The sequence below is a fragment of the Cervus elaphus genome, chromosome 3 (genome assembly GCF_910594005.1).
Source record: "Cervus elaphus chromosome 3, mCerEla1.1, whole genome shotgun sequence".
Taxonomy (NCBI): domain Eukaryota; kingdom Metazoa; phylum Chordata; class Mammalia; order Artiodactyla; family Cervidae; genus Cervus; species Cervus elaphus.
The window spans coordinates 5,722,707-5,794,795 of record NC_057817.1 but is presented as its reverse complement, the minus strand read 5'-3'; the positions used below and the strand labels follow the sequence as shown (position 1 = coordinate 5,794,795).

Sequence of the window (72,089 nt, the reverse complement as noted above, 5' to 3'; positions counted from 1 at the left end):
AATGAAATATTAATACATCAACTCAGCAACTATTAAAAAATAATATATCATGATCAAGTAAGTTTATCCAAGAAATTCTTGGTTGAACATTTTTTTTAAAAACAATGTAATTCACCATATCAACAATATAAGGAAAAAAAAAACACACAATCTCCTTGTAGACATAGAAAAAGCATTAGATATTTTTTGTATCTCTTTGTGACAAGAACTTTCAGCAGAAAAAAGAAATATAAAACAACTTCCTTAATCTAATGAAATGCATCTTTGAAAATCCTCCAGTTAGCATCATTCATAACAATAAAACACAATGATTTTTTCCTCAGATCAAGAACAAGTAAAGGGTATCCATCATTGTCACTTCAATTCAACAGGACCCAGTCCATCCAATAAGACTGGAAAAATACATAAAATGCATGAGTATTGGGAAGAAGGAAATAAAATTTTCTCTATTTGTTCATGACATGATTATCTACATAGAAAATGCTTAAGAATCTAAAAAAGAGTTACTAAAACTAATATGTATATTCATAACATCACAATATAGAAAGTTAATTTTTAAAAATCATTTGTATCTTTAAACACTAGAACAGAACAACAGAAAATTAAAATTTTAAAAGGTATGATTTATTATAACAACAAGTAACATGGAATATTTAAGTATAGCTAAAATTTTCTCTAAGATTTACACGCTGAACACTGCAAACATAAATGACCAAAAAAAAAAAGTCTAAATAAGTGAAAAGAAAAGCTATGTTCACAAATTGAAAGACTGAATATTGTTAAGATGTATGCTTCTCTTGTAGCTCAGCTGGTCAGGAGTCCCCGTGCAATGTGGGAGACCTGGGTTCAATTCCTGGTTCAGGAGGATCCCCTGGAGAAGGAAATAGCAACCCACTCAGTCTTGTCAAAGCTATGGTTTTCCAGCAGTCATGTATGGACATGAGAGTTGGACCATAAAGAAGTCTGAGTGCCGAAGAATTGATGCTTTTCAACTGTAGTGTTGGAAAAGACCCTTGAGAGTGCCTTGGACTGCAAAGAGATCAAACTAGTCAATCCTAAAGGAAATCAATCCTAAATACTCATTGGAAGGACTGATGCTGAAGCTGAAGTGAAGAGCCAACTCATCAGAAAAGACCCTGATTCTGGGAAAGATTGAGAGCAGGAAGAGAAGGGGATGACAGAGGGCAAGATGGTTGGATGCCATAATTGACTCAATGGACATTGACTCCCAGAGCAAACTCCGGGAGATGGTGAAGGACAGGGAAGGACCTGCGTGCTGCAGTCCATGGGGTCGCAAAGACCCAGACAGGACTGAGTGACTGAAAAACAACAGCCAGTTTTCTTGCCTGGGAAATCATATGCATAGAGGAACCTGGAGGGCTGCAGTCCGTGGGGTCACAAAGGTTGGACAGGACTTAGCTCTAAGCCATCACCATCCTCCCCTAACAGATAAGTTGATTCAATGCAATCCCCATCAAAATCCCTGCAGGCTCTTTTTGTGTGTGTGTATAAACATTAATTCTAAAATTAATGCAGAAAAAAATAATTAAAAATACTTTTTCCCTTCTTAAAAGAAATAAAACTTTTAAAAACAAGAACACATTTCAAAACTTACCTATCTGCTTTCAAGACTTGTGCCTGAGACAATCTAGTATTAACAATGCATGTGTTGTGTGTTCAGTCGCTCAGTCATGTCTGACTCTTCGTGACCTCATGGACTTTAGCCTGCCAGACTCCTCTGTCCATAGGATTCTCCAGGCAATAATACGGGAGTTGGTTGAAATTTCCTACTCCAGAGGATCTTTCTGACCCAGGGATCAAACCTGAATCTCCTATGTCTCCTACATTGGCAGGCAGACTCTTTACCACTAATGCCACCTGGGAAGACAAACCAATAAAATAAAATACAGGGTGCAGGGACAGACACAATATATACTATCAAATGATGTTTCTTGCTAAGTTGGAAGACTCAAAAAGCTGCATATTATGATTTCATTTATGTGTCACTCTGGGAAAAGTAAAACTAGGAACTTAAAGTGATCAGTGGTTGCCAGATGTTGAAGTTATAGAGAAAGGGATTGATTTTAGAGTCACACATGTGAAAGTTTCGGTATGACTGAAGTATTCCTTGTTTTAAATTCTTCATCAAATTGTGATAATTTAAGAATGGTAAACAATAATTGAATATTTAATGGTATTAATGAACTACCTTTGATTTGCGGCTAATGATGTGATGTGAAACTGTGGTTATATATATAAAGATATGTACTTACCTTTTAGTACATCCATGGACAGAGGAGCCTGGCGAGCTACAGTCCATGAGGTTCTCAGGTGGCACTAGTGGCAAAGAACCTGCCTACCAATGCGGGAGACCTAGGAGACTGCTGTTTCCATACCTGGGTCAGGAAGATCCCCTAGAGGAGGGCATGACTATCTACTCTAGTATTCTTACCTGGAGAATCCTATGGACAGAGGAGCCTGGTGGGATACAGTCCAAAGGGTCACAAAGAGTTGGACATAACTGACCAAACTGGACAGCATATTTTAAAGCAGAGACATTACTTTGCCAACAAAGGTCTGTCTAGTCAAGGCTATGGTTTTTCCAGTAGTCATGTATGGATGTGAGAGTTGGATGGTGAAGAAAGCTGAGCGCCAAAGAATTGATGCTTTTGAACTGTGGTGTTGGAGAAGACTCTTTAGAGTCCCTTGGACTGCAAGGAGATTCAACCAGTCCATCCGAAAGGAGATTAGTCCTGAATATTCATTGGAAAGACTGATGTTGAAGCTGAAACTTCAATTCTTTGGCCATCTGATGTGAAGAGTTGACTCCTTGGAAAAGACCCTAATGCTGGGAAGGATTGGGGGCAGGAGAAGAAGGGGACGACAGAGGATGAGATGGCTGGATGGCATCAATGACTCGATGGACATGGGTTTGAGTGGACTCCGGGAGTTGGTGATGGACAAGGAGGCCTGGTGTGCTGCGATTCATGGGGTCGCAAAGAGTCGGACACGACTGAGCGACTGAACTGAACTGAACTGAAGCAACTTAGCGTACACGACATGCATTTGTTGAAAACTGTTAGCCATTCTTCCTAAATTTGAAAAAAGAATTTATAGAAGTTTTTCATGTCCCAGTAATATTTGTTAACATACCACCTAAGAATTAAGTTTGGTATAGAAAGAAGGTACCCACAGTTACTTCATGAAGACATTAGAATGTTTTCATTATTAAGGATATGAGTATGTGTAATCCTTCACTGAAAGGATCATAGTGACTTTCAGTCACAGTGTATTGTGATTTATTACCTGAATAAAAACAATAATGCAAGAAGACAAAATAAGGTAATAGAACAAAGCAACAAATGGGTCATTTTGTCAATGGAATAAATTGGTATTTCGTACAAGGTACCATAAAGAAGGTGTTAAAGGTCCCTACTGAGCTATGTAATAGCAATTCAGTGTACCCTATAGATGATTCCAACTCAAAGATTATCATTAAAAAGATAAAAGAAGGGGAAAAAAAATACAGCAAGCTTTAAAAAAAAGAAATATAAAAAACAGAAAAGTCAATGACTTTCTGCAATGTTCAACATTAATATTTTCTACTTTAATATAAACAAATGCATCAATGTGACAATCATATCAATGATACTCTCAGCTGGTGGTTATGGTTATGTCCCTTAAATCTATGCCTTGTACCTGTGGTCTGCCAAAAAAAAAAAAAAAAGAGCTGAGAAGATTTACCATTAGTTTTATAAATAAGAGCCTCAGAAAACATTACGGATAAATGTTGTCATCCATTAAAAGAGATGGAGTTTTGTTTTTGCTTTTGAGAAAAAGATTTTAAATATTTAATGAAATCAATAGGAAAATCATTCCTTATTTTTTGTAATTCATTACTCTAAATAACATTAGATCAGATTTACTAGTCAAAAGGGAGAACTGTTTACATGAAGCAATATAATAGATTAATGTTATCCTACATTTCATTACTAGCTATTTGGCATGGGCCCTGAGGATATCTAAATCTCTAGAATATTAACAGTTTTAATTTTGAAATCATTTCTTGCAAAAGTCTTTAAAGTCAATTGACTTTCACTACTTTTTAAAAGGATTAATGTTTAAATGATGGAGCTGTTACAGAAAAGTCTATTAGCTGTGGCCATACATGGAGCTCCTTCTTGATGAGTAATATTTTGGAAATGGTTGCCTGGTAGTGATTTTTTTGAGACCTAATTTTCCATTAATCTCACTATTTATTTTTATAAATATCTAAATTAGACTGACATAGATTTAACTGCATGCTTCTAGTTTGCACAAAGATAATCATAGTTGTAAGGCGAGTGTAGAGAAAAAGAGAGTGCGCCTGGCAGTTAGGCAAGAAAAGAGAAATCTATTAGAGGGAAGCGAGAGGGTGACTGGCTCTTAAGGAGAACCAGCATTCTCCCTTTCTGACGGAGTCCTTCTTATACCCCACCAATGAACAACTCTCTGAAGGGATGGTCATGTAGCTGGAGGTCTGGAATCTGGTGGTCTCACAGCTTTGAGAAGATAGGCACCAGTGAAATAACAGGATGCCATCTGGGCAATTTGGTCAGTCTCACAGATCACTGTGATTTATTCCTTGTTTGTGTGGTCAACATAACGAGCCATCTTATCAGTGAGACCCCATGTAGGCCCTGTCAATAACAGAACTGAAATCATTTGCTGGCTTCAGACTATCTCTGGTTTCAGCAAAGCAAGAAACCAACCAACAAGCAAACAGCCAATATCACAGCAGAGTCATAAAAACATTAGCTAACACATACTGAGTACTTGTGTATCAGACACGGTTCTAAGCATCTAACAAATACCTCAAATAATCCTCACAACTGCCCTGTGAGAAAGGTTTTATTATTGTCTCTATTCTTCTGATGAGAAGTATAGATTCAGGCAACTTAAGTAACTTGTCCTGCAAACACAGCTGCCAAATGAGATTTTAGCCTAAGGAGTTTGACTCTAGACCCTATGCTTTTAACCAGTTCATTCATTTTTACCAAGGTTCCTGAGCTAATACAGAGTGTTTTGACAGTGTTTGCCATGCAATAATAACCCAAAAGTGTTAAACAAAATATATTTTCAAAAGAACTAAAGTACATGACATTTAAGTGAAAATTGCAGTGTAGAAGAGGAGAGTTTCCCAGAGCAAATAACTATATGAAGTCCCTTACTCCTGTGACTTGTTGCTGCCTCAGAGGAAACCTGAAATTTGAATATGAAAAGCAAAGCTGAAGTTGATGGAGGCTGCTCTCAACAAATCTTAATGAATCTTAGCCCTGGGGTCTCAAATCACTCATATTAAGAAAGTAGGTCAGCTGAAAAATCAGATTCTTCCCTGAGTTTACAGACATTCAAAATTTTAAGCCAGTTGTAAAAACAACAGCAGCAGCCACAAAAGATCAAAAGCCTTTTCCTTAGGCAAACTGGAGTAATCTCAACTGATTTCAGAACTTTAAGTTTTAAGATTCCACTCAAGGGTGAAGTATGACTTAAATACTCAAGACGTAGGTAATAAATGGCTGCAGATTTCTAAACTTCGTTCTGAAAGAAATGGCTCCACCATTTTCTTTTTTTCCTCTTCTTATCAAGAAGCAGAATTCACCCTCTGACCTTGTGTTTTCCTTTTGAACTTGAAGCTCACGTACAGAAACAGAAGTAGTGATAGCACAATTCTGAGCAATGAATATCTACTACTAACAGGTACTACAATCTAGGAAGATAAATGACACGGATTAAGCAGATCTGCCTTAGAATTTGCTAGGCCTGCTGCAGGATACAAACAGAGCTCACATATCTTGTGTCTAAATATATTACCCTACGTATCAAAATTATTTGTTTTAGGTGAAATTCTAAAAATCTATATTTATTTTTGAAAATTTAATTATACATAGTTAAGAAAATAAGTAAATTTACAATTTCAGTATTCAATACCCATCTAGTTGGCCATGTAAATAGCCAACATTATGCTTTGTGCTTTTATATCTATACTTGAGAGTGAAGGCGTCAGTCGCTACGTCATGTCTGACTCGTTGCAACCCCACAGACTAGCTCATCAGGCTCCTCTGTCTATGGAATTCTCCAGGCAAAAATACTGTGGGTAGCCATTCCCTTCTCCAGGGTATCTTCCCAACTCAGGGATCGAACTCAGGTCTCCTGCATCACAGGCAGATTCTCTTCCACTGAGCCACCAGGGAAACCCTCTGAGTCACCAGCGACTTCTCTTTGAAATTCTCCTCCTTAGAGTTCTGAGTCACCGTTCTTCTCTGGTACTCTTCTTACCCCTTAACGACTCCTACTCCTTCATGATGTCTATACCTACACATACACAAAGGTAGGGACTTTTTAAAGTGAAAAATATTCCTCAGCCGTCAGGCAACTATTGGGAATACCTTACTAACACATGAGTGGTCTCAGAATCATGAATTGCAATACAAAGAAAAGGCAGAAATTGGATATTGGACAATGTTAGGAAATGGTACTTTGGTATGCAGGGATATATTCCATTCATGCCATCTGAAAGACTGACAGGTCTATTTATTTGTCTTTTACTTACATAAGGACTTCCACTGCTTAAATTCTGACTGCAGCTGAAAACACTGCTGTCTCTGACCTATAAAACTTCATGGCATTTGGACGCAGTGTCTTTTGTTTTTATAACATAGGCAAAGGAAGGATGTGTATAAGCAATTTGCTGGGTTTGAACTATGTTAATCATGAAAGCCTGTTAGGATTACATTTTTATATTTGAACTTCAGAAAATGGTATTCCAAAGCAAAATATAAATGACCAACTGCAAAAAGCAAATATATTACAACATATAAGACAGAAGGGCTCATGTTCTTATTATTTAAAAATATTTTTTTTTAAATCAATGAAGAAATAATCTTTTCTCAACTAAATACCTATTTGTTCTAGTAACAAAATACACAAGTAAAAACATAAAAACAAATCTGAATCCAAAATGACATTAAGATAAACAGTTAGGAAAAGAATAAAAATATTACAATTCTGTATAAAACCACAAAGAAAATGGATGATTTATTACTATGTCTCTTATTCTGACTCCAGCTTCTGTCTTTATTTCTTTCTTCTCTTCCCCTCCTCCCATGTTTTTCAAAAATTCTCATATAGGTGTTAATATATGTTCACACATACTGGCATACTACATATATATAGATATACAGCTATATATTATTATACATATATCTACATATATGCATATACATGAAAAGATATGTATTCATAAAAATTTCTTATAATTATACATAGAATTAAATGCCATCTGAAGAAGTTAGTTTTGAGTGAGCTATCTGTTTGGTTCTGTCATAGTTATGTATACTTAGTGGGCCTCCCAGAATATGGTGTGATGAGTATATTAGTCAAGGTTCTCCAGAGAAACAGAACTAAAATGGTGAATACATATATGACACAGGGTATTTACTCACTCAGTTATGGAGGCTGAGAGTTCACAAGATCTGGAGACACAAAAGAGGCAGCGGTGTATAGTAGTCCCCCATTATTTCAAGACTCCCCATGGATGCCCACCGAGAGAATCGTACCCTGTATATACTACGTTTTTGCCTATACATACAAACCTATGATAAAGTAAAATTTATAAATCAGCCACTGTAACAGATATCTGAATTGCCAACATCACTACTCTTGCCCTCTGGGGTCATTATCAAGTAAACTTGAGGCTAGCTGAACACTGGCACTGTTCCTTGTTATCGCCGAGGAGACTGCTAAGAGACTAATGGACATATACTCAGTGGATACGCTGGACAAAGGATTGACTCACAAATAGAGTGGCATGGACTGGAAACACTTGAGATTTCATTATGCTGCTCGGAACAGTGTGCAAAAAACTTATGAATTGTTTATTTCTGGCATATCCTGTTTGATGTTTTTATACTGTGGCTGACCATAGGTAACTAAAACCTTGATAAGGGAAACTGTGAATAAGGGAGGCACTATTTTGTACGCCGTCCATTTGAAGAGGGCTGCTATGCAGGTCCTGCTATATGGTTTGGTGGGTCAGATAACACCAACTTATTATGTGAAGCTCAGGTCACATAGTAACTTGGCAGCCCATGATTAAGCATTCAGTCTCCACTAAGGTCCAGCCTCAGGCCAAGAATTATTTCTGAAAAACAAGTTATCTGCATAATATGGTAAGGCCTTGCTGCAAAATGCTAAAGGCAGGCACTGCAAAACTGCCCCCCCTACAGAAACCTGTCAAAGGTTCCAAAAATCATTTCCATTTGCCACTGACCCTTCGAGCACCATTGGATATGCTAGATTGTGTGGCCCCAGTGGTGAAGCAGCTTGCAGAGCAGCTTGGACCTGTTTCAGGGTCTTCTTCCATTCTGGGTTACACCTGAAACTAGGATTCAGGTCACTTGGCAACTGCGCTGGAGTAACATACTCAAAAGGGCTTCACCTGTGGCTCAGTGGGAAAGAATCCACCTGCAATGCAGGAGACAGGGGTTCAGTCCCTGGTTCGGGAAGATCCCCTGGAGAAAATGGCAACCCACTCCAGTATTCTTGCCTGAGAAATCCCACTGACAGAGGAGCCTGGCAGGCTACAGTCTATGGGGTTGCAAAGAATCAGACATGATGTAGAAACTAAACAACAACAAACACTCTCAAATGAGGAATATTATACCTCTGAAATCCAAAGAGGAGCAATAGGTATGTGCCTCTTATTAGGGGCCAGATGTAATAACTTATTCTTCAATTTAGAAATTTCTTGGCATGATCCACACCACTGGACCCCTGAAAATGTTGCTGAGGTAAAAGACCTCAAATTTTTTGTCAGATTTATTTCACCCTCTGACTTACAAATGTTTTACCAATTAAGTCTAGAGTAGTTGTAATTTCTTGCTAACTATATCCAGGGCAGTGATATTAATGTAATATCATCAACGTAATGGGCTAGAGTGATATTTTCTCCAAACGAAAGATTTCAAAGATATTTCAGAGCTAAATTATGATATAGGGCTGGAGAGTTGATATACCCTTGAGGGTATCGTGAAGATGTATTGCTGGCCTGTCTAGCTGAAAGCAAACTGCTCTGGTGGATCTTACTAATAGAGAAAGAGGGGAAAAAAGGAAAAGCAAATTGCCAGAGCAACAGTTGCATACCAGGTACCAGGAGATGTGTTGATTTGCTCAAACAATGAAACTACATCAGGTAAAACAGCTATGATTGGAGCTTACAATAACCCACTATCATTCTCCAAGATTCATCTGTCTTCTGAACAAGCTAAAGAGGCAAGTTGAATGGGGATATAGTGTGAATCACCATCCCTCCACCCTTCAAGTTCTTGATGGTGTCATTAATCCCTGAAGTCTCTCTAGAAACAAAGTATTGCTTTTGGTTTACTATTTCCCGAGACAGAGGTATTACTAGGGCTCCCAGTTGGCTTTCCCATCATAATAGTCCTCACCCCACAGGTTGGGGAATTGATACGGGAATTCTGCCTGCTGCTGAGTGTATCTATTCCAAATAAGCATTCGGGAACTGTGGAAATAACCACAGGATGAGTGCAGGGACTAAAGTGGCCCACTGTAAAAAAGATCTGAACTAAAACTCCACTGATCACCTGACCTCCATAAGCCTCTACTCTGACTTGTGAACTGCAGTTACATTTTGGGTGTCCTGGAATTAGTATCATTACAGAGACAGTATCTAATGTGTGCGTGAGTGTTAAGTTGCTTTAGTCATGTGCGACTCTGTGAGACTCTGTGGACTGGAGCCCACCAGGCTCCTTTGTCCATGGGATTCTGCAGGCAAAAATACTGGAGTGGGTTGCCATGCCCTTCTCCAGGGGATGTTCTCAACCCAGAGATCGAATCTGTGACTCGTACATCTTCTGTGTTAGCAGATGGGTTCTTTACCACTAGCGCTACCTGGGAAGCCCACAGTATCTAATGGCCCCCCACCAAAATCTTATTATTTCCTTTTCCCCAGGGAACATACCTTGGTAAAAAGTCCTTGGGGGGGAAAGCTGGAAAAAAGATTAGCAGTATAAAGTTTTGACAGCATAGCAGAGTCCTCTCTCAAGAAAACTGAGCCTCTCCTTCATTCAAAGAGTTCTGGGTCCATAAACTATCTCAAGCTGGAATAAAATGAGGTGAAATTGCCTGTTTTTTTTTTTTTTAATATAATTCAGGTTAGACTTTGGATCATTTAGCCTAGGAGAATCAAGTAAGAATTGTAGATTTGCTCTCCATTACACTTTTTAGGAAAACCATAATCAGCTAGCTATAGTCGATGGAAGTCAGACTAATTTGATTGCAGCTTTGACTTGCTGCCCTTTGTCATAATTATACCCATCTTACCTTCTGTAGTCAAGGACTGCCATTTGACTGATCCCTGCAACACGAAAACCCAATTAATCCAAATTCATTTAGGTTTTCCAATCCATCACTGCATTTCCACTGTAAGGTCTCGTCAACAAAGAGTGCCCACAGAGCTTTTCAAATATGTCACATTTCACCTCACAGTAATGGTGAAAGGTGTTTCTTCCAGACCTTCCAGTGTGGATAAATCCCAAATGAAGAATCCACTCTAACATTCCACTCTCCCGAAGTTTCTGAATCTTTTCCTTTACATTCAACCAAAGGAAGATGGGCATTTCCAATTCATTTATAGTGGACTATCTTTTGGTTTACGTTTCAGCCAAACAAACTGCTAGAGCCCATTCTAACTCACCACGCTGCAACATTAAATGCAGAATCTCTTTGTCGTCAATAAATTTGACCTGATATAACTTTATGTTCTTCCCACCAATATCCCACGCCCTTAGAGTAATTCATACCCACATGTCCCTCAGATCTCTCTATGACTCACTGAAATGAGTCTCAGATGAAAATTAGCATCTTTTAGCAATAAAATATGCTTAAATTAAGGTATGTACATTGTTTCTTAGACAGAAAGCTATTGTACACAGACTACAGTATAACATAAACATAACTTCTATTTGCACTACTGCATGTGTGTGGTTTGTTATAAGAAATAGGCACTTGATTGTGGAGGTCAAGAAGTCTCAATATCAGCAGTTGGGCAGCTGGAGACCCAAGAGAACCAATGATATCCAAGTCCATGGGCTGAAGAACAAGGAGATCAAAGGGTGTAAGTTCCAGCCAAGTCTGAGATCAAGGATAAGAGAAGACCCATGTCCCAGAGACAAGAGAGTCAGGCAGAGAGAGCATTCCCCTTCTTCAGTCTTTAGGCCTTCAGTGGGTGGATAGGATATACTCAGATTAGAGAGGTTAATATGTTTAAGTGTGGAATGATTTTGTCATGTTAATTTATTATACATATATATGGAGCCCCAAAGCAATAAAAAATTATGCTTAACTGACTCAAAAACATATGCCCACTAAAATAGTGAATTCCATTTCTATCCTTTAACTCGGCAGGAGTAACATGTTTGTAAACAATCGCTCTGGAATGCATGTGAAAGAACAGCATTGCTGATAGAATTAAGAATCAATACAACATTTGGAGGACATTTTGGCAAGGTGTTTCAAAATCTAGAATATTATATCCTTTTACCTAGACATTCTATTTTTAAAAAATTGTCTAAAAGGTAGATATACTCACTCAAGAAGGCAAAGACACACACAAGTGTATCCTTGCAACACTGCTATATACATGAACAATTTTAAAACGGATACCCATGTCATATATTTCCAGGGCTTCCCAGGCGACCACTAGTGGTAAAGAACCCACCTGCCAATTCAATAGACATAAGAGACATGGGTTCAATCTCTGGGTCCAGAAGATCCCCTGAAGGAGGGCATGGCAACCCACTCCAGTGTTCTTGCCTGGAGAATCCCATGAACAGTGGAGCCTGGTGGGCTACAGTCCACGGGGTGGCAAAGAGTCAGACTTTTTGCCTGGACTGAACCGACTTAGCACACACGCAGTATATCTCTATGTACTACCATGAAATGATATCCTATTGTTTTGCTTGTTATGTTTTGGAAGAAAGCAAGGTAAAAATAAGTGTATTATGTTTGTGCCAAAAGAGTTAAGATACAGTCTTACTTTTTGCTTTTTGTGATTTCATCTTCCTATTGTATTGCGGACATGTGATTAAAGTAGAACAGGTTTGAAGCCATAAAAATGAAAACCACATGTTAAGGATAGTAGAATGAATAAACAGAAGGTGCCTCCAGCCCAGATGACATTGTGGAGGTATTCTATTGGTTCTGGACTGTTTCCAAGCTTCTTTTAAAGTGAGAAAATTGTATCCCTACTGGTCATCTGTGTTACATGCAGCCAAACCCAATGTGGTGGTGGTGGTTTAGTTGCTAAGTATTATTATTCTAATATTTATACTATAACCAATTAAACTAAGCCACTTAAGCATTGATGGGATTTACCTAGATTTCATCAAATTAGCCAGAATACCCTCACCCCCAACTAATAAAAGTCAATTTTTTTTTTTTTTTATTTTTTTACTGTCCCACACAGCATGCATACTTCCCTGGTCAGGGATCAAACCCATGGCCCCTGCAGTGAAATCACAGTGTGTTACCCACTGGTCCACTGGAGAAGTCCAAAAGTCGATTGTTTTCAACAGTTCTTTTGCCTATTAGAGAATATAGGGAGAATATGTGAACTTTGCAAAATATAATGTACAAAATGCTATAAGAGAGGTTATCCTGTTCATTAGAATTAAGACTCACTGTTAAAATTCCTTTTGTTCACTAATATAAATCAAGGTGTGTCTGTGTTATTCTATGTCTTTAAATTCATTAAACTGTAAGTTTCAGGAAAATATAGGGCATGCTCCACTGTATTTCTATTGTCTAGAATGAGTAAATAAATAATGAAGCTCTCTGCTTTTAAACATTTATCTCTCCTATTTCTCAATCTACAGCCATAATTTTGCTTTTAATTCTTTCCTCAAAAACTTAAATGCTTGCCAAATTCTATAAAAATAAAGTTAAAATAAAATTGTGAAATGTGTACATACCAGAAAATACAGATAAGGAGTCTGGCTCTTGGATTAGACTGCCTCCATTTGACTCTAATCCTGATTTTTAGGTATTTGTTTTTAGGTGAGTGACTAAAATCTTCCATACTCAGTATTCTTTTTTATTCTTTCTGGATATAAAAATAGTACATCATTTCTTTGGGTGATCATGAGTGCATGGCATGCGGTAATCACCCAGTTAATGTTATTCATGTTACTTTTGTTCTGTTACACCTTAGAATCCAAATAATGCCTTGAGCTGGTATCATGCTGCTTTCCCAGCTTCAGTTCCCAGAGATTCTCAATATTCATTAGCAGCAGTTGGTTACTAATCATGTTTTTTATACTTTTTAGTTTGTATTGGGGTACAACCAATTAACACTGTGATAATTTCAGGTGAACAACAAAGGGATTCAGCCGCACATATACATGTGTCCATTCACCCTTAAACTCCCCGCCCATAGAGGCTGCCACAGCACATTGAACAGAGTTCCATGTGCTATACAGTAGGTCTTTGTTGGTTGTCCACTTTAAACACAGCCGTGTGTACATGTCCATCCCAAACTCCCTAACTACCTTTTCCCTCCTTTCTTCCCCTGAGCAACTATAAGTTCATTCTCTCAGTCTGTGAGTTTATTTCTGTTTTGTAAGTAAGTCATTTGTATCATTTCTTTTTAGATTGCACAGATAAGGACTGTCATATAATATTTTTCTTTCTCTGTCTGATTTACTTAACTCAGTATGACTATTTTTTAAAAATGTTATTGTGCAAACATTACATCTTCAGAAAATTTTACATCTCTAGTCATGTTTATACTAGCTTAAATTCTTTCTCAAATACAGTTTAAACATCTCATGGGACACATTGTTGACCTCTAAGTCAACTGCATCCAAGCACATGGAGTTTCTGTATCATGAAATTTGAATTTCATAGGAAAGGGAGAATAAGCGCGTTTATGAGGACACTTTTTAGAGCCTCTAAAATATAACTCAGATGAGGATGGATGCTCTTTGAAACTTGCTCTACTTGAAAGGAAAAATAAATAAATAAATAAAACAACTTTCAGCTCAAACTCCAGTACATAGTTCCCTAAGCGGAGAAGGCAATGGCACCCCACTCCAGTACGCTTGCCTGGACAATCCCATGGACCGAGGAGCCTGGTGGGCTGCAGTCCATGGGGTTGCACAGAGTCGGACAGGACTGAAGTGCCTTAGCAGCAATGGCAAGTAGTATAGCAACAGTACTAGCAGAAGTAGTAGTAATAGTAAGCGTTCAATACACATTTTAATATTATTTTCAGGGTCTTTTCCTGTGGACTTTATATATATTAATCTACCTAATTTTTGCTACACCCCTTTGAGCTAGTTACTACTATAACCCCTAGTTTACAGATGAGGACACTGAGGTTTAGATTGGTTAGGCAATTTTACCACTGTCTTATAGGATGTGGTCAGGTCGAGATTTGAAAGCAGCAATTGGGCTTATTATAACTGACAAGTCCTTATACCACTATCCAAAATGCTAAAGGCACTCCCATAAGTAACTGAAAACAAGTATATTAACTATTGCACTGCTTAACTCTGTTCCTTTGGAGGTTCTAATGAAGTTGAACTACAGGAATCTCAGGAGATATTTAGTGAAAGATTAGAGGTATAAAATATTAGTTCAAGTTAAATCCCTTTTATAAAAGCTTTTCATGACCATCCAGATCTTGGCAAGGGCTTTCTTCTTAATAATAACATTGCTTTTAAATACCTTTAGGGACAAAAACCATGCATCTCCTTTTTCAATCACAAGGTTTAAATGAGTCAGTGTCTTAACCAAAAAGTGAAAGTGACTCAGTCGTGTGTGTGACTCTTTGCAACCCCATGGACTGTACAGTCCATAGAATTCTCTGAACCAGAATGCTGGAGTGGGTAGCCATGCCCTCCTCCAGGGAATCTTCCCAGTCCAGGGATCAAACCTTGGCCTCCCACATTGTAGGCAAATCTTTTACCAGCTGAGCCACCAGGAGAGCCCAAGAATACTGGAGTGGGTAGCCTATCCCTTCTCCAGGGGATTGTCCTGACCCAGGAATAGAATGGGAGTCTCATTCATTGAAGGCCGATGCTTTACTAGCTGAGCTACCAGGGAAGCTGTAACACTGCTTTTAAATATGTTTAGGGACAAAGACCATATATCTCCTTTTTTAATCATAAGTTTTAATGGGCCAGTGTCCTAACCGAAGCTGAGCTCATATATGAAACAATTCTCTCACTCTCATTTGTTTCCTGCTCTGTAACAATTTTAAAAGATTATATTTTGCTCTTATAAGATAATTATTTATGAAGCTGGTCTTCTCGTTCTCGAATCTATCCAAATATACTGAATTGTGTTAGCAGAATCGACATTGTATTCTATTATCTCATTAAAATGAAAACATTGGGCTATTTATATGAATTACTATACTCATCATCATTGCAGAGTAACAGTTTGCTCGATTAATACTAGTCTATAAGCAAAAATAAATTATACTAATAGGAAATTGATCCAAGAAGAAGACAAGAGTGTGATGTATTAATTTCAAATGAATTTTTTTCAAGTAAGTAGTGACTAGTACATAAGAGTTCTAATTCAGGTAATAAACACCAAGCATGTCTAAGAAAGGTTAATTCTCCTTTACAATGGATGTGGTTTCCTCTGTACTTATTAGTGGAAAGTATGCCTGTGATAGACCATTGTGAATTAAATCATTCATTAGTCTGACACTGTAGAATTTGTTTTTTTATTCTACCCTGATAAAAAGATGACTGATATGAATTCAACCAATCTATTCTGTATCAGTTATGTATTATAGAATAAACTATAAAATGCAGAATATAGTCGTGATTTGTAGATGAAAGAACTATGTTCTGACCATGTATCTGTCTATTCTGGGATGTGTTTAGATAACAGGAACAGAGCTGTTGGTCCCAGATAAGTTAGATGACTTACTAAGCATTTTGAAGGCACTTGAACAATTATAAATACAGGAATATCAGAGGATTATGAAAAATAGTAAAAATACTTTGTGCAAATACCATGTTGGCAGTTATATTTAAAACAAGCTAAAGGAAGTGAAAATGCCTTCACTTAAAATATCTGCATAAAGCATCACCCTCAATGGTGAAAAATTGAAGGCATTTCCCCTGAAATCAGGAACAAGACAAGGGTGCCCACTCTCACCACTACTATTCAACATAGTGTTGGAAGTTCTGGCCACAGCAATCAGAGCAGACAAAGAAGTAAAAGGAATCCAGATAGGAAAAGAAGAAGTAAAACTCTCACTGTTTGCAGATGACATGATCCTCTATATAGAAAACCCTAAAGACTCTACCAGAAAATTACTAGAGCTAATCAACGAATATAGTAAAGTTGCAGGATATAAAATTAACACACAGAAATCCCTTGCATTCCTATATACTAACAATGAAAAAACAGAAAGAGAAATTAAGGAAACAATACCATTCACCATTGCAACAAAAAGAATAAAATACTTAGGAGTATATCTACCTAAAGAAACAAAGGACCTATACATAGAAAACTATAAAACACTGATGAAAGAAATCAAAGAGGACACAAACAGATGGAGAAACATACCGTGTTCATGGATTGGAAGAATCAATATTGTCAAAATGGCTATTCTACCCAAAGCAGTCTATAGATTCAATGCAATCCCTATCAAGCTACCAACGGTATTTTTCACAGAACTAGACCAAAGAATTTCACAATTTGTATGGAAATACAAAAAACCTCGAATAGCCAAAATAATCTTGAGAAAGAAGAATGGAACTGGAGGAATCAACCTGCCTGACTTCAGACTCTACTACAAAGCCACAGTCATCAAGACAGTATGGTACTGGCACAAAGACAGAAATATAGATCAATGGAACAGAATAGAAAGCCCAGAGATAAATCCACGAACCTATGGACACCTTATCTTTGACAAAGGAGGCAAGGATATACAATGGAAAAAAAGACAACCTCTTTAACAAGTGGTGCTGGGAAAACTGGTCAACCACTTGTAAAAGAATGAAACTAGAACACTTTCTAACACCATACACAAAAATAAACTCAAAATGGATTAAAGATCTAAATGTAAGACCAGAAACTATAAAACTCCTAGAGGAGAACATAGGCAAAACACTCTCCGACATAAATCACAGCAAGATCCTCTATGACCCACCTCCCAGAATATTGGAAATAAAAGCAAAACTAAACAAATGGGACCTAATGAAACTTCAAAGCTTTTGCACTACAAAGGAAACTATAAGCAAGGTGAAAAGACAGCCCTCAGATTGGGAGAAAATAATAGCAAATGGAGCAACAGACAAAGGATTAATCTCAAAAATATACAAGCAACTCCTGCAGCTCAATTCCAGAAAAATAAATGACCCAATCAAAAAATGGGCCAAAGAACTAAACAGACATTTCTCCAAAGAAGACATACAGATGGCTAACAAACACATGAAAAGATGCTCAACATCACTCATTATTAGAGAAATGCAAATCAAAACCACAATGAGGTACCATTACACGCCAGTCAGGATGGCTGCTATCCAAAAGTCTACAAGCAATAAATGCTGGAGAGGCTGTGGAGAAAAGGGAACCCTCCTACACTGTTGGTGGGAATGCAAACTAGTACAGCCGCTATGGAGAACAGTGTGGAGATTTCTTAAAAAACTGGAAATAGAACTGCCATATGACCCAGCAATCCCACTTCTGGGCATACACACTGAGGAAACCAGATCTGAAAGAGACACGTGCACCCCAATGTTCATTGCAGCACTGTTTATAATAGCCAGGACATGGAAGCAACCTAGATGCCCATCAGCAGATGAATGGATAAGGAAGCTGTGGTACATATACACCATGGAATATTACTCAGCCGTTAAAAAGAATTCATTTGAACCAGTCCTAATGAGATGGATGAAGCTGGAGCCCATTATACAGAGTGAAGTAAGCCAGAAAGATAAAGAACATTACAGCATACTAACACATATATATGGAATTTAGAAAGGTGATAACGATAACCCTATATGCAAAACAGAAAAAGAGACACAGAAATACAGAACAGACTTTTGAACTTTGTGGGAGAATGTGAGGGTGGGATATTTCAAAAGAACAGCATGTATACTATCTATGGTGAAACAGATCACCAGCCCAGGTGGGATGCATGAGACAAGTGCTCGGGCCTGGTGCACTGGGAAGACCCAGAGGAATCGGGTGGAGAGGGAGGTGGGAGGGGGGATCGGGATTGGGAATACATGTAAATCCATGGCTGATTCATATCAATGTATGACAAAACCCACTGGAAAAAAAAATAAAAAATAAAAAATAAAAATCTGCATAACTTTAATAGGCAAATATTTCTTGGTTTTCTGAATAAAGGTGAAAAGTGAAAGTCGCTCAGCCCTGTCTGACTCTTTGCAACCCCATGGACTGCTTATAGTCCATGGAATTCTCTAGGCCAGAATACTGGAGTGGGTAGCCTTTCCCTTCTCCAGGGGATCCTCCCAACCCAGAGATTGAACCCAGGTCTTCCTCATTGCAGACAGATTCTTTACCAGCTGGACCACAAGGGAAGCAAAGATCTTTTAATAAAGGTAGTAATATTTTACTGACATAGCTGTAACTGGATTATCTATCATCTTTACATTTATTTTAAATTATTTGTTATATGGGTGCCAATTTTTACATAAAACTTTTAAGATTTTCTGTAATATACTTCATTTATAAAATTTTAAATCATTCAGTGTTGAACAGCTTTGTGAAGTACACTGTTGAACTTTAATCAACCTTTCCTTTCTGTGTTTTCTCATCTTAGCTATTTCTTTTTTCTGTCAGATTTCATAATCCCTCCTTCTCAATATTTGCTATGTTCTTGGTTTAATAACCTACTGCTTTTGGTATATCTTTGCACTGAAATTTAACTCCTCATACTTGCATGTTTATGTCCCTTGCCCTAGGGCTTCAACCTCCAAAGCTGTGAAAAATACAGTTTTATTGTTTATAAGGGGCTTCCCAGGTGGTTGCTAGTGGTAAAGAATCCTCCTGTCAATGCAGGAGACGTGAGACATGGGTTCAATCTCTGGGTCCAGAAGATCCCCTGGAGGAGGGCATGGCAACCCATTCTAGTATTCCTGTCTAGAGATACTCCCACGGGACACAGGAGCCTGGAGGGCTTGGGGTCTTGGGGTCACAGAGTTGGAGATGACCGAAGCGACTTAGAACATTCACATTGTTCATCAGCCACCCAGTTTGTAGTGTTTTGTGTTAGAAGCCTAAATAGTCTAAGACAACTCTCTTATCCGAGAAACTCTTCTTATTTAGATCTTTTAAAAACTTTTTATTGGCGTTGCTTTACAAAGTTGTGTTAATTGCTGCTGTCCAGCAAAGTGAATCAGCTGAAAGTATACATGGACCCCCTCTTTTTAGGATTTCCTTTCCATTTAGGTCACGGCAGAGCAGTGAACATATTGGTCCTTGTGTTAGGGCATTACTTTCTTTCTTTTACTGAAGATTCAGGTTTTTCTACCTTCTTACCACTCTCTACTTAATAATCTTAAGTCCTCATTCACTGTTATTGCTTCAACTGAGTAGAAAAGAAAAAGCTATAAAATTGAGGACAATCAATGCAAAGAAATAGAGGAAAACAATAGAATGGGAAAGACTAGAGATCTCTTCAAGAAAATCAGAGATACCAAGGGAATATTTCATGCAAAGATGGGCTTAGTAAAGGACAGAAATGGTAGATATTAAGAAGAGGTGGCAAGAATAAACAGAAGAACTATACAAAAAAGATCTTCACAATCAGATAATCACGAAGGTGTGATCACTCACCTAGAGCCAGACATCCTGGAATGTGAAGTCAAGTGGGCCTTAGGAAGCATCACTATGAACAAAGGTAGTGGAGGTGATGGAATTCCAGTTGAGCTATTTCAAATCCTGAAAGATGATGCCATGAAAGTGCCACACTCAATATGCCAGCAAATTTGGAAAACTCAGCAATGGCCACAGGACTGGAAAAGGTAGGTTTTCATCCCAGTCCCGAAGAAAGGCAATGCTAAAGAATGTTCAAACTACCTCACAATTGCACTCATTTCACACGCTAGTAAAGTAATGCTTAAAATTCTCCAAGCCAGGCTTCAGCAATATGTGAACTGTGAACTTCCAGATGTTCAAGCTGGATTTAGAAAAGGCAGAGGAACGAGAGATCAAATTGCCAACATCCACTGGATCATCAACAAAGCAAGAGTTCCAGAAAAACATCTATTTCTGCTTTATTGACTATGCCAAAGCCTTTGACTGTGTGGATCACAATAAACTGTGGAAAATTCTTCAGAGATGGGCATACCAGACCACCTGACCTGCCTACTGAGAAATCTGTATGCAGCTCAGGAAGGAACAGTTAGAACTGGACATGGAACAACAGGCTGGTTCCAAATCGGGAAAGGAGTACGTCAAGGCTGTATATTGTCACCCTGCTTATTTAACTTGTATGCAGAGTACATCACGAGAAACACTGGGCTGGAGGAAGCACAATTGGAATCAAGATTGCTGGGAGAAATATCAATAACCTCAGATATGCAGATGACACCACTCTTATGGCAGAACTTGAAGAAGAACTAAAGAGCCTCTTGATGAAAGTGAAAAAGGAGAGTGAAAAAGTTGGCTTAAAGTTCAACATTCAGAAAACTAAGATCATGGCATCCAGTCCCACCACTTCATGGCAAGTAGATGAGGAAACAGTGGAAACACAGGCTGACTTTATTTTTCTGGGCTCCAAAATCACTGCAGATGGTGATTGCAGCCATAAAAGACACTTACTCCTTGGAAAGAAAGTTATGACCAACCTAGTATATTGTAAAAGCAGAGACATTAGTTTGTCAACAAAGATCTGTCTAGTCAAGGCGGTTTTTCCAGTGGTCATGTATGGATGTGATAATTAGACTATAAAGAAAACTGAACACTGAAGAGTTGATGCTTTTGAACTATGGTGTTGGAGAAGACTCTTGAGAGTCCCTTGGACTGCAAGGAGATCCAACCAGTCCATCCTAAAGGAGATCAGTCCTGGGTGTTCATTAGAAAGACTGATGCTGAAGCTGAAACTCCAAATCTTTGGCCACCTGATGCAAAGAGCTTACTCATCTGAAAAGACCCTGATGCTGGGAAAGATTGAGAGCAGGAGGAGACAGAGATGACAGAGGATGAGGTGGTTGGATGGCGTCACTGACTAGATAGACATGGGTTTGGGTGGACTCCGGGAGTTGGTAATGGACAGAGAGGCCTGGTGTGCTGGGTTCATGGGGTCACAAAGAGTCGGACACGACTGAGTGACTGAACTGAGACTACTTTAAACAACCAAGCAAAAATCCAATTGCAGATATCCAGATTTCATTTCCAAAATGATACTATGCCATCATCAAATTCCCTGATCTGAAACTCTTTGGCTTCTACTCTTTTGATTTTTTTCCTACCAAAAAATTTTAAATCACTAGTAATTTACCATTAATGAAATAAAATATTTATCCTCTTGTGTCTTACCTTTCCAAGTGACTGGCTTCCCAGGTGGCACCAGTGCTTGCCCATGCAGGAGATTAAGAGACAGGAGTTCGATCCCTGGGTTGGGAAGATTCCCCTGGAGAAAGGCATGGCAAACCACTCCAGTATTTTTGCCTGGAGAATCCCATGGCCTGGGAGGGCTGGTGGGTTATGGTCCAGTCCATACAGTCACAAAGAGGCGGAAATGATTGAAGTGACTAAAATGTATAACTTGTTTTCTAATAGTTTATTTCCATTCATTATTCAAAGTATTAATTATCTTTATTAAACTTATATTACAGGCCACTTTCCAATTTGGTCAGTAGGACACTGAACTTAACCGAGCATGGAAAATAGCTCAAAAGTTTCCAATGCAAAAGTTACATCAGAAGGCAGAAGGTTTTCCCTCAGATAAAGAAGCAAACATTTAGAAAATGAATGGAAAAGGAAAAAAGGAATGAGCATATAGAAAAGTGAAGAAGGAATGAATATATAAGGAGAATGTCAAAGAGTAAAGACAGGAGGAAGGATAAATAGAGGTTGGAGAAGGAAAGAAAGAATAGAATGGATGAAGACTCAGTCTATTTATCCTTCATGCCTGTCTATTCTCCCAATACTTAGTATGCTCAAGGGATAGAAATTTATGTTAGTGCTAGCCTAAATGTAATCAGATAATATATCTGCTAGGAGGAGAACAAAACCTGGAATGAATTCCAAAATCAATGATTTGCATCATCTAGGTCAAAAATTGTCTTCACTTTCTTGGAAAATGGCAAGTGTCCATTGCTGCATTTCCTTGAAGTACTCCTACCTGGAGTATACATTTAAAAGCTATAAATCAAACTTAAATTCATTTTTATAAATTTTGGATGTGGTTTGGTTGTGATATTTTAAAGGTTTTAAAATCAGCTCATTGAGCTATTGTAGGACCGTGCTACAAAAATAGCAGTAATTTATCTCTTCAGAATGGCATGTGGAGAATGGATTCTGGGACTGTGGCCTGCTTGTGATTGATGAAGCAACATTGTCAATTATGAGACTTAACAGATTCCATAAATGCCCAGCTCTCCTAGCTACCAAGCTTTCTTTGTTCTAAAAACAAATCAGATCTGCTGGTTGCCAACATATGCACTTGCTGAGATTCTGAATAAAAATGTGAGGGGAATAAAACTTTTATGAATGCAATACTCACTAATCAAGTACCTATAGGGTTAATAAAAAACCACATCTTTTGGTAACAACATCTCTAGTTTTAGAGAAAAGGGAAATATTTTAGGGATTTTCTTTTTCCAGCAAGCTTTGCACTATAGTCCAGGTTGTCTCTAAGTTTGGTAACATCCAAATGACAACCAAGTTAGAAGTCTAGGATAGGATAGTGAAGTCAAAACTGACCATGGAATGTCCTTATTACGTAAGTGCTGGCAGACAGTCCAGCACTTTTTTGCTACTCCAAATAATGAAATAATACATGGGGGGATTTTTGTTACATTATAATTATTAAGTTTCTCCAAGAATTGAGAAACTACAAATAGTTGAGAATTAAGAATTAAAAGTAGCTTCCTGCATAGCTTAGTCAGTAAAGCATCTCTATACAGTGTGGGAATCTGCATTCAATTCCTGTGTTGGAAAGTGTGGGAAGTTCCCCTGGAGAAGGAAATGGCAACCCACTCCAGTATTCTTGCCTGGAGAATCACTTGGACAGGAGTCAGGCAGCCTATACATTCATAAAAGTTTTATTATGAACTATTATGAATAAAAGAATTACAAATAGCTGAGAAAAGAAGAGACGCTAAAGACAGAGGAGAAAAGGAAAGATATACTCATTTGAATGCAGAGTTCCAAAGAATAGCAAGGAGAGATAAGAAAGCCTCCCTCAGTGATCAAAGCAAAGAAATAGAGGAAAACAATAGAATGGAAAAAACTAGAGATGTCTTCAAGAAAATTAGAGATACCAAGGGAATATTTTATGCAAAGATGGGCACAATAAAGGACAGAAATGGTATGGACCTAACAGAAGCAGAAGATATTAAGAAGAGGTGGCAAGAATACACAGAAGAACTATACAAAAAAGATCTTCATGACCCAGTTATCTGGGTCACGATGGTGTGATCACTCACCTAGAGCCAGACATCCTGGAATGCGAACTCAAGTGGGCCTTAGGAAGCATCACTATGAACAAAGATAGTGGAGGTGATGGAATTCCAGTTGAGCTATTTCAAATCCTGAAAGATGATGCTGTGAAAGTGCTGCACTCAATATGCCAGCAAATTTGGAAAACTCAGCAGTGGCCACAGGACTGGAAAAGGTCAGTTTTCATTCCAATCCCAAAGAAAGGCAATGAATGTCAAAGAATGTTCAAACTACAGCACAACTGCACTCATCTCACACACTAGCAAAATAATGCTCAAAATTCTGCAAGCCAGGCTTCAACAATACGTGAACCGTGAACTTCCATATGTTCCTGTTGGGTTTAGAAAAGGCAGAAGAACTAGAGATCAAATTGCCAACATCTGCCAACATCAAAAAAGCAAGAGAATTCCAGAAAAACATCTACTTCTGCTTTATTGAATGTGCCAAAGCCTTTGACTATGTAGATCACAACAAACTGTGGAAAATTCTTCAAGAGATGGGAATACCAGACCACCTGCCCTGCTTCTTGAGAAATTTGTATGCAGGTCAAGAGACAACAGTTACAACTGGACACAGAACACTGGACTGGTTCCAAATAGGAAAAGGAGTACATCAAGGCTGTATATTGTCACTCTGCTTGTTTAACTTATATGCAGAGTACATCATGAGAAACACTGGGCTGGATGAAGCACAAGCTGGAATCAAGATTGCTGGGAGAAATATCAATAACCTCAGATGCACAGATGATACCATCCTTATGGCAGAAAGTGAAGAGGAACTAAAGAGCCTCTTGATGAAAGTGAAAGAAGAGAGTGAAAAGATGGCTTAAAACTCAACATTCAGAAAACTAAGATCATGGCATCTGGCCCCATCACTTCATGGCAAATAAATGGGGAAATAGTGGAAACAGTGGCTGATTTTATTTTTTGGGGCTCCAAAATCACTGCAGATGGTGACTGCAGCCATGAAATTAAAAGACTCTTACTTCTTGGAAGGAAAGTTATGACCAACCTAGACAGCATATTAAAAAGCAGAGACATTACTTTACCAACAAAGGTCTATCTAGTCAAAGCTATGGTTTTTCCAGTAGTCAAGTATTGATGTGAGAGTTGAACTATAAAGAAAGCTGAGAAAAAAAAAAAAAAAGAAAGCTGAGCACCAAATAATTGACGCTTTTAAATGTGGTGTTGGAGAAGACTCTTGAGGGTCCCTTGGTCTGCAAGGAGTTCCAACCAGTCCATCCTAAAGGAAATCAGTCCTGAATTGGAAGGACTGATGTTGAAGCTGAAACTCTAATACGTTGGCCACCTGTTGTGAAGAACTGACTCATTGGAAAAGATCCTGATGCTGGGAAAGATTGAAGGCAAGGGGAGAAGGCATGACAGAGGATGAGATGGTTGGATGGCATCACTGACTCAGTGCACATGGGTTTGAGCAAGCTCCGGGAGCTTGTGATGGACAGGGAAGCCAGCTGTGCTGCAGTCTATGGGGTCGCAAAGGGTCAGACACAACTGAGCAACTGAACTGACGAAGAATTGAAAGCCATTCCTATCATGCTGTTTTCAAGAACTGCCATGTCCATCTGAAAGATAAATACTGACCAGAGTTCGAAGGTATCTATTCTTTTTCTTCTCTTTGCCATTACCTTTTAAGGTTCTGAACTCCTTCTTCTCACTTCTTTGTTAACTTCCTATTATGGGTTCATTTTCATTTTTTATGCTTCTCACTCCCTTGAAACTTAATAAAGCCCTTCATATATATACACAGACACACACACACACACACACAAATATACACATCTGTATGTTCATATATAGAGATAGCTATGATTTCTTTAACACTAATCTCTTTAAATATGATGTGCTTTAATTTACACAAGACATATTCAGAAGGCCTACATAATTTGAATTTTTTAGCATGGGTTTTATATGTTATATTAAAACCATTATGCTTTTGTAATTGATTTCCATTTTAAATGATAACTTTATCAATTTGTCTCCCAAATTATTTATTGAGATTAACCCCAAAAACTAGATGTCCACATGAAGTTTTCCTTAAATAGGAATGCAAAACTTTTTCTTAAATTGTAATTTTTTCCCCAATTTTAAAAGGCAGATACTCTTGGCAGAAAAATGCAATGAGTAGGGAAATTATAAGAAATAACATTCATTTATAATAGCATTATATCCCAGTGTTTATAACATTTTCCTTATTATTGAAGTAAATAAAGCCATGGAAATCAAGCAATATTATTTAAATGTGACAGTTATGTTACTATTTAAAAAGTATACAATTAAAATATAATTACTGTTTATTTGTGTCCCCCCTTAATTCACATTGGGATTCTAAACCCCAATGTGGTGATTTAGAAGGTGGGGCTTGGGAGAAGTGATTTGATTATGAGGATGGAGACTTCCTGAAGAGGATTACTTCTCTGAAAAAAAGATCCTTGTGAATTCCCTGGTGATCGAGTGGTTAGGACTGTGTTTTCACTGCAGGCGCCTGCCTTTGATCCCTGATGGGGAAACGAAGACACCAAAAGCCAAGCAGTGCAGCCAAAAAGATAGAGGAGAGAGAGATCCTGCAGGGCTCCCTCCCCACATTCACCATGTAAGAGCGTTATGAGAGGTCTGCAACCTGGAAGAGAGCCCTCACCTGACCATGAGACATGACATTTCTGTTGCTTATAAAACATCCAGCCTGTGGTACTTTGTTATAGCAGCCCAAGTGGACTAAGACACAAAGTAACTTCAGATAGCAGTATTTAAAAAAATCCTTAAATTAGAAAGCCATCAAAAAACAGTATAGGAGCTCTCATTCACTTCTATGAAATAGACTGAAACTTTGAAATGTACATAAGAAGCCTTAAATGTTTTATATTCCTTGTCACATATTTCCACTTTTAAGAATTTTTGCTAAAGCAATATTTAGATATAGGATTATTCATTACATTTGTATTTTAGTAGTTCAGTTTTGGAATCAAAATATGTGAATGAGATAATAGGTTTGCTAATTGCTTTCTTGTCCCCCATACATTCATATACTTGAATTTATTAACTTGTATAAATGTTCATGCTGTGCTGTGCCTAGTCAATCAGTCATGTCTGACACTTTGTGACCCCATGGACAGTAGCCCACCAGGCTCCTCTGTCGTGGGGATTCTCCAGGCAAGAATACTGGAGTGGGTTGCCATGCCCTCCTCCAAGGGGTCTTCCCAATCCAGGGATAGAACCCGGTTCTTTTGCATTGCAGGCAGATTCTTTACCAGCTGAGCTACCAGGGATGCCCATAAATATTGCAACCACATTGCTAATTGAAAAACAGAGTAAATAAAACTGCATACTGTTGAATGATCACTTATTGTGGGTGATAATGAATATGAACTAACCCACCCTAATGTGTGTTTTTTTCTCTGGCAATGTTCAGCATGGAGACATATAATTGGTTAGATTCTCTAAGATCATTGGTGTGCCAAGGAATTTAAATGATAAGAACAAAAGAACTAGAGTTGTAAGGTAATAATTGTAATAATGTCTCTTAGCTTAATGAGGGGTATAAACAATGGCCAGATCAATAGAGGAAAGATGCCAGGAGAGGAAAAACATTTTACAAAAGGGACTGAACAAGCTGGAAGGTATTTCTATAACTAGGGAGACTAACATGTACATTTCATTATAAATATTTCAGATATTTTTACATGCCTGATGTTCACCTCTTAATTTTAGTACTCCTAATATACAAAAGTTTTAAGTTTCTCTTTGCTGATTATTTCCTTTACTATTGTCTTTCTGCTTAGTAAGTCTCTCAGCAACCTCAGATTAGTTTTTAATGCATCCATATTTCCACTGGTGTTTTATCATTTATATTTTATAGTTTAATCTTTGTCTATAATTTGGTTTGCCTTGAATTTCATCCTCTCTCAGGGTAGGGAATATCTCAAGATCTCAATCTCATATTTTTAAAGTTATTTCTTCCCTACAAGTTTGTTATGAGAAACATCTTCAGAGTATGTAGGAATATGCTGACATCTCAAAATCTCTACAGCCATCACTCACTTCCAACACTGTCATCTTTTGTTTGGACTCTGCAACTGCCTCCCAAAGAGCTCCCTGTTTCTTCCTGCACCTCAACAAAATATACTCTGGACCATGGCAAAGTGATCACTGAAAACAGATGTTAGATCCAGATGTTTCTCTGTTCAAAATATTTGCATGCATTTTCATCACATGATCCATAAGTGTAAAAGACTTTGTCATAACCCACATATCTCTTGTGGTCTGCTCTATCGGTCTGACCATTTTCTAGCACATGCCAGCCACACAGGCTTTCATGTTCCTAAACCTAACAAATATATTTCCTTTCACTTGCTATTTCTTCTTTTTGGAATGTTCTACATTTACCAGGTTTGTTCTAACACTTCATTCTGATTCTGCTCTAAAGTTACATTAGGCATAACCACTCTGCAGTTTAATACATAAAGCAGATATCAATACAAAGATCCTATTTGCTACTCCTAAAAGTAGCCTATATTATAAATTTGGTGATTATTTCCATACATTACTTCTTACTTTTGTTACATCTGGCTAAGCAATCTGTGATGTCTAATATATAATTTATAAAGTATAAGATATCTCACAGAATTGGGAGGAGATGCAGAAAAAGAACTTTGGAGAACACAGAGCCAGCAGAAATTATGACCCACACTAAGGAGTTTTTTCTGTAGATTCTGTTCTGCTAATCAATGAAACTAGAAATCAACAGTACTTCCCACCTTCCATGAAAGGACCGATACCCCTACCACTTGGATTTTGAAGATAACTATGTCAGTTTCACTTGCAAGCTTTGTGTGAGTTCTTGCAGAAACATCTGTTTGAAGCAAGCTAGGGCATGTGTGAAATTCCAGCTACAAAAGAATTTACAAATGTATTTATATTCTCTGAGGTTGAAGCATATACAGAGCCAGTTTTAAGATATTCTATAGTCTACATTTGTGTAGAAAATTGACTATATACGATTTTCCTAGCTTAATTTTTAGACAATAAACTAACAAAAGCATTGCGCCCCAGTCGCACAAAGTATGTCTATATATGCAGAATTTAAGACATATTAACTCTCTCTCTAGAAGCAAAGACCATGTCTTATCAACTCATTGATTTCATCTCTAGTTGTCCATCTCTAGTTGTCTTGATGTCCTAAAGGACATCAGCAATCTTAACTTAAAAGCAGAAAATCTGCACAATGAAATTAGCCTAGCTATCAATAACAGAGTTTATATATAAGAGAAAGATAAATTAAGAGAGAGGAAGAGCTAAGTATATATAAATAGAATGATTATGTATGTGATTAACTGCAATTATTCTTGGTTCTGCAACTCTTTACTCAGCTACTCTTTGCATTTACAACCTCCTTTCTCCACTACATATTTCTCAGTTAGCACTGAAGTTAAAGTTCTTTATCTAAAAGTATGATTAAATCTGGTGGACTTGAACCCTCAGTTCAGTTCAGTACAGTCATTCAGTCATGTCTGACTCTTTGCGACACCATGAACCACAACACCCAGGCCTCCCTGTCCATCACCAACACCCGGAGTATTCTCAGACTCATGTCCACTGAGTCGGTGATGCCATCCAACCATCTCATCCTCTGTCAACCCCTTCTCCTCCTGCCCTCAATCATATCCAGCATCAGGGTCTTTTCAGATGAGTCAGCTCTTCTATCCGGTGGCCAAAGTTTTGGAGTTTCAGCTTCAGCATCAGTCTTTCCAATGAACACCCAGGACTGATCTCCTTTAGGATGGACTGGTTGGATCTCCTTGCAGTCCAAGGGACTCTCAAGACTCTTCTCCAACACCACAGTTCAAAAGCATCAATTCTTTGGTGCTCAGCTTTCTTTATAGTCCAACTCTCACGTCCATATATGACTACTAGGAAAACCATAGCCTTGACTAGACGGCCTTTTGTTGGCAAAGTAATGTCTTTGCCTTTTAATATGCTGTCTAGGTTGGTCATAATTTTGCTTCCAGGAAGTAAGTGTCTTTTAATTTCATGGCTGCAGTCACCATCTGCAGTGATTTTGGAGCCCCCCAAAAAATAAAGTCAGCCACTGTTTCCTCATCTATTTGTCATGAAGTGATGGGACCGGATGCCATGATCTTAGTTTTCTGAATGTTGAACTTTAAGCCAACTTTTTCACTCTCCTCTTTTACTTTCATCAAGAGGCTCTTTAGTTCTTCTTCAAGTTCTGCCATAAGAGTGGTGTCATCTGCATATCTGAGGTTATTGATATTTCTCTCAGCAATCTTGGTTCCAGCTTGTGTTTCCTCCAGCCCAGAATTCCTCATGATGTACTCTGCATACAAGTTAAATAAGCAGGGTGACAATATACAGCCTTGACGTACTCCTTTCCCGATTTGGAACCAGTCTGTTGTTCCATGTCCAGTTCTAACTGTTCCTTCCTGACCTGCATATAGGTTTCTCAAGAGGCAGGTCAGGTGGTCTGGTATTCCCATCTCTGAAGAATTTTCCACAGTTTATTGTGATCCACACAGTCAAAGGCTTTGGCATAGTCAGTAAAGCAGAAATAGATGTTTTTCTGGAACTCTCTTGCTTTTTCGATGATCCAATGGATGTTGGCAATTTGATCTCTGGTTCCCCTGCCTTTTCTAAAACCAGCTTGAACATCTGGAAGTTCACAGTTCACATATTGCTGAAGCCTGGCTTGGAGAATTTTGAGCATTACTTTACTAGTGTGTGAGATGAGTGCATTCGTGCAGTAGTTTAAACATTCTTTGGGATTGTCTTTCTTTGGGATTGGAATGAAAACTGACCTTTTCCAGTCCTGTGGCCACTGCTGAGTTTTCCAAATTTGCTGGCATATTGAGTGCAGCACTTTCACAGCATCATCTTTCAGGATTTGAAATAGCTCAACTGGAATTCCATCACCTCCACTACCTTTGTTCATAGTGATGCTTTCTAAGGCCCACTTGACTTCACATTCCAGGATGTCTGGCTCTAGGTGAGTAATCACACCATCGTGATTATCTGGTTGTGAAGATCGTTTCTGTACAGTTTTTCTGTGTATTCTTGCTACCTCTTTTTAATATCTTCTGTTAGGTCCCTACCACTTGTTTGCTTTATTGAGCCCATCTTTGCATGAAATGTTCCCTTCGTATCTCTGATTTTGTTGAAGTGCTCTCTAGTCTTTCCCATTCTGTTGTTATCCTCTATTTGTTTGCATTGATCGCTGAGGAAAGTTTTCTTATCTCTCCTTGCTATTCTTTGGGACTCTGCATTCAAATGGGTACATCTTTCCTTTTCTCTTTTGCTTTCGCTTCTCTTCTTTTCACAGCTATTTGTAAGGCCTCCTCAGACATCCATTTTACTTTTTTGCATTTCTTTTTCTTGAGGATCGTCTTAATTCCTACCTCCTGCACAATGTCATGAACCTACGTGCATAGTTCATCAGGCACTCTGTCTATCAGATCTAGTCCCTTAAATCTATTTCTCACTTCTACTGTATAGTCATAAGGGATTTGATTTAGGTCATACCTGAATGGTCTAGTGGTTTTCTCCACTTTCTTAAATTTCAGTCTGAATTTGGCAATAAGGAGTTCATAATCCAAGCCACAGTCAGCTCTGGCTCTGGTTTTTGCTGACTGTATAGAGCTTCTCCATCTTTGGCTGCAAAGAATATAATCAATCTGACTTCGGTGTCGACCATCTGGTGATGTCCACGTGTAGAGTCTTCTCTTGTGTCGTTGGAAGAGGGTGTTTGCTATGAGCCATCAGTCCTCTTTAAAGTTTTGGTGGTCATGGGAGTATTAGGACGTGGTCTAAAGTATCTTTTCATCTCCAGACACATGCGCCCCCTGTCTACTCTTCAGTTCAGTTCAGTCGCTCAGTCATGTCCGACTCTTGCGACGTCATAGACTGCAGCACGCCAGGCCTCCCTGTCCATCACCAACTCCCAGAGTTTACTCAAACCCATGTCCATTGAGTCGGTGATGCCATCCAACCACCTCATCCTCTGTCATTCCCTTCTCTTCCCACCTTTAGTGTTTCTAGGCATCAGGGTCCTTTCAAATTAGTCAGCTCTTCACATCACGTGGCCAAAGTACTGGAATTTTAGCTTCGGCATCAGTCCTTCCAATGAATATTTAGGATTGATTTCCTTTATGATGGAGTGGTTGGATCTCCTTACAGTCCAAGGGACTCTCAACAGTCTCCTGCAACACTACAGTTCAAAAGCATCAATTCTTTGGCGCTCAGCTTTCTTTGTAGTCCAACTCCAGCATCCATAGATGACTACTGGAAACCCATAGCTTTGACTAGACAGAGCTTTGTTGGCAGAGTAATGTCTCAGCTTTTTAATATGCTGTCTAGGTTGGTCATAACTTTTCTTCCAAGGAGTAAATGTCTTTTAATTTCATGGCTGCAGTCACCATCTGCAGTGATTTTGGAGCCCCCCAAAATAACATCTGTCACTGTTTCCACTGTTTATCCATCTATTTGCCATGTGTGATAGGACCAGATGCCATGATCTCAGTTTTCTGAATGTTGAGCTCTAAGCCAACTTTTTCACTCTCCTCTTTCACTTTCATTAAGAGCCTCTTTAGTTCTTCTTAGCTTTCTGCCATACGGGTGGTGTCATCTGCATATCTGAGGTTATTGATGTTTCTTCATGCAATCCTGATTCCAGTTTGTTCTTCATCCAGCGCAGAATTTCTCATGATGCACTCTGCATATAAGTTAAATAAGCAGGATGACAATATGAAGCCTTAACGTACTCCTTTCCTGATTTGGAATCAGTCTGTTGTTCCACGTCCAGTTCTAACTATTGCTTCCTGACCTGCATACAGATTTCTCAGGAGGCAGGTCAGGTGGTCTGGTATTCCCATCTCTTTCAGAATTTTCCACACTTTGTTGTGATCCACACAATCAAAGTCTTTGGCATAGTCAATAAGGCAGAAGTAGATAGCAGTGATTCTCTTTCCTCATATTTATTACTGGTCACTGCACCTCCAAAATCTTCCCTTTCCAGAAAGTCTTTTTCACAAATTTACATTTTCCCCAATTTTCTTTTGTGTTAAATTGTCTCTCTGTTGATATGCCCCACACATTATTTTTCCTTCCAAGCAAAGAAGAGCTGTGTAATCAAGTTCTTCCTACCAAGAGAATATTGTCTCTTCTGTATCCCCGAGGACCACCCCTAAATTATTCTGTGATGAAACAGTTGTCAATTTCTCGCCGCTGCCACCATGTGGTGATTCAGTGGCATTTTGTCTATTTGGTGTCAAAAAGAATCTCAAACAGCAGAATGGTATCATAACTAGGAATTCAATGGAAGTATTGTCATGACCCCTCATAGAAGATTTCTTCTCTTAGATGCTAAACTTTCTAAAACACAAGTCCATCATAGACAGGAAGTCAACATTCGTGAGTGGTTCAGTCAATGTAAAAGTGATCAAGTCTAACTATCATATAATGGCACCATTCATGCATAGCTTCTTCAAAGGCAAATCCTGTTGGATCACACCCCAGTATTACTAGATCTTTTAAAATACAGGATACCATGAATTGATCTTTAGCAAACCGTTTCACTTTTTCTATAAGAAAGCTATTTCTGATTTTAGAAAACATGGCAAGATTAATAAAACTCTTCAGATTCAGCCCCTTGTCTTAATTAATTAGCCCTGGAAGGATTTCCCTCTTGAGAAGAAATGCTATGTGAGATACCGTGACTAAGAGAGACTGTTAACTACAGTCTATGGATGATAATGCAGGTAGAATCTTGATGGTGAAGGAAGGCAACTCTTTATCATCATTGTGTAGATTCCAGTGAATAATAATTGCTGACCCCTCTATCCATTTGAGATGGGGCCTGAGCCCTTTCAGCAAACTGAGGAGAAGTCCATGTTGTTGAACCTTGTGTAAGCTTCATCCCTGCTGTCTTGGCAACATTACTCATGAGGAGATAGAACAAGTATTTTCATGACTAGGGAAAAGAGCTAATTATAATCCACTTTTTAGAAGATACTGTAGGTCATCTCTTAAATAACTATCACAGGACACAGGACCTTTGGCAAGCATTCATGCAAGATCCTCATATATCTCATATTGTGGGTGATTTTGAGAGTTCTAAATGTGTATTTCTTCCAGAAAGCCTTTTCCACAGATTCTCCACACATTTTTTCTTCCAATTTCCTATTGTGTTAAATTGTTTGTCCCTGTTGATATGCCCCACATACTGTTTTCTCTTTCAAGCAAAGAAGAAATATATCACCTTCAATTTCTTTCCACTAAGATACTGTCTTCTGCATCCCTGAGGGCCACCCCTAAATTATTCTGTGACAGAACTGTTATCCATTTCTGGCCACTGCCACCATGTGGCGATTCGGAGGCATCTGTGTATAAGTCTCAGTGGTGCTTTTTGTTTTTCGTTTTCTCCCTCTTTCCCACCCTCCCTCCTACCTACCCTCTCTCCTTTCTTTCTGTCTCTCTTTTTTTCTTTCTTTTCCTACTTTCCTTCCTTCCTCTGTCTTTCTTTCCCTTTATCAGCCATAAAGAAATGTGTCACAGACTGCTAATTAATCAGAAAACCCTCGGGTGGAGAGGGAGGTGGGAGGGGGGATCGGGATGGGGAATACGTGTAAATCTATTCATGTCAATGTATGACAAAACCCACTGAAAATATAAATAAATACATAAATAAATAATTAAAAAAAGAAAACCCACATTCTACTCTCCTGGACACACACTTAGATCATATTTTTCAAACTTTCTGCAAGTTAGATTTGAGCAGTGGCTGAATTTTGGTCAATGAGTGTGCAAACCATTGTGTGCTACACAGAGACCAGTTCCATCTAAAAAACCCTTTGAGTCATCCTACAAGTGGAATTATGAATATGCTTTAAATGCAGAGTTGGAAAAGTTTGTATTTGGCTGGATATGGGCTTATGAGAAAGAACCGTCATAAGATAACTCAGGTTTTTGGCCTTATCAGTGGCAAGAATGAAATAGCTCTTAGCTGAGGTATACAGAAATCAGATGAGAGGGAACTTCAGGATTTCAGGCTTATAGCATTTTGTTTCATTTTCACCCAAGATGTAGCTTTTATTATACTATTTTTTCTTACCCTTAATTTATGCTTTACATTTTATGTTTTATACATATATGTTATAAACTCTGTCTATATTTCAAGTTACTTTAGGTAGTCTATTTACACAGAAAGACAGGGAAAGAGGAAGAGATTGAATGAGAACTGTGTCTCCACGAGCAACTAAAAATGGCCCAAGTAATTATTCAGTAAATATTTGTTGAGTGATTAATCAGTGAAAGACTAACAATTAAATAGGTTATGCTTGAATATTTTATAAACACTAGTAACTACTTCCAGTGTTCTTTAAATAAAAACTTCTTGACTATTGCCTACTATCAAAAAAATGAATTTAAAGCAAAAACATTTATTAACTTTAAATGTTTTTATTGTGTCTTTGGGTAAAAAAACAAAACAAAAAACAAATGAACTAACCTAAGAACATTAGTAAATCATAGTGGAAATAATAAAAAATAATCTGGCTCCTACTGGAAATGCCTTAGCTATATGAGTTTTTAAAAAATCACATGGTTTTGAAGAACCTAAACATTATAAGTAAATTCATGCTGATGTTTAAGTTGGAATATACTAACTTTCTTCTTACAGTGAAATACCAAATATTTCTTACAATGAAATTGTAAGATATTTCAATATTTCTTACAATGCTTCTTACAATGAAATGCCAAATACCAAATATTTTGAGGAAGGAATAACAACAATTTGGATGGAAAAGTGAAGAAACTGTAAGGTTGTTTTTATTTTATTGTTGTTAATCATAGTATTAAACAAACAACAACAAAATACTAATGTACCTAAATGAGCAAATGACAATGCAAACAAAGGCATTGCTCTATCTGCTTACATTCCAGAAATCTCAAAGAGGACACAAGTTTTCCCCTTTCCCACTTGCAGTCAGGTTCTTCCCAGTCTCCACTAAGAAAGTCCATAGTTACCCAGACTTCCTTATAGTGACTCTCACCCCTCCCTTTTGTCTTTGTTATCACTGTGTCTCTTTGCTACTTATTCTTCATTTGCTTTTCTGTATCTTCTCCTTGCCCTTCTCTGCCCTAATTCATGGTTCTGAAGGTTGACCTCTGCAGACTGGTTAACTAGGCTTTCTTGTTCTTGATTTCTGACAGATTTTACTATCTATCTATAGAAGTCAAGAAGCATGGACAGGAGATCAGAGGCGGGAAGGAAAAGAGACTGTATTTATGCTTCTCTGCCCAGGTACCTCTCCATGGCACCACTGTGCCACATATCAGAGCTAAGCTCCAGCTCCTGTCCCAGCCTTTGTCCTAAGACTCTTTTCCCTCTGGGCACACCATGCCCTCTATTTGCCCCTTTGGGTCTGGAACTGGTAACCATTTTCTTTGCGCTCAGTCGCTCACAAATGGTGTCCAACTCTTTGCGGCCCCATGGACTTTGGCCCACCAGGCTCCTTTGTCCATGGAATTTTCCAAGCAAGAATGCTAGAGTGGTTTGCCACTTGCTACTCCAGGGGATCTTCCTGACCCAGGGATCGAACTGGGTTCTCTTGAGTCTCCTCCACTGGCAGGCGGATTCCTTCCCACTAGTGCCACCTTTAGTAGGTTTTTATTCCCTTTACCTCTTAATTTATATCCATTGTTATTAAAGTGTTTTCAGTTACACCCTCTTGAGTGTGTAACTTTTAAAAAATCTATCAAGGCATTGACTGATTCGTTTTCCTTAGCTGTAAGATATGGGTATCATTTCCTGTTGCAGGGAGCTGGTGTACCTTACCTGAATGTAACTCTGGAGTCTTCCCCATTGCTTTTCTAGGTAGCATGAAGTTTTGTGTATTTATTTCTCTCCACTGAAATTAATGCCTTTTATGTTTTCTTCCTGTAGGTCTTTTATATATTGGCTCTACTGGTTTATTAAATAATGCCATTAACTGTGGCTAAGTTAATAGGTTGCTTTTCCTGGAAGCCCTTAAGGATTTAATTGAAAGAAGTGAAGTAAATTTCAGGTAGTTTAATAGGAGTCATTGATTTGGAAAAACATTTAATTTTTTTCTAATACCTGTATGACTTTTTGTGACACACAGCTAGCTATTCACTAATGACTGCTATGATTATAAACTTTTAAAATATAGACAAAGCCTATATTGAAGACCTCTGTGGACTCCCTATTTTTATTTTTTTAAACTGAGATATAATTGACATATAACATATATTTAAAGTTCACAACATTATAACTTGATATTCTCCAGGACCTGCTCGATAAGACAACTCAGCTTAAGCATTGAGTGTGTTTTAATCTCTGGTCCTTACTCTCAAAAGTCCATGATTTTATCTGTTTGTTTTTTTTTTTTTTCCTGATTTGATTTTTGTCAGCAAGTGTTTCATGTTGTTTTCTTCTGATTCATTTTTACATTTCTTTACCTGATAAATCTTTACTTATGTCCCAAATCAAAGTGCGGATGGTCCCTTTTCTACATAAAGCTTTCCTTGATTCTGGCATGGAAAAAAATCTTGTAACTCCATCCACTCTAATTCAAAATGTTTGACACATATAGTTATCACAAAACACAAGATGTCCTACATTAATTACTTTGACAAGCTTATATTTGAGTATTCTTTTGAACTTTTCCAGAAATAGGCGGTTCATACTGATTCTCACAACAATCTCAACAAATAGTTGAACTCATATGTATGCCAAATTAATATTTGCCAAATTAACTAGATAAACAAAGACTTAGTTTATAAAAGGATCTAGGAACTTCTAGATTGTTACTCCAAATCCATTACAGACGTATTTGCCTTTATTTTTACTTAGATGATATTTGTACTGTCTTCTGCATTTGTGTTCTTCCTTACGTTATAAATTTAACCCTTCTTATTATATGCATTATGTATCAAAATAGTGTTTGCTTTGCATCTACTACAGTTTTCCTTTCAAACCATTGATGGGTTTTTGACTCACTTTGGCCTAATTTTAAATTTTAACTTGGGCATTATGCGATTATAACTTAGAAATATTAGTAAAGTATGCATTAAAGCAAGTATATAAAGTAGGATGAAACATCTCATGCATTTTTCATTGCAATGAAAATAAAACTTTCTGCTAAGAATCTCAAGGTGTCATAAAGATTAAATGAATGCTGCTGCTGCGGCGGCTGCTAAGTCACTTCAGTCGTGTCTGACTCTGTGCGATCCCATAGCCGGCAGCCACCAGGCTCCACCGTCCCTGGGATTCTCCAGGAAAGAACACTGGAGTGGGTTGCCATTTCCTTCTCCAGTGCAGGAAAGTGAAAAGTGAAAGTGAAGTCACTCAGTCGTGTCTGACTCTTAGCGACCCCATGGATTGCAGCCCACCAGGCTCCTCCATCCATGGGATTTTCCAGGCAAGAGCACTGGAGTGGGTTGCCATTGCCTTCTTCAACACACACTAAAGTGCTTGTAACAATGCCTGACACATAAAAATACTTGAATAAATATTAGTGGATTCTTTATATTAGTATCAGTGTCATTTGCATGAGGAACCAAAGAGATTCCTAGAAGAAAAGCTATCCTAAGGGAAAGAATGGTTGTTTTGAGTATATAAATTTTTTTTTTTTTTTGACAATTTTCCCTAGCTTGTCACTCACATGGGTTCATGTTTGAAATACAGAGGCAAAAAAGGCTATAGTTGTGTCCTTGTAAAACATCAGAACATAAAGGTTTAGTATCCATTCTGGAAGACTGTAACATCAAAGAGAAAATAAGCATTTTCCTAGCTTACAACTTAGAACATAGCATAAAGATAAATACTAAGGATTCCAGACATCTAAGCACCAGCTTCGGATACCAGCAGTTTTCCAGGATCGGGGAAGGGAGTGGTGGTGCCTTAAGTCAGGAGCAGGGGGTGCTGTATCAGCCCTAAGAGCAGCAGAGGGCCGTGGGGGCAGGTCAGGAAACACGTCCACCATTCTCCCAGCGGACAGCAGCACTCAGCACCAAATAGGGCCCACATAGGGCCCTCTTCCTACAACACAAGAGAAGACTCTACCCATGGACATCATCAGATGGTCTACACTGAAATCAGATTGATTATATTATTTGCAGCCAAAGATGGAGAAGCCATATACCGTCAGCAAAAATAAGACCAGGAGCTGACTGTGGCTTAGATCAGGAACTCCTTATTGCCAGATTCAGACTTAAATTGAAGAAAGTAGAGAAAACCAATAAACCATTCAGGTATGATCTAAATCAAATCCCTAATGATTATACAGTGGAAATGAGAAATAGATTTAAGGGACTAGATCTGATAGACAGAGTGCCTGATGAACTATGGACAGAGGCTTGTGACATTGTACAGGAGATAGGGAATAAGACCATCCCCAAGAAAAAGAAATGCAATAAAGCAAAATTGCCATCTGAGGAGGCCTTACAAAGAGCTGTGAAAAGAAGAGAAGCAAAAAGCAAAGGAGGAAAGGAAATATATACCCATTTGAATGCAGATTTACAAAGAATAGCAAGGGGAGATAAGGAAGCCTTCCTCAGGGATCAGTGAAAAGAAATAGAGGAAAACAATAGAATGGGAAAGACTAGATCGCTTCAAGAAAATTAGAGATACTAAGGGAACATTTCATGCAAATATGGGCACAATAAAGGACAGAATTGGTATGGACCTAACAGAAACAGAAGATATTAAGAAGAGGTGGCAAGAATACACAGAAGAACTATACAAGAACGGTCTTCATGACCCAGATAATCATGATGGTGTGATCACTCACCTAGAGCCAGGCATCCTAGAATGCGAAGTCAAGTGGGCCTTAGGAAGCATCACAACAAACAAAGCTAGAGGAGACGATGGAATTCCAGTTGAGCTATTTCAAATCCTAAAAGTTGATACAGTGAAAGTGCTACACTCAATATGCCAGCAAATTTGGAAAACTCTGCAGTGGCCACAGGACTGGAAAAAGTCAGTTTTCATTCCAATCCCAAAGAAAGGCAATGCCAAAGAATGCTCAAACTACCGCACAATTGCACTCATCTCACATGCTAGTAAAGTAATACTCAAAATTCTGCAAGCAGGCTTCAGCAATACGTGAACCATGAACTTCCAAATGTTCAGGCTATTTTAGAAAAGGCAGAGGAACCAGGGATCAAATTGCCAACAGCCATTGGATCATCAAAAAAGCAAGAGAGTTCCAGAAAAACATCCATTTCTGCTTTATTGACTATGCCAAAGTCTTTGACTGTGTGGATCACAAAAAACTGTGGAAAATTCATCAGAGATGGGAATACCAGACCACCTCAACTGCCTCTTGAGAAACTTATATGCAGGTCAGGAAGCAACAGTTAGAACTGGACATGGAACAACAGACTGGTTCCGAATAGGAAAAGGAGTATGTCAAGGCTGTATATTGTCACCCTGCTCATTTAACTTATATGCAGAGTACATCATGAGAAACGCTGGACTGGAGGAAGCACAAGCTGAAATCAAGATTGCTGGGAGAAATGTTAATAACCTCAGATATGCAGATGACACCACCCTTATAGCAGAAAGTGAAGAAGAACTAAAGAGCCTCTTGATGAAAGTGAAAGAAGAGAGTGAAAAAGTTGGCTTAAACTCAACATTCAGAAAACTAGGATCATCGCATCTGGTCCCATCACTTCATGGCAAATGGATGAGCAAACAGTGGAAACAGTGGAAGACTTTATTTATTTATTTATTTTGGCCTCCAGTATCACCGCAGATGGTGATTGCAGCCATGAAATTAAAAGACACTTACTCCTTGGGAGAAAAGTTATGACCGACCTAGACAGCATATTAAAAAGCAGAGACATTTCTTTGCCAACAAAGGTCCATCTAGTCAAGGCTATTGTTTTTCCAGTAGTCATGTATGGATGTGAGAGTTGGACTATAAAGAAAGCTGAACACCAAAGAACTGATGTTTTTGAACTGTGATGTTGGAGAAGACTCTTGAGAGTCCCTTGGACTGCAAGGAGATCCAACCAGTCCATCCTAAAGGAGATCAGTCCTGGGTGTTCATTGGAAGGACTGATGTTGAAGCTGAAATTCCAATACTTTGACCACCTGATGCAAAGAGCTGACTCATTTTAAAGTACCCAGATGCTGGGAAAGACTGAAGGCAGGAAGAGAAGGGGATGACAGAGGATGTGGTGGTTGAATGGCATCACCGACTCAATGGACATGATGGACAGGGATGTTGGTGATGGACAGGGAAGCCTGGAGTGCTGCAGTCCATGGGGTGACAAAGAGTTGAACATGACTGAGCCACCGAACTGAAGTGAACTGAAGGCCTTAGGAGAAAAAATATGTCAACAGTGCAGGGCACAGTGGTGAAGGAGTAATAGCTAGGAAGACACAGAGGAATTTTAAGGCCATGAAAATACTCTATATACTATGGTGATGGGTATATGTCATTATAATTTCCCCAAACCCATAGACTATATGAATTTTCCCAAATCCATACAATATTAAGAGTGAATCCTAAGGCAAACTATGGACCTTGAATGATTATGTGTCAATGAATTGCAAGAAACATACCGTTCTGGTGAATAATGTTGATAATGGGAAAGGCTACACACGTGGGGAAAGGTGTAGATGGGAAATCTCAGTACTTCCCTTTCAATCATGTTGTAAAGTTAAAACTGCTCTAAAAAAATGAAATCTTTAATTAAAAAAATATCTTGCCTCATGTCAAATCTACTGTTACAAATTAGCTGTTAGTCTAGAGCTCTTTAAGTCTGATGATAAACTAGTGACCATATTTAAAATTATGATACTATAGTTCTTTTTCTGGGTAGTGAAACTAACAGACCCTCCACACAAGTTTTATAACAGTGCGGAAACAACATTGAATAGTGGTATGTAGCAATCAGATTGTAGAACTGCTTAAAGAAGAAAGAAAGGGTAGTACTTATTTACAGAGTGATGGAGACATTATTTTATATTCTCTTAGAAAAAAGTATACAGCATTCATTTTTTTTTCAAGTATGATTGATTTATAATGTCATGTTAGTTTCAAGTGCATTGCATATAACTCGGTTATACAGATGTGTGCTAAGTCACTTCAGTCATGTCTGATTCTTTGTGACACTATGGACCATAGCCCACCAGACTCCTCTATCCACGGGATTTTCCAGGCATCAATACTGCAGTGGGTTGCCACGCCCTCCTTCAGGGAATCTTCCCGACCCAGGGATCGAACCCACATCTCTTACCTCTCCTGCACTGGCAGGCGGGTTCTTTACCACTAGCACCACCTGTGAAAGCCTGTAAGTTACACACACACACACACACACACACACACACACACACACACATACATATATACACAGACACACATATATATGTATATATGTATGTGTATGTATATATTTCTTTCTTTCAGATTCTTTTTCCTAAGTTTATTAAAAATATTGAGTATAACTCCCTGACAGCATTTAATACTTTAAATTAAAAGTCTCTAAGGTATTCTTACTAATATTTTATGATAATAAAGATATTGGTGGTGGTTTAGCAGCTAATTCGTGTTCAACTCTTTGTGGCACTATGAACTGCAGCCTGCCAGGCTCCTCTGTCCATAGAATTTTCCAGGCAGGAATTCTGGATTGAGTTGCCATTTCCTTCTCCAGGGGATCTTCCCAACCTGGGGATCAAATCCACGTTTTCTGCGTTGGCAGGTGGATTCTTTACCGACTGAGCCACCAAGGAAGCCCAATAAACATATGAGACATGTAAATTATTAAAGGAAGATGATGAAATTGTCTTTGTAGTTCACACAAGGTCGGATTTGTATGTCCCACAAGATAAGTTCTGTCTCTTGATATGCTTCATTAACACTCTCTATAAACAAAAAGAACTCTCCACAGTGAAAGTATGATGCGCCTTTATCTTGGGTCAGTCCTGTGCTTCACACTGAAGAGAAACTTTGCTGCCAAGTCATTGCAGTCGTGTCCGGCTCTGTGCGACCCCATAGACGGCAGCCCACCAGGCTCCCCCATCCCTGGGATTCTCCAGGCAAGAACACTGGAGTGGGTTGCCATTTCCTTCTCCAATGCATGAAAGTGAAAAGGGAAAGTGAAGTTGCTCAGGTCGTGTCCGACTCCTATCGACCCCATGGACTGCAGCCCACCAGGCTCCTCCATCCATGGGATTTTCTAGGCAAGAGTACTGGAGTGGGTGCCATTGCCTTCTCCAGAAGAGAGACTTTAGCTTTACCTAAATATCTAAATTCAATAAAATATTATTCTAAGCCTGAAATAAATATCTCTATATAATACATTGTCTTCCACCTACAGAAACTTACACCCTCATTATAATTACTTCAGCACTAACAACTCCTCCCCTTAACACTCAAAGTGTGTTCTGAGAAGGCAGTACACAAACCTGGTAATTTTAAAAAGAGTCTAATAATAACACATAATATTTTTCTTCTTCCAGATGGCCACGTATCATCATTTACTTTTATTTTTCCTTGTTTCACTGAATTTTCCATTTAAAATTAAGTATGTCTGTATCACTTATTCTGAACTAAATCTACACATATGGAATTTATTCTTCTGCTTTGACATTTATTCAAATTTGTAAGGATACAAATATAAGATATATAAGACCCAGATGACTGCACATAGCTTTAAAAATGTGTCAAAAAATGTGATTCTTACGAAATCAACAAAAATCTCCCCAAGTTTTATGAGCTTTTGCATTTCTGTGAAATACAGGAATGCTAACGGTGACAACTATGATTTATTGAGTGCTTACTGTTTAGTGCCACATACAGTTATAAAATCACAACATTTGTAAATAATCTAAAATGGGTATTGGCCCCATTTTACAGATGAAATTGTGGTATAAAATGCTTTAATAACCTGAAGACAAAAGTTAAAATGAATCTTGACATATTGCTAATTTTCTTAAAAGCTTAAGAACTTTAGTTATATGTCTGTTACTCCATTTAGACAAAATGAGAGGGCTTGAAAAGAGAGAAAATTTTTCTATACAGAAAAATCAAAGGGAAAACAAAACACCTTTATAATAGAAGAAATTTTGAACCCTGGAATCCATTTTTTGGACTTCTGTTATTCACAAACAGAATACATTGAAGGCAAGCTATGATATTGTCCAACATCACACAGTTGGCAAGCTGTCAGGCAAAGATTTAAGTCTAGGCTGTCTGATTATATAACTTATGACTCTACACTGCGCACTGGAATTATAATTTCTTTTTTTTTTAAATTTTTATTTTACAGTGGCATATAGTTGACAAAGTTGTGTTAGTTTCAGGTATATAGCAAAGTGGTTTACTTATACATATGTTTTACTGGTGGCTCAGCTGGTAAAGAAACTGCCTGCTAATGCAGGAGACATGGGTTTGATCCTTGGCTGGGAATATCCCCTGGAGAAGGAAATGGCAACCCACTCTAGTATTCTTGCCTGGGAAATCCCATGGACAGAAGAGCCTGGTGGAATACAGTCCATGGGGTCACAAGAGTCGGACATGACTTAGCAAGTAAACCTGCAACACATACATCTATTCTTTTCTTCAGATTCTTTCCCATGTAAGTTATTACAGAGTACTGAGTAAAGATCCCCATACTATACAACAGGTTCTTGTTGATTATATTTTATATATAGTGGTGTGTATATGTTAATCCCAACCTCCTAATTTATCCATCCCCTTCACCTTTCCCCTTTGGTATTTGTAATTTTGTTTTCTAAGTTGGTGAGTGTGTTTCTGTTTTGTAAATAAGTTCATTTGTATCATTTTTTTGATTCCACATATAAGTGATATCATATGATGTCTGTCTTGCTCTGTCTGACTTACCTCACTTAGTGTGATGGTCTCTAGGTCCATCCATGTTGCTGCAAATGGCATTATTTTATTCTTTTTAAGGCTGAGTAGCATTTCATTCTGGGCTTCTCAGGTAGCTCAGTGATTAAAGAACCTGCCTGCCAATGCAGGAGACACAGGTTTGATCCCTGGATTGGGAAGATCCTCTGGAGAAGGGAATGGCAATCCTCTCCTGTATTCTTTCCTGGGAAATATCATGGATAGAAGAGCCTGGTGAACTGTAGTCCATGGGGTCACAAAAGAGTTGGATATGACTTAGCGACTTAACAACAACAATATTTCATTCTATGTATGTACCATACTTTCCTTATCCATTCAGGAATAAAGAAAATTTGGTACATCTGTAGATGGACATTTAGACTGTTTCCATGTCTTGGTTATTGTAAATAGTGCTGCAATGAACACTGAAGTGCATTGTGGTTTTCTCTGGATATATGCCTGGGAGTGGGATTGAAGAATCATTTGGTAGCTCTATTTTTAATTTTATAAGGAAACTTCACACTGTTTTCCATAGTAGCTGTAACAATTTACATTCCCACCAACAGTGGAGGAGGGTTCTTTTACTTCCACACTCTCTCCAGCACTTATTATCTGTAGACATTTTAATCATGGCCATATGATTGGTGTGAGGTAATAGCTCTCTAAATAGACATTTCTCCAAAGAAGATGTACAGATGATCAAAAAGCACGTGAAAAGATGCTCAATACCATTAATTATTACAGAAATGCAAATCAAAGCTATGTTTTATGTAGTATTACAATAGTGAGAGTCACAAATTGCTTGGACATAATTCTGGATAGTAAATTATCATCCAGAGGAACAACGAGTGGCTTCTGTCATTTTTCTTAAAAAGAAGTATATTTGTATCCTGGCATTGAAAATCAAGAAATAAATTCCCTTTGAAGTACTGCATATTTTGCCATTTGATAGTGCTGAAAATGATATTTGAGATTATGCACATTTTCAGTGACAGTTTATTAATATTAAAAAAAAAACACAATGGAAGCATACTTGTTAAAATAGCTGGAAATATTGGGTTTCATAGTTTGTTTTCTTCTCATGGAACTTGCCATTACTTCAAATGCATAGTTTAAAGGATTATACTTGGATCAAATTTTAAAGAAAACAAAGGTTTGTTGCTGTTTAGTCACTGAGTTGTGTGCAACTCTTTGTGACCCCATGGACTATAGCCTGCCTGGCTCCTCTGTCCATTGAAGTTTTCAGGAAAGGATACGGGAGTGGGTTGCCATTTCCTTCTCCAGGGGATCTTCCTGATCCAGGGGTCAAACTCGTGTCTCCTGTATTAGCAGGTGATTCTTTACCATCGAGCTGTTACTTCAAGTGCATAAGGTTAAAAGGATTATACTTGGATCAAATTTTAAGGAAAATAAGAAGTTAGTAAGTAACAAAAATAATGATCAAGACATTTAACTAAAATAGCACTTCTGTATTTAACTAAGCCTTTCTTCACATTATATTGTGAAGAAAGTGAATTTAAGGAAAATAAATACAGGCCAAGCTTATTATTATCATGAAAGTTGTGTCCTGCACAGGGGACCTCAGTCAAGGGAGCCAGGTGAAGCTAAAAACTCTCTCAACACGCTGCTTGATGCAATGCTGTGTTAGCACTGAGGAAACCTATACCTTTTTCTAATTCATCTTCCCAGAGAGGATACCTTTTTCAAATTTAGCAATGAACCTGTAAAAGCAACAGCCCTGAATACAAGGATTGGCCCAAGTTTTTGCAAGGAAGTTTTCTCTTCAAAGTTATTATTGCACAAGTATTTTGCAGGAATAAACAAGTATCGCTGCATCCAGGGGCCAAAGGCAAAAAACTAAGTCTAAACTTTGGCCATAAGGCTTTGATTCTGGCAAAGTGCCTAATTTACATTTACTTGGAGAGATGTTTGTTTAAAATTATTTCTACATTGTCATTTTGTTCTTTAAATTCTGACTTTTCTGAACAGATTATCAGTGTTGGCATTCTTATTATCTTGGGATGAACAGAATCCAAGTATGTTCCTCATATTCTTTGATATCCCTGATGCATTTTGACAGTAATATAGCACTTAACCTTTATTGTTGAATCATCTAAAACACAGGATTTACCGACCTTTCTATTTATAAAAGAAAACTGAACTCTAGAGACCTACAGAAGAAATGATTAGTATCAAAAATTATAGTAAAGATAGATGCACTTCCAATGAAATGCATTAAATAATTCAACAGTCAAGAGGTAACTTGGAGTAGGCATCTTTGAACCATCAGTGTCATCACTGCAGGCAAAACAATTCTACATTACAGTATTTCATTTATTATAATTTTTGCTGGTCATATAATAATGAGTACACTAAGAAAGCAGATAAGATAATGCACAGCAACACTGGTCATTAAATAGGTCATTCTCAACTAAAGTTCCCCTCATAAGAAGACGATCTAGCAACTATCCATAAATAAGATATGTTTGCTTTTGTATACACTAATAATAAATTGTCTGAAAAAGAAAGAAAGAAAATATTTACAATAACATTCTAAAAAGTTAAAAAAATTCTTAGGAATAAATATAACCAAGGAGATAAAAAAGTGTGTTCACTGGAAACTATTAAACATTGATGCAAGATATGGAGGGAGACAAAAATAAATGAAAAGATAGTCCGGGTTCATGGATGGGAAGAGTTAATATTGCTAAAATATCCATACTAGGGAGAACAAGATGGTGAAGGAGTAGATGGACATGGAGTACATCCCTCTCCACAGATACATCAGGAATACATCTTCAGACACAGAAGTGCATGCAGAAGACCAGCTAAGACAGACAGGAGGACCTGACCCATGGAAAAGAATATATAGAACCACGCAAAACTCGGTAGGATGAAAGAACTGGGGGAAAAGCAGGAGTGTTAGCAGGACTGGACCTGCCCTTGGTGGGTAGGGGAACTGAAGCCGGAGTCTGATCCCCACATCAGGGCAATTGTCTGAGTCAGAGGAGGAACATTTAAGGCTGAGAGTGAAACAGCTGATCAGTGGCCGCCTAAATGGAATGAGAATCAGACGATCCTCACTGTAACCACACATATCCTGGACGGGGACGCAGGTCCCCTGGAAGGCACAGAAGCTGGGCCTGGAGTTTAGGGATTATGGAGCAATCCCAGGGAAAGGGCTGCTGTTGACTGTGGAGAGACAGATCCAGGGAATGTGAGGGAGGAGACTATGGTGGGAAATGCCTGTGGAGGAAGGCCAGGAAGCCATGGAAGCGAGATGTTGCTGCTGAGTCATGAGCCATCACCACAGCCTCTCCCCACAAGCCAGCATCAGAAGCTGAACAATAGAGAGGCTGGCCCATCAAATGCCTGACGCACTGAACTACAGAGTAGGACCCCACCGAGGTGCCCCTTCAAGTGCCTGATGCCTGATCTATAGAGTAGGACCCCAGCCAGGGGGCCTCTGTGTCCCTGATGTGCTGAACAACAGAGAAAGGTCCCAGGAAAGGGAGCCCTCTAAGTGCCTGAACAGGTGGAGATATGGAGAAAGACTGGCCAAAGAGGACTTCTGATCACCAGCTCCAAGAGGCTCGAGAAAAGACTCTGGCGGGGCCGTAACTCCTGCCGTGGAGGCGGTCCGTGTCCCTGAATGCTTGGCGCCAACAGCGTCCTCGCAAGCCAAGCAGCTGTTCCACCTTCACACTCAACCCGCCCTGGGGCAGAGTGGCCACGGGCGGGGTGGGGGTGGGGATCTTATGTCTATGCATGCGGGGTCTCTTCAGTCATGTCCAACTTTTTGTGACCCTGTAGACTGGCCTGCCAGGCTTCTCTGTTGGGGTCTTCTCCAGGCAAGAATACCGGAGCGTATTGGCCAATACCGGTTGCCATACCTTCTAGAGCACTGCATTTCCTGCTGCCCTAGCCGCCAACCCCCCTGAGTACCTGGAGCTGCCAGAACCCCTGCGACCCAAGCAGCTGCACCACCTCCACACCGGGCCCTCATAAGGCCAATCCAAGCCCCCCAGGGCAGCCTCAGGAGCAAACCCCAGTGGATGCAGAGGTGGAAATAAAACCAGAATTGAAACCCAGGGGCAGTGTGGCTAAGGAAGAAGACCCAAAACCTCCCCACCAGCTGTACAGGCTACAGATTAAATCCACACGATCAACTAGGCAGACTCTGTGTCTATGGAATATATAAAAGGTCACTGAGAGCTCCCACAGAAGAAAACACACTAGTTCTGATAGCCGTGGACATTGGAGGCAAGAACACACAGGAGTAGGACCACATTAGACTCTGAGCTGCCCCCAGGGCAGGTCCAGAGATCAGTGCAGAGTTGGAGGGCATCCTAGGGAGGTGAGGTGGACTGTGGCTCCCAGCGAGGGAAAGGACTCTGACAGCAGTGACTCAAGAAAACGTTTATTATTCTTACATTCTGATGTTCTGTAGATTCTTTTGGATTTTTTTCTCCCCACTCTGTTTATTAACTTTGCATATCTATTCTTTCTTTTCTTTCTTTCCTTTCCTCTCAATGTATTTTTAGTTTTATTTTCATTGCTTCATTCCCCAATTGGCACTTTGTTTTAGTTTTGTTTTCCAGTTTGTGCTTTAGTTAGTTTTGTTCTTGACTCGTAGATATAATTTTTGGTTTCCTTTGTTCACCTGGTCAGTCTAGATTGGGCTTTTGCAGTTCTGTGGAGTTTTCCTGTTTTATTTTGCCTTTCTTTTCTTTTTTCTTTCTCCTTCCTTTTTTTTTTTTTTTACTTTTCACTTTTTAATAATTTTAATTTTTAAAAATTTTTTATATTTTTTTCTACATTTATTCCTTAGTTTGCATTTCCTACTGCTCTTTTCTCCTTGCAGGTGAACTTTAATGTGCATAAATTTTCTTAATCTACCTCTATTTAACATTGCATATCTATTCTTTCTTTCTTTTCTTTTTTTCTTTCCTCTCAATGTATTTGTTAGTTTTGTTTTCATTACTTTATTCACCACTTGGCACTTTGCTTTAGTTTTTTTTTTTTCCAGTTTGTGTTTTAGTTAGTTTTGTTCTTAACTAGTAAATATAATTTTTTATTTCCTTTGTTCACTGATACTGTACTTTATCTTTGTTGATATGGTTTGATTTTGCTCATGGGTGTATATGTGTATGTATATATTCCATTATTTAATTATTACTTGCCTGATATTGTAACTGCAATTTTTCTGGGGTTCCTTTTTGCTTTCTCATTATTGGGCATATGTTTTAACCTCACTTAACAAACCACTTGTGGAATCTTCATTCCTAACCAGAGATCAAGACCTGAGCCTTTGGAGTGGGATCACTGACTCCAAGACCCTAGAATACCAGATAACTAACCATCAGGAGTATCAAATAGTGAGAACTCACACGAAGGAAACCATTTGAATATAAGACCTGACACCACCCAACCACCAGTAGCACCCTGTGCAGGATGCCTCATCTAAACAACAAACAAAACAAGAATACAAACCCAATCATCAGCAGACAGGATTACCAACTTCCTCAAACCTGCCAATCAGAGGAAAAGCAAACAAGCAAACAAAAAGTGCTTAGCACAATCTCACCCTATATGAAGCTTACACAAACCACTGGACCAAACTTAGGAGGGCAGAAACCAAAAGGAATAAAGAATTCAACCTTGAACCCTGGGAAAGGAGACCTCAAACACAAAATGTTAAAAAAAAAAAAAAAGAAATATAGAGAAATACTAATAAATGAAGGAATAAACTAGAAACACAGAAGTCCAAATAAATGAAGAAGAAACAGGCAAACTACCTGAATCATAATTCAGAATAATGATAGTAAAGGTGATCAAAAACCTTGAAAACAAAGTAGAGAAAATGCAAGAATCAATTAACAAAGATCTAGAAGAATTAAAGAATAAGCATACAAACAACACAATTACTGAAATTAAAAATACTCTAGAAGGAATCAATAGCAGAATATCTGAAACAGAAGAATGAATCAATGAGCTGGAAGATAAAATGGTGGAAATAACTTCTGAAGAGCAGAACAAAATAAAAAGGATGAAAAGAACAGAGGATAGAAATACATACACACGGAGATCAAACAACACATTCTAAATAACCAACAGGCTACTGAAGAAATAAAAAGGGAAATCAGAAAATTTCTAGAAACAAATGACAATGAAAACATGACAACTCAAAACCTATGGGATGCAGCAAAAGCAGTTCTAAAAGGGAAGTTTATAGCAGTACAATCCTACCTCAAGTAACAACAACAACAAAAAAAACATTGAATAGACAACCTAATGTTACACCTAAAACAACTGGGAAAAGAAGAAGAAAAATACCCCAAAATTAGTAGAAGGAAAGAAATCATCAAGATCAGAGCAGAAATAAATGAAGAAGAAATGAAAGAATAGTAAAGATCAATAAAACTAAAAGCTGGTTCTTTGAGAAGATATACAAAATTGACAAGCCTTTAGCCAGACTCATCAAGAAAAAAAGAAAGAAGAATCTAATCAACAAAATTAGAAATGAAAAAGGAGAGGTTACAGCAGACAATGCAGAAATACAAAGGATTATAAGATACAATTGTGAACAACTATATGGCAATAAAATGGATAACTTGGAAGAAATGGACAGATTCTTAGAAATTTTCCAAGAATTGGAAATTTTCCAATTTTCCAAGACTGACTCAGGAAGAAATAGAAATTGTAAGCAACCCAATTACAAGCACTGAAATTGAAACTGTGATCAAAAATCTCTCAAAAAACAAAAGCCCAGGACCAGATGGCTTCACAGGATAATTCTATCAAACATTTAGAGAAGAGCTAATGCCTATCCTTCTAAAGTCTTTCAAAAAATTGTGGAGGAAGGAACATTCTACAAGGCCACCATCACCCTGATAGCAAAACCAGACAAAGACAATACAAAAAAAGAAAACTGCAGGTCAATATCCCTGATGAACATAAACGCAAAAATCCCCAACACAATTTTAGCAAACAGAATTCAGCAATACATCTAAAAGCTCATACACCATGATCAAGTTGCTTTTATTCCAGGAATGCAAGGATTCTTCAACATATGCAAATCAGTCAATGTAATACATCCTATTACAAATTAAATGATAAAAACTATGATCATCACAATAGATGCAGAACAAGACTTTGACGAAATCCAGCACCCATTTATAATCAAAATTCTTCAAAAAATGGGCATAGAAGGAACTTACCTCAACATAGTAAAGGCCATATATGATAAGCCTACAGCAAACATTATTCTCAATGGTGAAAAACTGAAAGCATCCCCCCTAAGATCAGAAACAAGACACCACTACTATTCAACATTGTTCTGGAAGTCCTAGCTACAGTGATCAGAGAAGAAAAAGAAATAAAAGGAATCCAGATAGGAAAACAAGAAGTAAAGCTCTCACTGCTTGCAGATGACATGATAGTGTACATAGAAAACCCTACAGATAGTATCAGAAAATTACTAGAGTTAATCAGTGCATTTAGCAAAGTTGCAGGATACAAAATTGGTACACAGAAATCACTTGAATTTCTATATACTAAAAATGAAATATCAGAAAGAGAAATTAAGGAATCAATCCCATTCACCACCACATAAAAAGAATTAAATATCTAGGAATAAACTTACCTACAGAGACAAAAGAAATGTACACAGAAAAGTATAAGACACTGATGAACAAAATCAAAGATGACATAAACAGAGGGAGAGATATTCCATGTTCTTGGGTAGGAAGAATCAATATTGTGAAAATGACTATACTACCAAATGCAACCTACAGGTTCAATGTGATCCCTATCAAATTACCAATGACATTTTTCACAGAACTAGAACAAAAAAGTTCACAATTCATATGAAAACACAAAATGCTTTGAATAGCCAAAGCAGTCTTGAGAAAGAAGAATGGAGCTGGAGGAATCAGCCTTCTGACTTCAGATTATACTACAAAGCTACAGTCATCAAGATAGTATGGTACTGGCACAAAAACAGAAATATAGACCAATGGGACAAGATAGAAAGCCCAGAAATAAACCCATGCACCTATGGGTACCTTATTTTTTTTTTACAAAGAAGCAGGAATATACAATGGGACAAAGACAGCCTCTTCAATAAATGGTGCTGGGGAAACTGGACAGCAATATGTAAAAGAAGGAAATTAGAACACTTCCTAACACCATACACAAAGATAAACTCAAAATGGATGAAGGACATAAACATAAGACCAGAAACTATAAAATTCTTAGAGGAAACAGGCAGAACACTCAATGACATAAATCAAAGCAAGATCCTCTATGACCCACTTCCTAGAGTAATGAAAATGAAAACAAAAGTAAACAAGTGGGACCTGATTAAACTTAAAAGCTTTTGCACAGCAAAGGAAACTATAAGCAAGGTGAAAAGACAGCCCTCAGAATGGGAGAAAATAATAGCAAATGAAACAACTGTCAAAGGATTAATTTCTAAAATATACAAGCAGCTCATACAACTCAATGCCAGAAAAGCAAACAACTCAGTCAAAAAGTGGGAAAAAGACCTAAACAGACATTTCTCCAAAGAAGACATACAGATGGCTAACAAACACATAAAAAGATGCTCAATGTCGCTCATTATTAGAGAAATGCCAATCAAAACTACCATGAGATATCACCTCACACTGGTCAGAATGGTCATCATCAAAAAGTCTACAAACAATAATTGCTGGAGAGGATGTGGAGAAAAGGGAGCACTCTTGCACTGTTGGTGGGAATGTAAATTGATACAGCCACTATGGAAGACAGTATAGAGATTCCTTAAAAAACTAGGAATAAAACCACCATATGACCCAGAAATCCCACTCCTAGGCATATACCCTGAGGAAACAGAAATTGAAAAAGAAACATGTACTCCTTTGTTCATTGCAGCACTTTTTACAATAGCTAGAACATGGAAGCAACCTAGATGTCCACTGACAGATGAATGGATAAAGAAGTTGTGGTACATATACACAATGTAATATTACTCAGCTATAGAAAGGAACACATTTGAGTCAGTTCTAATGAAGTGGATGAACCTAGAACCTATTATACAGAATGAAGTGAGTCAGAAAGAGAAAGATAAACATTGTATTCTAATGCATATATATGGAATCTAGACAAATGGTACTGAATAATTTATTTACAAGGCAGCAATGGAGAAACAGACATAGAGAATAGACTTATGGACATGGGGAGAGGGGAGGAGAGGGTGAGATGTATGGAAAGAGTAACATGGAAACTTACATTACCATATGTAAAATAGATAGCCAGTGGGAATTTGCCGTATGGCTCAGGAAACTCAAACAGGACTCTGTATCTACCTAGAGGGGTGGGATGGGGAGGAAGATGGGAGGGAGGTTCAAAAGGGAGGGAATATATGTATACCTATGGCTGAATCATGTTGAGGTTTTAAAAAATTTAAAAAATAAAAACAGAAAGCTGGTAAAAGTAGAATATATATATCCATACTACCCAAAGCTACCTATAGATTCAATGCAACCTCCATCAAAATTCCACAGGCAATTTTTATAGAAATAAAGAAGCAATCCTAAGATTCATATACAAACACAAAAGAGCCTGAATAACCAAAGCAATCTTGAGAAAGAACAAAGCTGGAAACATTAAACTTTTAAAATTTCAGACTATACTACATAACTGTAGTAACCAAGAGAATATGGTAGTGCCATAAAAACCGACATAGAGACCAACTGAACAGATTTAAAACCTCATAAATAAACCCATGCATGGTAGTCAACTAATATTTGAGAATAGAGTCAAGAATATTCAATAAAGGAAAATATAGTCTCTTTAGTAAATTTTGTTGCAAAACCTGGAATTCAAATGCCAGAGAATGAACGTTTCTCCATCTATTTAATTTTATGATTTTATATTTAAAATGGATCTTTTGTAAAAAGTTTAGAGTCATGTTTTTTGATCTGCCCTGACAACATCTGTCCTTTAACTGGTGCAGTTTAACTGATATTCAAAGTGAATACTGATATAATCAGATTAATATCTATCATATTTGTTACTTTTTATTGCCCTTATAATTCTTTTTTTTGTCTATGTTGCCCTCTATTATTTCTGTATCTTTTGTGATTTTAATGGAGTATTTTATATGATTACATTTTCTATCCTTCTTTAGCATATCATTTGCATGTTTTTTTACTCTTTTTATGGTTGCCCTACACTTTGCAACATACATTTTCAACGAATCCAAGTCCACTGTGCATAACACTCTGCTGCTTTGTTTCCATTACACATACTGTGTAACAAAAAATTCCAATTTTTCCTCCCCATTCACTTGTATCATTGTTGTCATTCATTTCAATCATACATAAGCATACAAAAGCATATACATGTTAAAATTATGAAATCAAGTAATTATTGCTGTTATTTTGAACAAACTGTTACCTATTAGACCAAATAAGAGTGAGAAATATGTTTTAATTTTACTTTTACGTATTCCTTTTTCAATGCTTTTTCCTTTTTTAAATGTAAATGCAAATTTCTTACCTATGCTATTGTTCTTCTTTCTAAAGATCTTCTTTTACCATTTTCTGGCAAGAAGGTGTAGTGGCAACAAAATTCCTCAGTTTATTCATCTGCGAAATTCTCTACTTTTTGCTTCACTTTTGAAGGCTAATTCACAAGGTACAGAGATTCAGGTTGTTTCTTCTCTGAACTTTAAATTTCTCACTCCACTGTCTTCTTATCTGCATGGCTTCTTGGGAGATGTTGGATGCATTTCTTTTCTTAGTTTGAAAATTACATGCCTAGGTGTACTGGGGAGGGAGCAAGGGGAGTTATTTATCTTGCTTTGTAGTCTCTGAGCTTCCTGGATGTGTAGTTTCATGTCATATTAATTTAGGGAACTTCTCAGTCATTATTGTTTTAAATATTTCTTCTGTTTATTTCTCTATCTTCTGATTTTCCCATTATGTCTGGAAGCTGAGTCGCTTCAGTTGTGTCTGACTGACTGCGACCGTAGGGATTGTAGCCTGCCAGACTCTGTCCATGGGATTCTCCAGGCAAGAATACTGGAGTGGGTTGCCATGCCTCCAAGGGATCCGCCCAACCCAGGGATTGAACCCAAGTCTCAGGTCTGGGAAGCCTACAGTATTCCCATTATGTGTATATTAAACCCTCTGTAGTTGAGTCACTTTTCTTGAATATTCTGTTCTGGCATTTGTTTTCTTTTCGATATTTTTATTTTTTGCTTTGCAATTTGGGAGTTTTCTGTTGATACATCCTCAAACTAAGAGATATCTTTCCTTAGCTGTGCCCAGTCTCCTAATGAGCCCGTTAAAGTCATTAACAGTGTTTTTGACTTCTAACATTTCATTCTGGTTCTTCTTAGAATTTCCTTTGCTCTGTTTCTTGTCCATCTGTTCTTGCTTGCTGTCTGTTTTACCCATTAGAGTCCTTAGCAGTGTAATCATGCTGTTGTTTAGTCACTAAGTCGTGTCTGACTCTTTGTGACTGCATGAACCGTAGCCCACCAGACTCCTCTGCCATGGGAGTTCCCAGGCAAGAACACTGGAGTGGGTTTGCCATTTTCTTCATCAGGGAATCTTCCCACCCCCAGGGAGCAAACTCATGTCTCTTGCATTGGCAAGTGGATTCTTTATGACTGAGCCACTTGGGAAGCCCCTAGTGTAATCCTAGTTGCTTTAAATTCCTGGTTAAATAATTCCAACATCTCTACTATATCTGAATCTGATCGTCTCTGTCTTTCCAAACAATTTTTTTTTTTTTTTGCCTTTTAGTATATTTTGCAATTTTTTCTTTGATATCTAGGCATGATATACTGGGCAAAAGGAACTGCTATAAAGAGGCCATTAGTAATATTGTGGTGAGATATGGTCCTATGATTAGATCTCAGTGTTCCAGTGTGCCCAACTATGGATTTTGAACCTTTCATATGCCTCCCTGTCCTGCCTTCATCCCTTACACATACTTAGGTGGAACAGGGTGGCTAGAATTGGCTGGAGTTGGGTATTTCCATTCTCTCAGTGAGGCTCTGATAAAATGCTAGCAGATAAGACTTTGATTACATCGTTTCTCCTGAGGTTAAGGCTTGATTAGAAGAACAGAATGTTTTGGTGTTATTTTAAAGTGGTTCTGTCCCCCCTCCCCCTTTCAGAAGCATGAGGAAATATTTGTCCAGTACTCACTGAGAACCTTGGTAGAACATAGGGAGTTAAATGTCCCTAAAGTGAGTAACCCCCTGGAGTTTTTAACTCTAAGGGTTGTTCACACTGAGCCTCTAGAAATTTGCCAATAAAGTTCAGGTTTTTCCACCCCAGCACCAGTTACTGCAGAAGTTGCTACTGATGGGTTTCTGGTTTGGTAAGATGTGATTGATTGTATTTTCTTGTTGGTGTCCCCAATTTGAGGAAATTGTGCTCATACACAATAAAGAAAGAACTCATAGTCAAAGAAGCAGAAGACTGAGACATTGCCAAGAAGTATTTTTCTTAGGGGAAAAGGATATTTATGGAAAATCATTGACATCAAACTTAATAAAATGCAGATTTTTATGAAATGACATACAAGATGAGATGATAAAAAACCAGATTTAGATGGATTAGGAATTCTTTGATAGACATTCAAAATATAGAAAAGATGAACAAGAGAAGATCTTACAAGGATTAAGATTACAATGAGTGATTTAAAAAAAAAGTATTAGAACCAGCATATCTATTCTGAATAGGAATCTAAGTTCTCTGACCTTTTTTATGTTCCTACTTTTCTCTTTATTCTTTTTGATTAAAAAAGGAATCGTTATGGCAAAGTTGAGAACATTCATGGAACCCTCTATCTAGTGGTGAGTCACTGAAGATTTTACTATTCTATCATTTTTTTTCATTTGCTGTCATCAGACTTTTAATAAAAAGGAATGGATCCTGCAAAAGCTTAGCCTGGCCATCTTTTTCTCTCTACTTCATTCTTCTTTCCCATTCAGCATTCCCTGCTACATTAAAGTAGGTTAGCACTACTCTAGGTTTGCAGGGGGGAAAAAAACCCAGCTATCTATAGTCTTTATAATCATGATATTGTTGTTCAGTCACTCAGTCATGTCTGACTCTTTGTGACCCCCTGGGCTGCAGCACGCCAGGCTTCCCTGTCCTTCACTATCTCCTGGAGTTTGCTCAAACTCATGCCATTGAATCGGTGGTGCTATCCAACCATCTCATCCTCTGTTGTCCCCTTCTCCTCCTGCCTTCTATCTTTCCCAGTGTCAGGGTCTTTTCTAATGAGTTGGCTCTTCGCATCAGGTGGCTAAAGTATTGGAGTCAACTATATGTGTGTGTGTGTGTGTGTGTATGCTATGTATCCAATATATTGGGCTTCCTTGGAGGTAAAGAACCCTTCTACTAAGGCAGGAAATGCAGGTTTGATAGCTGGGTTGGGAATATCCCCTGGAGAAGGAAAAGGCAACCCACTCCAATATTCTTGCTTGGGAAATCCCATGGACAGAGCAGCCTGGTGGTCTACAGTCTGTGGTGTTGCAAAAGAGTCAGACACAACTTAGCAAGTAAACAACAACAACAACAACAAGAATCCAATGTATTATGTAGATGCATAGTAGATAGATAGATATGTTGGAAACCACTTAAATAAGATAGCTTTGTCCTACCTGGTACAAGAATTAGTCAATCCTCAATTTCCTAGCCCAAGAAATGTCTAGTTTCATTTCTACTGAGCAAAGTGAAAAGAGGGATGGCTAGGGGAAAGGCTGTACTGGAAATGAGTTCCTTTGAAAACTCTCCAAGTGCAAGGGAATCAGACAAAAACATTTAAAAATGTGGAAAGAAATGATAGCTCTAGAAGATAGAGGATAGAATACCAAGAAACTGCCTACATACTAGAAACAGATGAAAAATCAAATGAAATTTAAAAATCAATAGTACAATAGAAAGATGTTCTAGAGTTGAAGACTTAAACTTATAAGTAAAATAATGCTCACAATATACCATGGAAGAAGAATAAAGGGATTCAAGCCTAGAGACCCAAACATTTAGAATGTCAGTGGTATTTTTTTTAACGTTATAGGTATCTTGGCCAGGAAAAATGGTAATCACACAAGATTTAAAGGAAAATGAGGATGTCCTTGGACTTTTCCTTGATATCATAAATTCAGAGTACAAGAGACCAATACCTCACAGAGAAGTCATTACTGGGCCCACAGCTGTACCCAGGATGTAGACAGGCTTTGTTTGGCTTACATAACACTCTTCAAGTGTGAATTTCATTTAAAAATACTGTAGTTCTGCTTTTTCATCAGTAATGGTAAGATTTGCAATGCTTGTCCCATGTCTCCACAAAGCAACAATGATCTATGGCTGAGTAGTGTCTGCATTACTTTCCTATTTCTTCCAAGATTTCTCCCAATGTTGAGGGAAATTATCAGTTAGTGTTTGCTATGGGGTTTGCACTATTTCTCTTAAACAGATACTTCTATACACTTATGGTTCTATCAACAGTACACAAATGAAAGATAAACAGAAACTATATACCTTAAGAAAAATGAAAGAGGAAATACTTTCATGTAGAGTCTCTTGTTTTTAAGAGACAAATATCCCCTTTATCCATGATTAAGAAAAACAACAACAACAACAACAACAAAGAAAACAAATGCTTAAACTTGTTTCATGGATTTCCCTAATCTTATCCTTTCTAGACATTTGAAGCTTTAAACTCATTTTGCTCTTTGTAGTGAAAGTTTGGGGCCCAATTGTTCTACATTTTGCAGATTTTTTTAATCCCCTCAGGAAAAGGGAGAGATCTCTAGTTCTGTGAAGAATACTGTAGGTAGCTTGATAGGGAGTGCATTGAATCTATAGATTGCTTTGGGTAGTATACTCATTTTCACAATATTGATTCTTACAATCCATGAACATGGTATATTTCTCCATCTATTTGTGTCCTCTTTGATTTCTTTCATCAGTGTTTTATAGTTTTCTATGTATAGGTCTTTTGTTTCTTTAGGTAGATATACTCCTAAGTATTTTATTCTTTTTCTTGCAATGTTGAACAGTATTGTTTCCTTAATTTCTCTTTCTGTTTTCTCATTGTTAGTGTATAGGAATGCAAGGGATTTCTGTGTGTTAATTTTATATCTCACAACTTTACTATATTCATTGATTAGCTCTAGTAATATTCTGGTAGAGTCTTTAGGGCTTTCTGTGTAGAGGATCAAGTCATCTGCAAACAGTGAGAGTTTCACTTCTTTTCCTATCTGGATTCCTTTTATTTCTTTTTCTGTTCTGATTGCTGTGGCCAACACTTCCAAAAGTATGTTGAATAGTAGTGGTGAGAGTGGGCACCCTTGTCTTGTTCCTGATTTTAGGGGAAATGCTTTCAATTTTTCACCATTGAGGATAATGTTTGCTGTGGGTTTGTCATATATAGATTTTATTATGTTGGAATTAAAAGCAAAAATAAACAAATGAGACCTAATTAAAGTTAAAGGCTTTTGCACAACAAAGGAAACTATAAGCAAGGTGAAAAGATAGCCTTCAGAATGGGAGAATATAATAGCAAATGAAGAAACAGACAAAGGATTAATCTCAAAAATATACAAACAACTCCTGCAGCTCAATTCCAGAAAAATAAATGACCCAATAAAAAAATGGGCCAAAGAGCTCAACAGACATTTCTCCAAAGACATACAGATGGTTAACAAATACATGAAAAGATGCTCAACATCATTCATTATCAGAGAAATGCAAATCAAAACCTCAATGAGGTACCATTACACTCCAGTCAGAATGGCTGCTATCCAAAAGTCTACAAGCAATCAATGCTGGAGAGGGTGTGGAGAAAAGGGAACCCTCTTACACTGTTGGTGGGCATGCAAGCTAGTACAGCTACTTTGGAGAACAGTGTGGAGATGCCTTAAAAAAACTGGAAATAGAACTGCCATATGACCCAGCAATCCCACTCCTGGGTATACACACTGAGGAAACCAGATCTGAAAGAGACACGTGCACCCCAATGTTCATCACAGCACTGTTTATAATAGCCAGGACATGGAAGCAACCTAGATGCCTATCAGCAGACGAATGGATAAGAAAGCTGTGGTACATATACACAATGGAATATTACTCAGTCACTAAAAAGAATTCATTCAAATCAGTTCTAATGAGGTGGATGAAACTGGAGCCCACTATACAGAGTAAAGTAAGCCAGGAAGAAAAACACCAATACAGTATACTAATGATTATATATGGAATTTAGAAAGATGGTAATGATAACCCTATATGCAAGACAGAAAAAGAGACACAGATGTATAGAACAGACTTTTGGACTCTATGGGAGAAGGCGAGGGTGGGATGATCTGAGAGAACAGCATCAAAACATGTATATTATCAAATGTGAAACAGATCACCAGTCCAGGTTGGATGCATGAGACAAGTGCTTGGGGCGGGTGCACTGGTATGACCCAGAGGGATGGGATGGGGAGGGAGGTGGGAAAGGGGTTCAGGATGGGGAACACATGTAAATCCATGGCTGATTCATGCCAATGTATGGCAAAAACCACTACAATATTGTAAAGTAAAAAAAAAAATTGAGAATTTTTGTGAAATGAGATATTAAAAATACCAATATAATATTACTTTTATATATTTTGCATTTAATGATCAGCTACCTACAATTAGAACTTGAATTTGTTTAATGTCCTCAAAACAAGTACTTTTTATTGTATAGGAGGCATAATATATAAATTGATATAAATAGCACTTAGTTTAAGTAAATGTAAAAGAATATTCTCCTTGAATCTACTGCTGCAAACATGGGACTATCTCTCTTAAGGAACTATCCTGAAAAGAAAGTCCAAGAGTGTAAGCTACAGCTCAACAGTTGTGACTTTAGTAAGTTCCTGGCATGTAAACCCTTCAGCTTGAAAGAGCAGAGGCCAGGCTTTGTTCTGGGCCCAGCACACAGCATCTGCTGCACAGGATTAAACACTGTGCATTGATCATGACTTACTGATGATCATAATGATTAACATCAATTTTGAAGACAGTTAATAGAAACACGGGGTGATCTTTTCTCTTCAGAATCTAAATTATTTGCTATTAGATAAGCAATTTGTGTTTACTGAGTTGGACATGAATGAAATTGATTCTAACTACTTTAAGTTTGATGCAATTGATACACTATTGTATGGCCTTTTAATGATAGATTCCTTGCATATATATAAATATATAGATACAAAAATCTATTTCTTGATCTTTTTTTTCATGACAAAGAAAGCCAGCTTGAGTTTACAATGAAATTTTCCCTTAACTGAGTGAAAAACAACAATAAAAGAATAAAACCAGGAAAACAAAAAAGAAAGAAAAAAAGGGAGAGATTTTTCTCAAAATAATCCATAATTCATAGGTTACAAAACCCAAGTGCCATTTTTTGGGGGAAAAATAAATCAGGTATACAAACTAGTGGGAGTCTTATGATCACTGAAAAGTAAACCAGAGTAAAATTTTATTTTTTACCTTAGGATTTCCCTTCCTGAATTCTCTTTATTTGCCTCTCATGTTATTGCCAGGATTTTTAACTATATCAAGCAGGGAAGATCAAGGAGAAAAAAGTCTATATGTACCATCTTCTCTGGACTGTTAGTCTAGTGGGACGCTCTTTGAAAATACATTTAAAATTTTCCAAGGAGAAAGTAGTAAAGACCAAAGTGCTTTAATAAATAATAAATTATGTAATACAATGAGTGCTTGCATTTTCTGGGAAAATATTTTCCAATAAATTGGATGACAATTCTTCATAAAAGGCCACTACACTAAGGCCAACCTCAGTGGCCTTATTTGTGTATATAGTGGCCTCAGTTGTATATACAACTAAGCAATAACTATGCTGTTTACTCTCAAGAATAACAAATATGGGACCTTTAAAGTGGACTTACTTGTGCATATTTTTCTTTAAAATTCATGATTCCAAAATGTTCTTGATCTTTGTGCATACAAAAGTAAAGTTTGGAACAGAGGTTGGAAGATTGGTACATAAGGAAGATCAAGAGCAAATAATGACTTTACTTCAATTCCATTTGCAAGTAATGGGGTGATAAGTTACAATATGAATAGTTTTGCATCAGCTATCATAATATGTCCTATTCCTGCAGCTGTCAAAGTTATAGAAAGATGTTATTTTCCCCAAATGAGTTTGCTGCTATACATTGGACTTATTCTAAATGAGAAAAAATAACTCCCCAAAAGATAACTCTCCTACCCCCATAGGCAATGATCCTTCTCTTCCCTAAGGTGAAGAAAAGGAATTAGAATCATATTATCCCCTAAGATAATCTGTCAAAATTATTTTTATTATTATAGATTCACTTTTTTGATGAAAAATTTCCGGTGGCCTGATATTACCCAGAGAATTCTATACTCTTTAGTTATCTGTCTATGCATACTACAGCTTTATTCCATGAAGACTCCCTATACAAGATGGATGAGAGAGATACAGAGAGAGAATTTATGGTATCTTATCAAAAGAATAAAGACATTAAAGGAATAATATGTGTTTGTTAGTCACTCAGTCACGTGTGACTCTTTGCGACCCCATAGACTGTAGCCTGCCGGCCTCCTCTGTCCATGGAATTCTCCAGGCAAGAAAACTGGAGTGGAAAAAAAAAAAAAAAGAAAACTGGAGTGGGCAACCCTTTTCCTCTCTAGGGGATGTTCCCAACCCAGAGTTTGAACCCAGATCTCTTGCACTGAAGGTGGATTCTTTACCATCTGAGCCAACAGGGAAGCCTTAAAGAAATAAATCAGAAGTTAAAACCGATAAAGTAACAAGGCAAATGGTGGTCCAGTTGCTACACTTGAAATTCTCATCAGTAGAGTCTCATGAACAATAATTTCTCTGCATAATATAACAGAAAATTGGATTTGCCAGTGTTCTCAAAATTAAATACAACAGTGGATTTACATAGTGCTCTTATAATGTTGCCTAGATAACTATAAGGTGAATAGCACAGCAACAAAATACAAGTGAGTTAAGGTATTTCACCAGGAACCCAACAGTTTTGATTCAGCTTAACAGCCCTCTAATGTCATGACTTCATCCAACTACAAAATTTACAAGAGATGTGTTAGCAATAGTACTTCTTATAACCAGAATTTTCCTAAGGATTAGTTTACAGAGTTCTAGGTTATATTCTTTGTCAAGATCTCATATTAGTAATAGTCTGTATTCAGGAATAAACCTTTCATTTTAGCATTTAACAAAGTGGAGTGGTTGGGAGGAGGAATTGAGTAGTGTACCCTTCAGAGGCTTGAAAAACCTACTTGCTTAAATAAAATTTTATCCTCCACTGCTTACAGAATATAATGAAGGTCCTTCCAAAAATGTTTCCTGATTAGACTGTAATTTGAAACCATTGGAATTAAATGTCCTGTGGGAAGAATATCAGTTTGTTTTGCACCACGGTAACGCAGGCAGCAAATAAGTATTGCGTGTCTGTTATATGCTTATCATTCTGTGCTCTGAAGATGCAGCAAAGAGCAGAAGCAAGCTGCAGTTTGCACAAAGCCCTTTGTCATAAAGGACCAAAGGCAAACAGACAAATAGCCAATGTACTTATGCACACAGAGGAAAAGGGTTTAAGAAGCAGTGAGATTAAGAATGGACAGATCTTTCATGTATTTTGCCAAAGAAAGTGAAACTAGTAAAGTTTTATTTGGTAGATGGGTAAGTTCACATGATGAGAGGTCCATTGAGTATGTGTTCCATGTGATAAAATGAGATCATAAGTTGACTTTAGATGACAAATTAGATGACAGAGAGGAACTGGAGAAAGTTGGGGGGCATTATATGATCCAGGTAGACAGTTTTAGCTTTAAACTTTTGTATGAGGGGATAAACTTGGGTATCTGATTTATGAGCTGTCAGCTGCATAGCATAGGGGAGAACTTGATGGGGCCAGAAAATTCCAACTATTCCTGCCAATGTAATATTTCTATATAAACCCTCCATCTCTGCACTTGCTGCAATATAGCATTTAAAATTAATGAATCTGACTTATGGCTTTGCTATTATCATTCTCTGTGCTTCTTCTCAGATGCCCTTGACATATTATTTATATTTCCATGCCCTGCCTCAATTTTTCTCGAGAGAGACTAATATGCTCTCACTCTGTTCTACCAATTTTCATTACAGGTATCTCATTATATATTCACATTATAATTTTCATTTTAATTTATCTCAAGCCATAGAATGAAGGGATTTTATCTTATGTTTCCATGAACTCTCTAGTACCAAACAAAGTAGCTTATACATCTTATCAGTCTTCTTTTTTCTCTATGAGTTGTCATTTAAAAAAAAATCATAAGTTAGAGGGGACATATAATGTAGTGTTAATGTGTGAAATAAATTTTATTTAGGTTTCCAATTATATAAGACAGAGTTCACATTGGTCAGTCTCCTGTTGAAAATATTTCCTTCTCTAGTTTTGCTTAAATCAGTTATTTGTTTTATGCACATTGAAAATTACATATACAATAGTTCTGCAAACTTATAAGACAATTCTTTCAAATGTAAATTTCATAGAAAACTTATCACTAAGACAGGTGAACCTATAAATATTCCCACTCATAATAAACAGACTGAACAAGTGCTTTTCTGTTTAAATATTGCATTCTAATGGAATGCTGGCAAGCAGCCAGAAAAAGCAGGTATTTGGAAAAGGGGAAAATAAATAGGAGTAAAAAAAATATGTATAATTCTTGAATTGTTTTCCCTTGATATGAAATGACCCAGATTTTTGGAATACTAAATATAAGAGTTGACTTTTGAAAACAAATAATTACAAAATATTGCACAATTACTCTAAAGAAGAGATCTTGTAGATTAAGAAAACATTTCAATGCCTGAGACAGAAAAAATAATCAAATTGTTTCCTAACTTAACTACTTATTCCACATTTTTATTGCCTGATAGTTCTGTTTTGATGCAACATTTTTCTGTGATTTATGATATTCTAAAATCATCGAACCCTGTAGTGGCTAATTCTAGTTCTATTTTCGATATAACATCTTTTCTCTTTGCTCTTCTGATTCTCTGTTTTCCAATATAGAGTAATTTAATAGGCACAAGTTACATTTTGAGCCAAAGTTATATTTTTTTAGAGGAAAAAGGTAAGCATTATTGAATTTGATATAGCTTTTCTTTTGTCAAATTTCTGTGGCTGTGTAATTGCTTTGTATTATGTGAACTTGACTATATGACATGTGTGAAAATTACTAAGGAGAGCTTAAGATATAGCTAATTAACCCCTACCAGTGAATGAGCAATTCAGTTTTATTAAAGTTTCCATGTACACAATAACAATTGACCCTTTGAAGGCTATGTCTTTACCCTACTGATATGTGCTTGCAACAGAAATTTAAAGCACCTCTCATGTAATTAAAGGAGAAAATTGGAAGTTTGAATAAAACAATTTATGTGTTAGAGTTTGTACTCTACTATATTCTCATGTCTGATATCAAATGATTAAATTTTATAAAATGTAACCATTGCTTGACAAAACAAGCTTCTAAAAGTCTTTCATAATTTGTAATGTGACCATATGGATTCTAAAAGCGCTTGTTTACACCTGGGTATATCAGTGTAGGGTTTCTGTTTTGTTGTTAATGCTGGTTGTTAGTGCATTGTATCTGTTTTAGTTTTGTTTTCTTTGATTTTGCTCAGGTGTTTCTTTTTTAATAGTAATGATGACACCTTCCTTCTAAAAGGTTGACATTGCCTCTGATTGATGTGGCTGAAACAATTCCAAGTGTCTGTGTGACTAGAGAAGGGAGGAAGAGGAAAGAAAAAGAAAACAAACATTCTATAATTTTTAAAGATCTGAGTACCTAATATTTTAACAAAGGAAAGACTGCTGAGCTGAATGACATATGCACTGTTTCTGAGGTCACTGATTCATTTGCTCATGTATTAGTTTAATAAACCAGTAAATATTTATTCAGAACTCAGAGTGTTCTAGATATTCTATAACAGAGACTCCAAGGAAGGAAATTTCAAAGAGCTCCATCCTTATCCTTTAAAAGTTGAAGTGTAAGAGGAATACAAATGTATAAACTAATATTCACGTCATAATTCCTCAAGGGAAAAAATATAGACATTTCATTGGGAATAATGGATTCCAGTTCTGTCTTGAAAGTAGGGTAAAGATTACAGAAGACATCTACTTACTAGATGTAGATATTCGATGTTTGTTAGCCATGTGTTAGGGTAGGCTAAAAATCCTGCACAAATAGCATTCCCTCCCATTTCAGTGATAACACCAAGTTTATTTCTATTCTAAATAAGTGTATGAGGACACATTTTCATACAGCAAAGCAGTCTCTGCACACAGTTTTTTGGTTGATGGTTACTTGGCATTTTTTAACACATGCCTTCCAAAAACCTCTGGCTACAATTGCTGCCTTAGCTAATGGAGAAGACCATTGAAGGGTGTTTATGGAAGGTATTATGGACCAGATGTAGAAGCCATAAACATCTCTTCAGCCCTCAGAGGCTGGAGAGCAGGTGTAGTGGACCCTGGGAAGAACTAGAGAATGGGAGAAGAGATTCTGATAGACAGTCAATGGGTTTTGCCCTTAGAAAATATTTCTAAAAAAAGGGAAACACAGCATACTCAAAAGTTCTTGAGTTTGAGCATGTTTGATTATATTATTTGCAGCCAAAGATGGAGAAACTATATAAAGTCAACAAACACAAGATCAGGAGCTGACTGTGGCTCAGATCATGAAATCCTTATTGCCAAATTCAGACTTAAATTGAAGAAAGTGGGGAAAACCACTAGACCATTCAGGAATGACCTAAATCAAATCCATTACGATTATACAGTGGAAGGGAGAAATAGATTTAAGGGACTAGATCTGATAGACAGAGTGCCTGATGAATTATGGACAGAGGTTCGTGACATTGTACAGGAGAGAGGATCAAGATGATCCCCAAGAAAAAGAAATGCAAAAGCAAAATGGCTGTCTCAGGAAGCCTTACAAATAGCTGTGAAAACAAGGGAAGCAAAAAGCAAAGGAGAAAAGGAAAGATATTCCCATTTAAATGAGGAGTTCCAGAGAATAGCAAGGAGAGATAAGAAAGCCTCCCTCAGTGATCAGTGCAAAAATATGGAGGAAAACAATAGAATGGAAAAGACTTGAGATCTCTTCAAGATAATTAGAGATACCAAGGGAACATTTCACGCAAAGATGGGCACTAAAAAGGACAGAAATGGTATGGACCTAACAGAAGCAGAAGATATTAAGAAGAGGTGGCAAGAATACACAGAAGAACTATACAAAAAAGATCTTCACGACCCAGATAATCACAATGGTGTGATCACTCACCTAGAGCCAGACTTCCTGGAATGCGAAGTCAAGTGGGCCTTAGGAAGCATCACTATGAACAAAGCTAGCGGAGGTGATGGAATTCCAGTTGAGCTATTTCAAATCCTGAAAGATGATGCTGTGAAAGTGAAAGTGCTACACTCAATATGCCAGCAAATTTGGAAAACTCTGCAGTGGCCACAGGACTGGAAAAGGTCAGTTTTCATTCCATTCCCAAAAAAAGCAATGCCAAAGAATGCTCAAACTACCGTACAATAACACTCATCTCACACGCTAGTAAAGTGATGCTTAAAATTCTGCAAGCCAGGCTTCAGCAATACGTGAACCGTGAACTTCCAGATGATCAAGATGGTTTTAGAAAAGGCAGAGGAACCAGAGATCAAATTGCCAACATCCACTGGATCATCAACAAAGCAAGAATTCCAGAAAAACATCTATTTCTGCTTTACTGACTATGCCAAAACCTTTGACTGTGTGGATCACAATAAACTGTGGAAAATTCTTCAGAGATGAGAATACCAGACCACCTGACCTGCCTCTTGAAAAATCTGTGTGCAGGTCAGGAAGCAACAGTTAGAACTGGACATGGAACAACAGACTGGTTCCAAATCAGGAAAGGAGTACGTCAATGCTATATATTGTCACCCTGCTTATTTAACTTTTATGCAGAGTACATCATGAGAAACGCTGGGCTGGATGAAGCACAAGCTGGATTCAAGATTGCTGGGAGAAATATCAATAACCTCAGATAGCATATGACACCACTCTTATGGCAGAAACTGAAGAACTAAAAAGCCTCTTGAAGAAAATGAAAGTGGAGATTGAAAAAGTTGGCTTAAAGCTCAACATTCAGAAAACTAAGATCATGGCATCCAGTCCCATCACTTCATGGCAAATAGATGGGGAAACAGTGGCTGACTTTATTTTCTGGGGCTCCAAAATCACTGCAGAAGGTGACTGCAGTCATGAAATTAAAAGACGCTTCCTCCTTGGAAGGAAAGTTATGACCAACCTAGACAGCATATTAAAAAGCAGAGACATTACTTTGTCAACAAAGGTCCGTCTAGTCAAGGCTATTGTTTTTCCAGTAGTCATGTGTGGATGTGAGAGTTGGACCATAAAGAAAGATGAGCACTGAAGAATTGATGCTTTTGAACTGTGGTGTTGGAGAAGACTCTTGAGAGTCCTTTGGACTGCAAGGAGATCCAACCAGTCCATCCTAAAGAAGCTCAGTCCTGGGTGTTTATTGGAAGGACTGATGCTGAAGCTCAAACTCCAATACTTTGGCCACCTGATGCGACAAGCTGACTCATTCGAAAAGACTCTGATGCTGGGAAAGATTGAGCGCAGGAGGAGAAGGGGGCGACAGAGGATGAGATGGTTGGATGGCGTCACTGACTTGATGGACATGAGTTTGGGTAAACCTGGGAGTTGGTGATGGACAGATAGGCCTGGCGTGCTGTGGTCCATGGGTCCTCAAAGAGTCAGACATGACTGGGTGACAGAACTGAACTGAACTGATGAAAGAAAGAAAGAAACAAGAAAGAAACTGTTTAGAAAGAAACAAGCTGTAGTTTGATAGAAACCATGCAAAAGTCTTTTGGTTTTGTTCTTTGAACAGTGGAGGAGAACTATTCAATGATTTTGGATAATGAGCAAATTTGATCATCTTTTATTACAGCCTATAAAGCTGATAAAAACACACTTTAACCTTAGTGCAAATACGCTCTTTGAGTCAACTGAACAGTTCAGATTTATGTTTCTTCAATTATAGTAGGCAATCAGATACCTGCTAGTGTAAATACCAGCTTAAATATCAGCAGACTCATCTGATTTACATAATACATTAGCATTAGTATTTTAAGGAAATTGGGAGAAAGTTTACATTGAGATCTAAGCCATTTCTTTTTTGTAAAATCAAGTGAGAAAATAACACTGTATTTCTGTACTAAAAGTTATTGCAAGACTTTGGCACTCTTCTTCTCCAAATACTTTATACTATAAACCAATTTCCATTTATTGGATACCTACTATGTTTTATTAGATATACATACATATAAATAAATATAAAACTGATAATTCTTACCAAGATCAATTTCGAACTTTTAACCTTGGTGTGATAGGTAAATAAAAAGACTATTATAGCATAATGAAAACAGACTGCAGCATATATACCATAAAAATAATCAGTTAATAGTTATGATTTACACATTTCTTTGACCAAATATTTTTTAGCACCTATTATGTGCAAAAAATTGTTCTAAGTGACTTAACTACATCAGAGATTTTTAAAAGTCCTTGCCCTTTGGTGTTTGTATTTTAGAAGGAAGACAAAATTCAGTAAGTAAGAAAACTATGCACTAGCTTAGGCTTCCCATGTGGCACTAGTGCTAAAGAACCTGACTGCCAATGCAGGAGACAAGAGACCTGGATTCTGTCCCTGGGCTGGGAAGATCCCCTGGAGGAGGGCATGGCAACCCACTCCAGTATCTTGCCTAGAGAATCCCATGGACAGAGGAGCGTGACAGAGCATCAGTCTGTAGGGTCGCAAAGAGTTGAACACGACTGAAACGACTCTGCACGCACTCAGCAGCCTTGCAGCTAGGGAAGGAGGGTACTGGGCGACATGGTCAGAGAGGTAACTGGGAAGGAGCTGAGGAATCATAAGAGGTATGGTAGGCTGTTAGGAAGACGTTGGCTTAATTCTCAGTGAAATGCAGAACAAATTGCAAGATTTTGAAGAAAAGAATGATATGATAGCTTTTTGTTTTAAAAAGGTTATTACTTCTGCTGTGTTGAGGAGAGAATTGTGAAGTGGTAATAAAGGGGAAAACTGGGGTATTATTTAGGCAGCTCTTGCAGTAATCCAAATGAGCGATGATTTGGGGGGATAGCATAAGAATGTCGAAAAGTGGTGGATTCTGAAAATACTTTGAGAGACTAACCAGCAGGACTCCGTGATAAGTTAAACTTAAGATTTGAGAGAAAGAAGTAAGTCTAGATGCACATGTGCATGCTAAGTCGCATCGGTCATGTCTGACTCTTTGCGACCCCATCGACTGTAGCCCACCAGTTCCTCTGTCCATGGGCTTCTCCAAGCAGGAATACTGGAATGGGTTGCCATGCGTTCTCCAGGGAACCTAGGGTTGAACCGACATCTCTTGTGGCTCCTGCATTATAGGCAGATTCTTTACAGCTGAGCTACCAGCGAAATCCTCAAGTCATGATGACTCCAAGACTTCTAGGATGTGACACTAGGAGGACGATGTTGCCCTAGGCAGGGATGAGAAAGTCTGTGGAGAGATAGGTTTGCAGAGGTGAGAGGTTACTTTTGGACTGAGTAAGATGTCTACTGGGCATCTGAAGAGAAATACTGGATAGATTTCAAAGTCTGGAATTCAGGAAAAAGATCTGATCTAGGCACAGAAATCTAGGATAATGGTAACAGTTGGAGGCAGTTCAAGTTTAAAGTCCAAAATGGAATTTAATGAGTTTATACGCAGTGAAGTTATCAATTTTTTCCTCTGTGTTTCATTGCTAAAAGACATAGTCCATAAATTATATCTTCTGTTACATATTTACACATATTCCCTTGAAAAAATAAACCTTTTAGTTTTAAAACCCTTCATTGAGCAACAGAAGTAAAAGTACGTAACAACAAATCTCAAAAGAGTACACTGTGAGCTCCCTCTGCTGTTACTGGAGACTCGGATATTAAAAAAATTGGTGAATACTCATGATAGCTAAACTAAATAACTGCTGGATATCTAAAGAAAATGAAAACAATGCAAGTGAGATTATGAATTTGGAGTTTAAACGACATTAAATGCCTCAAAATTTTCCTGTTTAAAGTGGATAGTATATTAAGAATATTAGCAAAACACTGTACTTGAAATAATTGATTCCTCTTTCAAAATTTAAGAATATTATATGGTTTTCATATATTTTTTTATTTTTTAAATAAAACCACTTACATATTCACCTATTAAAACCATGGAGAAATGATTAGATCAAAATAGAATGCCTCTATTTTCTTTGAGAAGAAGTGTGCACATATT

General features: G+C 37.7%; 1 long non-coding RNA gene across 1 annotated transcript; it reads left to right on the top strand.

The window, feature by feature from the left end:
• Positions 1-29,653: 29,653 nt before the first annotated feature.
• Positions 29,654-50,118, top strand: LOC122679245. The gene is made up of 3 exons (XR_006336351.1): positions 29,654-29,696; positions 38,466-38,471; positions 49,996-50,118. It is a non-coding gene; the product is annotated as an uncharacterized LOC122679245 (long non-coding RNA).
• Positions 50,119-72,089: the final 21,971 nt, after the last annotated feature.